This window comes from Oreochromis niloticus, linkage group LG14, assembly GCF_001858045.2.
Source record: "Oreochromis niloticus isolate F11D_XX linkage group LG14, O_niloticus_UMD_NMBU, whole genome shotgun sequence".
NCBI lineage: Eukaryota > Metazoa > Chordata > Actinopteri > Cichliformes > Cichlidae > Oreochromis > Oreochromis niloticus.
This window is the reverse complement of record NC_031979.2, coordinates 39,310,830-39,364,248: the sequence shown is the minus strand read 5'-3', so window position 1 is coordinate 39,364,248 and position 53,419 is coordinate 39,310,830. Positions and strand designations below refer to the sequence as shown.

The 53,419-nt window shown below is 43.8% G+C and overlaps 1 protein-coding gene and 3 long non-coding RNA genes across 4 annotated transcripts; 1 reads left to right on the top strand and 3 right to left on the bottom strand.

Moving 5' to 3' along the window:
* Positions 1-2,393: 2,393 nt before the first annotated feature.
* Positions 2,394-13,961, bottom strand: LOC109195547 (START domain-containing protein 10-like). The gene is made up of 2 exons (XM_019347753.2): positions 13,690-13,961; positions 2,394-2,769 (listed from the first exon to the last, which is right to left on the bottom strand). Exons 1-2 carry the CDS (start codon positions 13,834-13,836, stop codon positions 2,617-2,619), a joined length of 300 nt encoding a protein of 99 aa, XP_019203298.1. The 5' UTR covers positions 13,837-13,961; the 3' UTR covers positions 2,394-2,616.
* An 85-nt stretch (positions 13,962-14,046) lies between these two features.
* LOC112842064 (uncharacterized) lies at positions 14,047-14,811 on the top strand. The gene is made up of 2 exons (XR_003213657.1): positions 14,047-14,211; positions 14,295-14,811. It is a non-coding gene; the product is annotated as an uncharacterized LOC112842064 (long non-coding RNA).
* A 7,477-nt stretch (positions 14,812-22,288) lies between these two features.
* Positions 22,289-31,456, bottom strand: LOC112842220 (uncharacterized). The gene is made up of 5 exons (XR_003213956.1): positions 31,319-31,456; positions 26,822-26,883; positions 26,150-26,197; positions 23,956-24,549; positions 22,289-22,350 (listed from the first exon to the last, which is right to left on the bottom strand). It is a non-coding gene; the product is annotated as an uncharacterized LOC112842220 (long non-coding RNA).
* Positions 31,457-45,488: 14,032 nt separating this feature from the next.
* On the bottom strand, positions 45,489-48,171 carry LOC112842214 (uncharacterized). The gene is made up of 4 exons (XR_003213944.1): positions 48,023-48,171; positions 47,518-47,578; positions 46,263-46,314; positions 45,489-45,502 (listed from the first exon to the last, which is right to left on the bottom strand). It is a non-coding gene; the product is annotated as an uncharacterized LOC112842214 (long non-coding RNA).
* Positions 48,172-53,419: the final 5,248 nt, after the last annotated feature.

The following is a 53,419-nucleotide window of genomic DNA, read 5'->3' as shown; positions in this document are numbered from 1 at the left end:
TGTTTATTGTCTATATTTTGCAGGGCACTCCGGACCACTTGTCTGAACACGGAGGCCAGTCCAGCCCAGCACTTCCTGAGACTGTAGTTGCCAAAACGGGATCGGTAAAAAGACAAAAGCGCGAGGTGTCAGGTAAAGGTGATGAGTGTCTCAGCATGAATAATGGCATAGAGTTGAACTATGTTAAAGGGTCTACCAGCTCATTCATGTTTGATTTGTGTGACGTCATTAAGTGTACAGGAGCCAGTAGTAGCTGGAGAGTGTCAAGAGGAGAAATGTTTTGTTGCTATTGTTTGCTGCTATTTTTATAATCATCATTATCATTTCATTATTAAGAGTGATGTTGCATTCAGATGTTCAAATATATTGGTATTATATCAGTCTTTATTACAGGTCCAGTTATAACCACTTCAAACTGTTAAGTTGAATTTATAATCTTAAATGTTTCTGTGTAGACTGCAGGGACAGGAAGTTACATGTGTTTGAAGTGGCAGGCTTTGCAAAAGTGAAACTGAAAGCAGAGTCTGAGTGTAAGCCAAGAGTAGGGTGTTTTATTTTGCATTAATATCTTTGATTAAGCTTTAAGTAGTTGTATTAGATTGAAACATTTGTTTTATATATTTTACATGTAAGTCATTACACACAGGATGGCCTTAACCTGGTTGCCTAAGTTGAGGTCAACTAAGGTTCAGAGAGCACATGCAAACTCTGCACGCACAGACAGACGAGACATACACACACAGAGTTTCAGTTGTGCTGGCCTTCTGTCTAGTGGAAAGGTTACAAGGTGTAGCTGATGAAGTGAAGGGTGAAACAAAGGGCAGCAGAAGCTGACACATACACACATATTAGATAGACTCCTTTGAGTAGGTAATCATGTTTTGCTTGCATCTGCAAAGTGGGGGTGCGTACATGTTAGTCTGTTCCAGGAAGTACACCAGATGTCCCAGAGATAAGCGACAGCGAAGACAAGCTGAGGGGAAGCACCGAGCCGAAGACGATGTTCTGTGGACTGTGTTCAAAGTTAACTGAACGGTTGTGGTTTTGGAGTGACGTATGCTTTGTTTGAGTCTGCCTGACAACAGAAACCCTATAAAGCCTTTGTCTGACTATTGTAAGGTAGTTCGATGCTGAAATCTGCACAGCGTTCGGACTCCGCGCGCGTGTATTCTTCTTATGGCCTCTGACAGTGGACTCATCTCTGTGCTTGTCCTGCTAGACCTCAGTGCAGCGTTCGATACTGTTGACCATAATATCCTATTAGAGCGATTAGAACATGCTGTAGGTATTACAGGTACTGCACTGCAGTGGTTTGTATCATATCTATCTAATAGACTCCAATTTGTACATGTAAATGGAGAGTCCTCTTCACACACTAAGGTCAATTATGGTGTTCCACAGGGTTCAGTGCTAGGACCAATTCTATTTACATTATACATGCTTCCCTTAGGCAGCATCATTAGAAGACATAGCATAAATTTTCACTGCTATGCAGATGACACGCAGCTCTATCTATCCATGAAGCCAGGTATCACAGACCAATGAGTTAAACTGCAGGAATGTCTTAAAGACATAAAGACCTGGATGGCCGCTAACTTTCTGCTTCTTAATTCAGATCAAACTGAGGTTATTGTACTCGGCCCTGAAAATCTTAGAAATATGGTATCTAAGCAGATTCTTACTCTGGATGGCATTACCTTGGCCTCCAGTAATGCTGTGAGGAACCTTGGAGTCATTTTTGACCAGGACATGTCCTTCAATGCACATATTAAACAAATATGTAAGACTGCTTTCTTCCATTTGTGCAACATCTCTAAAATTAGAAACATCCTGTCTCAGAGTGATGCTGAAAAACTAGTTCATGCATTTATTACTTCCAGGCTGGACTACTGTAATTCATTATTATCAGGATGTCCTAAAAACTCACTGAAAAGCCTGACAGACACTCTCTCTACTTTTAAGATTAGGCTTCAAACTTTCCTTTTTGCTAAAGCATATAGTTAGGGCTGGACCAGGTGACTCTGAATCCTCCCTTAGTTATGCTGCTGTAGGCTGCTGGGGGATTCCCATGATGCACTGGGTGTTTCGTCTTCACTCACTATGTGTTAATAGACCTCTGTGCTGAATCATACTTGTTATTCATCTCTGCCTCCCTTCCCCTAAAAGGGAGTTTTTCCTTCCCACTGTCGCCAAAGTGCTTTCTCGCAGGGGGTCATATGATTGTTGGGTTTTTCTCTGTATGTATTATTGTAGGGTCTACCTTACAACATAAAGCACCTTAAGGCGACTGGCTACCCAGCAGCCACAGTGCAGAAGCCACAGGGGGCTGGGGTGACGTGCCAACATCGCACCGAGCCACAGGCCCAGAGGCCCGAGGTCCCCCATCCCCGGAAAGGGCCCAACCGAGTGTCTTTTATACCTGTCATTTCAGTGTAATGTTAAATCACATCACTGGGTCTCCCTACTTCCACTTACACAACATCAGTTGCTACTCCCTCTTATTCCCTTCGGTCTTTGTCCACCATTCACCTTATTGTTCCCTCTGCCTGTCTCACCATTCTGGTGCTGTGCTGAAGTGTTTTATGGCGTGTATTACATCACCGCTCAGTAAAGGAACTAACAGGAGTAATATCCCACGTCTGCGTTGACCGTCAGCCTGCCGATGTCATACGTATCGATCATGTTGGTGTCCCACTTCTTCCGGTAGCTGGTGTCATGGAGGACGTCGTACAATGTCTCTGCTGTCACGTCCTTACAGACTATCCTCATCTGAGACACAGAAAGAGAGAGGGAGAGAGTCAAGCAGAGGTTAGGACCGATCACGCTCAACTCTAACCACCAGTTTCCATGCTGGTGTACTGTGACATTTAGGTGTGCCATGGGATTTTATTACTGCAACTGCATGAAATGTTAGAAACATACATGTGTTTGGATTGTAGGAGGAAGCCGGAGAACCCAGAGGGAACCCAGAGTGATGACTCCTAAGAAAAAAGTTCATGACTTTGAGTCACCTGGTGTCCAGGTTTTCACTGGTAGTGCTATCTTTAAGGGGAGGGTGTGATGACCCATGAAACAGCAGGTGTGCTGTGTTCTACAGGAGCTGATTGGAATCCTGCATGAGTTTCTTCAGTGGAACAGCCTGTCTTGGAGATTCTTTACACCCTTTAGTGCTTCCCAGCACAGGATAATCCCGTAGTCACAGGAGCACACTGATGATGAAGAAGGGAGGTCTAGCTCACGATTAAGGAAGCAAATACAATACAATCGTATTCCCTTGCCATTAATATTCAAGGCTAATGCAGTCTGAGGAGTAAATGAACTGCATTTGAATGTCACACATTTATGTGACTTCAGGGATGCATGTCTAATTGCATTCACAGAGACTCACAGATCTTTTAGCTCATAAACTTCTTAAACACTTTAAACTTGATTTTAATCCTGTTGGTTGAATTTTAGACTCTTTAACTAACAGATCTCCATGTGTGAGAGTCAGCATCTGTTTTTCTAATCAGCGGAATTCTTCTATTGGTTCACTACAGGGATGTTGTCTCTCTCCCCTACCATATATTTGTACACTAATGATTGTCGTAGCACACAGGCTAACAGGCATTGTAAGCCTCCTCCATGGTGAACAGTAAAATGGTAAATGGCCTGTATTTATATAGCGCTTTAATAGTCCCTAAGGACCCCAAAGCGCTTTACATATCCAGTCATTCACCCATTCACACACTGGTGATGGCAAGCTACATTGTAGCCACAGCCACCCTGGGGCGCACTGACAGAGGCGAGGCTGCCAGACACTGGCGCCACCGGGCCCTCTGACCACCACCAGTAGGCAACGGGTGAAGTGTCTTGCCCAAGGACACAACGACCGAGACTGTCCAAGCCGGGGCTCGAACCGGTAACCTTCCGATTACAAGGCGAACGCCCAACTCTTAAGCCACGATCGCCCCAGTAGTAAAGGGTGCAGCCATTGATGGTGGTGGATAGTTGTATTTGGGGATTGGTCTTGATAAGCCTTTGTCCTTTGAGTCACATCTTGCTGTTCCAACAATAATTTTACTTTTTACTGAGATTGAGAGTTTTTAACATTTCATTTGAAATGACCATTTATTTAAAAAAGCTTTGTTTAGTATCATTGCCTGGTTACAGTAATCTGTCCTTGACCAACCAGACCAGACTTGGTAACCTGGCAGGGCTCTAGAGTGCGACCAATTTTTTCAATAGTGTGACTAAAAAGAAAAATCCTAGGTCGCACCGGTGCGCTGAAAGTGTCCGTGTGGTCAACAACAGACACACATTATGCTTCCACACAAAGACGTAACACAGAGCAGACCCGACGCATCAGAATCAACTTTGTCTTTCTCGGCTTTCTCACCCGACAGCCCGTAGACGGACACGCCGTCGGGACTCTGCGCTGTGTTTCTGTCTTTTTTGCGCTCGAGTCTGAGCTACAGGTTTTGTCTCTCTCCAACCAAAATTCACTGAACCAGCAGCAAAGGAAGCGGCAAACTACACTTCACATTTGATCAATGTCGTCATGAATTCCCTCTGACTTTTGCTGTTTTGCTTCTACCACAATAAAAATCACACTTCATGCACAGCTCCCTCTCTCTCTCTCCCTCTCTGTACTTCAAGAACAGTTTCCCGTCTCAAATCTCTGTTTTCTGCATTATCCATTCGCTTATTACCCACCAGTCTACCGTTGTTTACAGCGCTGTCGGCCGCTGTCTTTTTCTTTTCTTTTTTGTTTTACTTAAATGACCTCGGACAAGAAAGCCTAATTTCTGCTGTTCAATACTGAAGAAATGTAAACTTTTTAAAATTATGCAATATTGCAGAATATTTTTAAGGTTATCTGCTATAAAAAGTCAGGCCAGGAAAATCTTCATGTTTTTCTGTGTTTTATTCTCACTTACTTTGACACAAAGGCATCTGCTGTGATGTTCACAATTCTGATGAAGTCTCACATGTATCAGTACTGATAAAAGATCAGAATTATAACATTTCTGACTGTCTGAGGCAAAATTGAATCGAATCAAATCGGGACCTTGTGAATCGGAATTCAGCCTAATGAGCAGCCTAGGCCCGACAGAAGTGGATGCAGCTGTGGGTAAAAGAAAAGATGAAAAGAACTATTGATAGCTTTTTTGTTAAGTTGAGGCCTGATCCATCTGAAATTCATAGCCAGTGCTCTGACATGGAGCCATCAATCTTTGAATGCTGAAAAAGCAGTGTATCCAGACAACACAATAAATGCCCAAGTGTCCCCTCTCCCCACTGTCTTTCAGCAGCAGGCAGCAGCAAACAGGTCGTCAGAGGAGCCAAGATGATGATTAAGTTTGTCATTGTCTACAATATTGCCAAAGAGTGCCAACGAACTTTAAGCACAAGCACAAGATTGTTAGTTAATCATTTACAAATGAATACTGTCTGTGTGGACTGCAATCCCCCCCCCAAAAAGTGCATATGTAAAACTGCCGTTTTAAGTGATGCAGTTGAAAAATTTGGGTGCGCCTAACTTTTGTGCTGGTGCGCCTAAGAAAAAAGTTAGGCGCACCAGTACAACTGTGGCAAAAGTTAGTCTAGAGCCCTGCCTGGTTAGTAAGGTCTCAGGTCCAGCTTCTGGACTCTTATAAACAGACGGGTACTGAGGAAGGAAACCTCTGTCATGTCTGTCTGAAGAGAGGATGGTCTGAACATCCTCTCTTCAGACGAAACCACAGACAGTGTCTTTTGTACCTGCTGCTGTTATGATGGTTATCAACGCTGACCTATAAGCGTTGTTGCCATCACTATTGCACTTTGTTACTGATAAAACTTGGGCTGTTTTTTGTTTTATTTTTAAATGTTTGTGTTGTTTGATGTGTGGACATGCTGCAAATCAGTTTCCCATTGGGGACAATAAAGTTACCAATTAGCAGTCTGACAGACTGTCTTAGGACAATTGGCAAACAATTTTCTGCAGGTTAATGCAGACGAGACTGAGTGTTTCATTAAGCCCCAAATTAGACAACATCCTGGTTCTTTCTCATTGACGGTGAAAGATGCTGCTCACAATCTTGATCTTTGATTTTTGATGCACATGAAGTCTGTGACCCGCTCTTGCTTTTCCACTTAAGAAATGTCGCTAAACTCAGAACTGCTGTCTCCAAAGGTGAATTGGAGATGGTTGTTCATGCCTTCATCTCCTCCCAATTAAAATATTTTGATGCTCCTTTGTCCCGTCTGTCAAAGACTTCTATAAATTACCTTCAAGCTGTTGAAAATGCTGCAGCAACACTTTTAACTCACTCATAAATTCTCACTTCATTGTTAAAGTCTTTGCACTGGTTTCCAGTTTGGTTTGGATACCAGTTTAAACTCTCACTCTTATTTTGACTGCCTTACAAGCGGCTTCATTTAAATGGAAGCCGCTGGTTCTTTTGGCATTATGATATTGGCAAATCACAACAGCGCTGCGTGCTGTAAGGTCAACACCCTACAATAATCCGCCTCATTCAGAGCTCTCGTGTGGTTTCCTGTTGGGTCTTTTCTGGATAAACCAAAGTGAACTGTTAGCAGAGGAAACACCTGATCAGGTGTTGTTCAGAGGCACCTCAGCAGCTAACCTGAGCAGCTTCACTTTCTCTGCTCTGACCTTATCAGGTGTTCTCAGGTTTCAGTGCTTTTGCATCCGGTTTTATCTCTTTGAACTCATCCAGGCTCAGACCATCTTCAAACTCGGACATCAGTCATCCTAAAAGGAGCTTCACAAGGATCTGTCTCAGGTCCTCTGCTCTTTTATAGTTAGACATTTAACATCTGCTCCATTTCTACTCTGATGACACAAAAGATCATCTTCAGCTTCCTTATTTCAGCAGCTTCACCAGCTCAGACCAAGGTTTCTAACAAAGCTCAGCTCAGGTTTGAAGATTTCATCGTTCCCACAAAATCTCCAAACAAACTAATCATGTGTTCTTATCTAACACAGTCGACCAATATTATCAGCCCAAGATTTTATTCCTTCCACAGTGACAGAAACTTCATCTGTCAGTGAGGATAATCCCTGATAATCTGAAGGCTGTGATTGGCTCTGATTCTCTGTAATAACCAGACTGTAGTCGTCTTCATTCTCCCCATGAGGTTACCTGCTGTATTGAGTTTTTCAGTCCATCAGGGTCGTATTTGCAGTCCTGGTGTTTTGTTGGACCTGATGAGTTTCTGCATCACGTGTGAGACAAACAGAGCTACAGGAGATCACCATCTAATCCAAACCAGCTCCTCTCTCTGCCTGAAACAAACTGAACGATTTGAACATTAATCAGACAGACACCCGCCGCCTCCCCCTGTGAATGATTATGTGGAGCAGGTTATTATTAATGTGGAGCTGACCGTTCATGTGGACCACAGGAAGTTTCTCTGTACCGTTTCCAGCTCTGCTGCTTTGGTCACTGTTTGCATCGTTGTTGCAGCGCAGCCTGAACGATGACAAACCAAAATGTTCATGTAAAATATTCTCAGCCAGGAAAAACCAGACTGTAATTCCCCCCTGTAGGCATGGAGAGATCTGAGCTCCAGATTTCCACCTGTCAGAGTTTCACAGTGGTCATGTGAGATGGTTTGTTACTGTAGGACGTCACTTTTTTCCACTGCTGTAATCGTGCTGGAGCGGCAGTCATTGATATGGTGATGGCGAGCGCTGTAAACTCTCCGTGTAACTCAATCAGCGAGACTCCGCTCCCTGTTAATCATTTATAAAGTCCGGAGTGCCGAGGCTTTGTGTCCGTCACTCAGTCCATCTCTCCTGCAGAAAACCTTTCAGCTCACTCAGGAGCTGAGCCAGGGTCTTCACAGCACATTGGAGACGACGAGGAGAGGTTCGTTTCCTTCAGATGAACTAAAGACACCACAGTTTAAAAGACCCGCATGTCCCCCTCCCCAAAGTTGTCCACTCACCCGCACGTCCCCTCCCCCCGAGGTTGTGCACACGTCCCCCTCCCCCATCATCTCCAGCTTTCATCAGCAGGGCGAGGTCATTTATGGTGCTGGAGAGTTTCATTTACTCTTTTCAGCCTTCAGCAGCAAGAGATGTGACTCGCAAATGGCAGAGACTCCACAGCCAGTCACATGAGATGACAGAAATCACCTGAACAGGTAAAACAGCTGTGTCAGTGCCCAGAATTGCCACAGTGTCCTTCAGCTGGTGATAAAAGGAGTATCACATCCCCCAACTCCCACAGAGATGGACATGAGGAAGCAGCTCTCATGTTTTTGACTGGGCCACGCACACAGCTTACATGGAACCAGTAACCAGTAAGAATGTCCATGTTTGAATCCACATGTGCTAGGAAGTCGAATGTTTTTAATCTTGGTTTTGTGGTTTTCACGTCACGGGAAGCCGTGACTGTGAGGTAAATCAGCAGGTGATCATGTGACCTGTTTGGTCGCTGGCTCCATCAGCAGCTCTGAATTAGTCATGAGGCAGAAGAAGAAGCAGAAGAAATGCCTCGCTGCTTTTCAAAGAGTTCATGAATTATTTACACTCCTCCTCGCACTCACACTTCCTCCCGTCTGCTCAGAGACTTTCTGTGATTGGTCTTGGTTCACCAGAGAAAAGAACACAGTTGATATTTGGTATAAATAAGCTCACCATCAACAAGTGGTTGTATGTTATATTGGACAAACTGACCAATATTGTCAAAGGAAAGGCAGACAAGTTTGAAATTGTATGAAGACCTTTATTGGATTTCCTGAAATACAACAATGCATAATTCAATTTAAATGATTGGACTGCATCTTTTTTCCCCTTGTCTGAACGTGTGGGGGTCCCATTTCACTGCAGGGCAACCTGCATGTGACGAATAAAGCTTTGATTGATTGATTGATTGATTGATTGATTGATTGATTGCTCACTCAGGGTGAGAATTTAAAATGTTGGAAATGTCAATGAAAAAATTTAAAATTAAGGGATTTCAAAAAATAAATAAATTATGGTGTTCCACAGGGTTCAGTGCTAGGACCAATTCTGTTTACATTATACATGCTTCCCTTAGGCAGCATCATTAGAAGACATAGCATAAATTTTCACTGCTATGCAGATGACACGCAGCTCTATCTATCCATGAAGCCAGGTAACACACACCAATTAGTTACACTGCAGGAATGTCTTAAAGACATAAAGATCTGGATGGCCGCTAACTTTCCTGCGTCTGTGTACTGATATTCAGTATTACAAATTATTATCAAGATGTCCTAAAAACTCCCTGAAAAGCCTTCAGCTGATCCATAATGCTGCAGCAAGAGTCCTGACAGGGACTAGAAAGAGAGAGCAGATTTCTCCTGTTTTGGCTTCCCTTCATTGGCTTCCTGTTAAATCCAGAATTGAATTCAAAATCCTGCTCCTCACATACAAGGTCTTAAATAATCAGGCCCCATCTTATCTCTCGCTCTGCAGGCTTACTTGTTGTTCCTAGAGTATTTAAAAGTAGAATGGGAGGCAGAGCCTTCAGTTTTCAGGCCCCTCTTCTGTGGAACCAGCTTCCAGTTTGGATTCAGGAGACAGACACTATCTCTACTTTCAAGATTAGGCTTAAAACTTTCCTTTTTGCTAAAGTTTAACGGCTGGTTCTCCCTGAGCCTGGTGCTGCCAGAAGTTTTTTCCTCCTTTTCCGTCCCACTGTCACCAAAGCAATCATGGGTGGTTTCTTTGTGTAATTGTAGGGTTTTGACCTTACAATATAAGAGACAACTGTTGTTGTGATTTGGCGCTATACAAGTAAAACTGAATTGAACTGAACTGTTTCTCTCCACTTTCAGTTTTTCATCAATTAGAAAATAAACACAACTAAAATTCTGATTAAGATAAAATAACCTTTATTAGTCCCACATGTGGGAAATTTGTTTTGTTACAGCAGAAAGTGGACAGTGCAAAGTTATATAGCAAAAATTAGAGAACAGTGAAAGACAATAAGAATAAGATACTGTACACAGCTGTACAGTATAGAATAAAATAAAATAGGATAAAAATAGAATACAAATGCTTTATACAACTGAGTAAAAATACAACGATGCCAGAAAAGATTATTGCACATGTGTGGATGTGTTTGATCAGTTGAAGGGAGGAAAGACCTGTGAAATCTCTCCGTCCCACACCGTGGGTGCTGCAGTCTCCCACTGAAGGAGCTGCTCAGTGCTGTCAGAGTCTCATGCATGAGGTGGGAGATGTTGTCCAACAGGGATGACAGTTTAGCCACCATTCTCCTGTCACTCACCACCTCCACTGGGTCCAGAGGGCATCCCAGAACAGAGCTGGACCTTCTGATCAGCCTGTTCAGTCTCTTCCTGTCCCCAGCAGAGATGCTGCTGCCCCAGCAGACCACACCATAGAAGATGGCTGAGGCCACCACAGAGTCATAGAAGGTCTTCAGGAGTGGGCCCTCCACTCCAAACGACCTGAGTCTCCGCAGCAGGTACAGCCTGCTCTGCCCTTTCCTGCAGAGGGCGTCTGAGTTATGAGTCCAGTCCAGTTTGTTGTTCAGATGAACACCAAGGTACCTGTAGCTGTCCACAGCCTCGATGTCCATACCTTGGATGTTCAGTGGTTGCAGTGGAGGATGTTTGTGCCTGTGGAAGTCTACCACCAGCTCCTTGGTTTTACTGGCATTGATCTGGAGGTAGTTCAGCTGGCACCAGTCCACAAAGTCTTGAGTCAGTCCCCTGTACTCCTTGTCGTCCCCATCAGTGATGAGGCCGACTATTGCAGAGTCATCAGAGAACTTCTGCAGGAAGCACTGGGTGGAGTTGTGGGAGAAGTCTGCAGTGTAGATGGTGAAGAGGAACAGAGCCAGAACCGTTCCCCGTGGGGCCCCCGTACTGCAGACGACCCTGTCCGACACACAGCCTTGAGTCCTCACATACTTAAATCTAAATCACAAAAGCAATCAATGTACTGTTTTTGGTTGTTTTTTTTTTGCTTTTCCTTTTCAGAACTGAAATGAAAAACTAAAAAAATAAATATAGTTATTAAAAACTAAAACAAATCAAACTAATAAATACAGCAACCCAAATGTATATTTTACCCTTTCCCCCTGATTCTGAAATAAAACTCTCGGTCTGTCAGGACTGAACCTGCTGCACCATCTGTAAAGTCTGTCCTGTCTGATAGAGCCCGTCTGCACAGAAGTGTGTGAGTGAAAGCAGGTCAAACCAATCGACTCCTCCTTCTTGAGTGTGCAGTTTCCTCGGACAATTAGTTTCCACCTGGAGGCCAAACGTATCACCTTTAAACCTTCACAACTCAACAGGAACAAACCTATCATCAGACACATGAAAGGAGGCCTGAAAACGCTGTGGGATGAAGTGGCAGAGGACAGCGCATGGTGGGAAAGGTGTTCTCAGAACAGGATGTCAGCGGCGTGTCCTGTGTGAAAACGAAGCTCTGAAATAACAAGTTTACACAGATCTGAGAGAGAGGGAGGAACACCAAACAGACCTGTGCTGTGTTTACACACCGCCTGCCTACAGCTGGCTGCCTAACAGTCTCTCTCACACACACCTGACCTGTACACCTGGATGGAAACTTTGAGAGCAGGTCAAACACGCCCAAACAGTGAAAACGTGCATGCATGGATATTTAAAAACCTGTGTTTGGTAGCCTTGAGCATGTGCAGTGGACGTTTAATTACAGCTGTTTAGTAACTCATCACGTCACGTTAACATCATCACTGAGCAGTCTGATGCATAAACGTGACCTAACCCCTCATACTGGATCCAGTTCAAACTGGAGATGTTTGCTGGGAATGAGTGAACAGCCTCATTCAACACGGGTTTATGATGTAACCTATGCAAACAGCTGACGCTGACGGCATTTGGCTGGTGTGCCTCTGTCTCTCCGCGGCTCCACTGCCAAACCACTAACTGCTGTTGGAGTTTCTCTCAGAGTCAATTTCAAAAATGGCGGCAGGAGAAGAAAAAGCCAGAAACACACAGGCTAAATCAACTGCACCAAACAAACCAATCACAGTTGCTGTGAGCCACGTGTGGTTAGATGTCAAGGAGGTGCATGTAACTTATGGCGTGGGGTCTCAGGAAGAATCTCCTTCTCCAGCAAGCTATCAGACTTTCCCACTGCAGAAATCCTCAAATTTAGAGTCGCTCTGACTGAAGCCGAGACCTTTGGTTTCACTCGTCACTGTCCCCATGCTGCATCAGCTGCTCCAGCCTGAGGTAGGGATTCAAACCTTCAGTGGGTCGCTGTAACATCAGAGTTCTGTCCCACCCACCCTCACAGAAGTGACTGAGCAAAGCTTTAACCTCCCTCCTTCACACTTTGTGCCTTTAACTTTATGGAAAATGTTCTTTGTGTATTTGAAAACAAACCTTCAGGTGTAACTGCATCCATCAGAGTGATCCAGCTGTACACCATGGATCTGGGCTCAAAACTGATTCAGTTGTATCACTCGTATCGATGTTGATTCAGCAGAGAGCTCAGCATCATCAGCATTCAGCTGCACGTTGAAGCAGCTGTGAGGTCAGCAGCCTTCTGAGGAAGCCACCGTGCTTCACCTTTATTCATATAGCGCCAAATCACAGCATAAAGACCTGGAAGCTTCATGTTGTAAAAGAAAGACCCTACAAAGGACCTCTGACTGTCCTCAGCACCAGTTTGAGGCTACGAGCGGTTTAACAGGCTGAAAGATGAAGGTTACTCCGAGGATCGAAAGAGCCTGTTAGAAACTCTGACTGTAAAAATACTTAAACATGAAAAAAATGCTCGAGTTTGGAGTCTTAAAGCACCAAACAAAACTGCACACACTCCATAAAGTGAATGTAGGCAGTCAGGGGCCCACCGCGGCGTCCAGGATCCGCCCCCTTAGATCAAACAGTGGCTCCAAAGATCTGATTGGTCGTCAATAAGCTGAAACTGGCCGAGCAGGTTCGGGAAGAGAGCCGGTTAAATGTTTGCAGAGCTGCTGCCTCCAGGTACAGGTGACATCTGTCAGGTGGGCAGAGTCACACATGAACCGTAACAGGAGTTCTGATGAAGCAGGCCTGTTAACCCTTCTTTGACAGCTGGCACTTTAATGAGGCTGCCGCCCTGTGACAGTTGTAGATTTCACCTGTTTGTACCAAAGTAACACAGATTTACAGGTTACACCACTTCCAGGAACTTTCAGGTGTTTATACTGAGCAACTTCCTGTTTCCGCCTTAAAGATAAATAAGTAAAAGTCGTCAATCAATTGATCAGTGATCAGATTTCACTGATGATTCGATGGATTGATGGATGTGTTTCTGTAATTACAGTCCGAGTACCTCATTTATTGCAGTAACAGTACTCTGTGAGTACTCTAAATGTGACATCATCTGATTATTACTTCAGATCAGCTTCAGCATCAAATCTTTGTGAGTCACCATGGTGATGCGAAAAACCTCCAAAATAAAGCAACCAATCAAACTTTCTGAAGAGATGATGACACATGATCAAACCCAGTAGTTAGTGACTAACCAACTAACCAACCCACCGATTAACCGACCATCTGCGCTAGCCTGTGCAGTTCTCAGAGGAAACTTTCACCATAATATAAGCCTCCAGAGTAACTCTGGGATGAAGTAGTGGAGTAAATGTACTCATTTACTTTGACTATTGTTTTTATTGTGAAGGAGCGCGGTCCTTTCGCAGTAAAAGCGTCAGCGGTGACGCGGCTCACCTTGAGCTTCTGCACGGTGCTGCTGTCCTCCTCGCGCCCCCACACCGTCACCCCTCCCTTGCTGTAGCGGCTGGTCCAGCCCTCCGTGCTCAGGCACTGCTCTCTGAACGAACAGAAGTCCGAATCGTCCGGGATTTGCACCGGCATCTCTGATCAGCTGCCCACCGACCTTTGCACCTCACTGTGCCTGCACGCCGCCCTCACACCACCAACAGGTAACTGCTGTCCCGGTGGGGGGATGTGAGCGGCAGCGCCCGATGATGCGGCTTTTATCTGACCCAGCGCACAGATAGGACGGAGAGCAAGAGGTCCCACTCTGCTGCTCAAACACTACAATACCCACAAAGCTCGGCGAAGGTGGGGCCTATTGAGCACCTGCTGGACAGGTGAAGCCACAGTCGAAGGAGTCCAGGTGGAAGGTTCACCAATGAGATGGAGGACAGAAACACCAACGGGAGATGCACAAATACGAATTTTACACGGACACAAAGACACCGAGAAGCTATAAACCAACAAAAAGAGGTAAACACACGAACACACACACACACATACAGCTGGCATCCGATGGGTGTGGCAGTGTGAAATCTCCATGGTGCAGCGAGGAGCTGCAGGAATCAGAGCGGAGGGAGTCATCTGTCTTCGCGCACCACCTTTGAGGCCCTGCAGCGTGCTGCCTTCACGTTCCTTTGGAAATGTGAGCTTCCCCGGCTGCAGAGAGCTACCTGAATCTCTCTCATCTGATCTCCGCTCGTTCGTTTCGATTAAAAACACAAGTCAGCGTTTCCACCTGTCACCTGGTACAGCAGATAGACAGTGAGACGGTGTAGTTTGGTAGAAAGAAAATAGTTCCTACATAAAACTGTTTGCCCTGACCTCCTGATGGAGCTGCTGAGGTTTCAGTATATATTTTTGGGAGTCAGCTCCATCACGCTGAAGTAAAGGCAGGCATCTCTGAAAGGTGGAGAGACTGAATATGTCTGAGCGCTTCCTTTAATGCTGACTGTTTGATTTCCAGAGGCTCTTGAAGGCATCGGTAACTGATACCTGTTCTCCAGGTGAAGCAGTGGGCGGAGCAAAGTGTGTGTGAGTCAGATCAGGTGTTATTTTCCATCATGTAACTGAGTCTGTGATGAAGGTCAGAGAGGAGGAGGAGGAGAAGTAAAGCATGATGAACGTCAGAGTGTCATGTTCAGGTGCTGTCTGATCTGTTAGTGAAACAGATTATCTGGATAAGTGAGTGCGCCCCCTGCTGCCAGTGCACCGAAACCTGCAGGACTCGGCTCCAACCTTTAACTTCTGCACTTTCGTTTTCCAGTTCAGGGGTCGTTTCCACGGTAACAAACTCAGTGCAGGGCTGTCTCTAAAAATGCTTCTTTTAGGTTCCCTGTGCTGTCTCAAGCTGCTGTGCTTTGTGCTGTACAAACTAAAGCTGCATGTGATCTGTGTGGTGCTGCAATAAATGCGAATTAATGCCAATTAAATATTGTTCAGATATTAATGTTCCTGTTAACAATGAGATTTCATACTTAGGTACAATTCTAAATATTAACAAAGACGAGGCTTATTAAACTTCAACCCTATAATCGAAAAAACCATTTTAATCAGTGATCATGAAGGATCAGTCTCTGAGAGGCAGAGAGCATCGCCAGGTGAGCTTATCCTGCCGTGGCTTTATAGGTGGGAATGAATCACCGACTCTTCAGCTTTGGAAGAATCAAACTCATTATGTAAAGAAATCTTCAATAATGAACTCTTATGAGAACACTGCTCTTAACTTTCTTTCTTTCTCCTTTCTAAACGACACATTTAAGGTTGGCTGGATTCAACAATTATGCAGGTTTCTACAAGTATGTGTGATGTCATCCTCTTCATATCCTTTCTAAAATCGCAGGCTTAAACTAATGTCTTGTTTGTAATTATGATGTTGACAAAATGTATTTTAAGCTCTCAGGTTTTCATCGTCAGGTTCGCAAAAATCACAATTCTGTGTTCTGAAACACTCCTTGTGATAGACCGACTGTTATAGACAGTTATATGTTTAATTATCAAGAATTAAAGAACACCTCGTCACCTTACTGTAACTCCTGGGAACATGTCTTTGGTGCGTCTCATCTAAAATCAGTGTTTCATCACGGGCCCAGACTGGATCAGCACCCTCCTGCTCTCACGCCTGCTCTGCTGTAGGTGAAGAGGTCAGAGCTCTGTTCCTGGGGTATCCTGTTTCTAACCATATACAGTCTTCTGTTGGAATCACCTCATCTTTAAACATGTCCACAGGTGTGTCCTACCAAAGGTGTCCTAAAAACACTCGTGATGTCACACACGAGTCTGTTCATTTATTTTAGCCGTGCTCACACTTCACACATTTTTATAAAAGAGATGCTATAAAACGTGATTCTCAGTGGTTTTGGAACGGCGTCTTATCTGGACCACATCAGGACAACAGCATAAACTCGTCTCTATCATCTGAACAGAGACCCATGTCCTCACTGTCATGATGGAAATGCACAACTATACTGACACTATCAAACTTTCCTCTGATCATAAAGCAGTTCAGACGTTATTAATCTGCTCTCAGTTCAACATTCAAACGGGTACTTGATACAAAGCTTTGCTTTTTTCTCCTTCTTCGTCATTTTGGAACTATTTTCCTTCTTCTGTGTTTAAGTTTGGTACTGTATATGTGTTATGTAATCATTGTGCTACTGCTCTTGTAGTTTTGTCAAATACAGTTGTTTTTTTTTAAAAGTGTGCTGGGTCTGGGTAAAGGTTAAAGGTTAGTATGTGGGTGTGTCACATGCTTCAGAGCTGCAGACTTCACACTTAGGCTGTGTCCCAATTCAGGGGCCGTTTCTCAATTCTCAAGTACGCGAGTACGTACTCGCCGAGAACGCACAGGAGTACGTACCCGCCGAGAACGCGAGCACGGACTCGCGATTTGTACAATTGGAACACCTGCGTACGTGATGATGTCACAGGTCCGGAGTTTTTACTGCCGTCCCCTCTTAATGTAACTGTGAGTAACATGTTATGAAGCTTAACTGTAATCACAGCCAAACCGGTTTACTCAGGAACAAATAAAACACTGAAATAAACCAAACATTAACATTTAGAAGTGATCTAAGTGACTTATATATCATGTTTAACCTCAGTAGTGAAACCTCTATTAATAAAAATAGTGTACATGTACATACGTGTACATACCTTAATAAAAACAAGCAGGTGAGATGTTAGAACGCTTTTATTTCTATTCTAGTGGACACTCAATACTATAGACAGCTGCTGGGGTTTCTTTAACCTGAGTAGTGAGAAGTCCGCGAGCGGAGGGGGGGGGTTGAAAACGATGTGCCGGGAGTCTGCTGTTGAGTTTTGGACGAAATGCATTCTGGGATATTTAGCTGTACCACACCGATGCATGCTCGATAAAACGGGCGGAGCGAGAACACATCCGGGACTTTTTCGCGTTCTCGGCTTGATGCGTACTTCGAATTGGAACAGTACTTGGTCTCCGACTGATGACGTAACACGAGTACACGAGAACGCAAGTACGCACAAGTACGCATATTGAGGCTGTGTCCCAATTCAGGGTATGCACGCTTGAAGTACGCATTTCAAGTGCGAGTACGTCACCGCCACGCGACGATGGCTGTCCCAATTCAAAGTGTACTTCAAATGCATACTATATGCTTTAGCAAAAAGGAAAGTTTTAAGCCTAATCTTGAAAGTAGAGATGGTGTCTGTCTCCTGAATCTAAACTGGAAGCTGGTTCCACAGAAGAGGGGCCTGAAAACTGAAGGCTCTGCCTCCCATTCTACTTTTAAATACTCTAGGAACAACAAGTAGGCCTGCAGTGTGAGAGCGAAGTGCTCTAATAGGGTGATATGGTACTACAAGGTGAATGTGGAGATGTTATATTGGTTTCACTGGTAAAAACAAATAATTGAAATGGGTATATATTTGGTTTTTGTTAAGTTGCCTAATAATTCTGCACTCCCTGTATAAATGACATGGATTCTACATTGTAACTGATGTGATTGTTCTATAAAGTGGTTTTAATAAAAAAAAAAAAGGCAAAAATTAGTTTGTTTCTTTATTCAACTTTTGAACAGTGGGACTCAGTCTGTACATATTCAGTAAATGCAAATTATTTACATGGCAGTGCACTACAGGCATAAATCTAGATCCCTAGATAAAACATTATGGGTCATTCCCACGACCCACAGCTTTACTGTGTTCCAGCAAAGTATCCAATAGCACGGCTCCTTTTACCTGGCAACACGGATGGTCTATTTATGTTTTGATCAAGAGCCTTTTTTTGGGCAGCTGAAGAGGAGAAGTCCATCTTATGGCCAACCTCTGGCTGTATCTTGGTCATATTACCCAGCAAAACCCAGCATGCAGGTTAATCTGTAACAGTCCTTGTGCCACGGATCCTCACTGTTGCTAAACAGAGGAGCAGCGACATGGCTGCAGGTCTCCACGACTCCGGCCATACAGGTGCAGTGGGCGGCTTCAACCTTCCCTGGCTGCAATGCTGGTTCATTCAGTCTTTGAAAGTGCAGTACGTGAAACACACACAAAGTTCATTTAAAGACAAGAACTAATGAGCCAAGGCCGACATAAATGTGTTTGTTACATGTTTAGAAAGTTAGCGCATACATGTAATTTTTCATTTTTTTATGTATCCATCTATGGAACGCTCTCTCAGAAACCTGCCTGCAGAAAATGAACCTGTAAAAATTAATTCCTGATCCATCAGAAGTGTAAGTGGGTCAGTCAGAGTTGCTAAGAAAGCCCTCCGTAAAGCCAGAACATCTTACTATTCGTCACTGATTGAAGACAATAAGAACAAGCCCAGGTTTCTCTTCAGCACTGTCCAACCATCCCTTTAACGTTAACTAGTAATGACTTCATTAATTTCTTCACAAATAAAATTTTTATCATTACAGAAAAAATTACCAATAATCATCCCACAGATGTAATATTATCTACAGCTACTTTTAGTACCATTGATGCTAAGTTAGACTCTTTTTCTCCAACTGATCAATAATTAATACCTCCAAACCATCAACGTGTCTTTTAGACCCCATTCCTACAAAACTGCTCAAAGAAGTCCTGCCATTAATTAATGCTTCAATCTTAAATATGATCAACCTATCCTATCTCTAATAATCGGCTATGTACCACAGGCCTTCAAGCTGGCTGTAGTTAAACCTTTACTTAAAAAGCATCTCTAGACCCAGCTGTCTTAGCTGGCCAATCTTCTTGATACATGTTCAATCATCCAGTAAAGTAAATCTCCAAAAGTTGAATTTGTTCATCTGGATGTAGCGTTTTGTGGCAGGTGACTTCTTCAGTCTCAGCTGACTGCAGGTTTCCCCAACCTTATAAACAGTACATTTGCATAATGACTGAAACCAGCCCACGGAAGGAACAACGGGCTGGGAGGTCAGTTCTTTAATCATAATTATGCAAATTCTCATGACCAAAACCCACTGATCAATGGCCATGAGTACCATTCACAGAGAGTTGGGGACGACTGTCAGACGGCGGCGGTCAGAGACGGCAGCGGTCAGAGACTGTCAAGACTGCGGCAGTCAGAGACTGTCAGACTGTGGCGGTCAAAGACGGCGGCGGTCAGAGACTGTCGGACTGCGGCGGACAGACTGCGGCGGTCAGAGACGGCGGCGGTCAGAGACTGTCGGACTGCGGCGGACAGAGACGGCGGCAGTCAGAGACAGTCAGTCTGCGGAGGTCAAAGACGGCGGCGGTCAGAGACTGTCAGACTGCGGCGGTCAGAGACTGTCGGACTGCGGCGGTCAAAGACGGCGGCGGTCAGGGACTGTCGGACTGCGGCGGACAGAGACGGTGGCAGTCAGAGACAGTCAGTCTGCGGAGGTCAAAGACGGCGGCGGTCAGAGACAGTCAGACTGCAGCGGTCAGATACGGCGGCGGTCAAAGACTGTCGGACTGCGGCGGTCAGAGACGGCGGCCGAAGACGGTCAAAGACTGACAAAGATGGCGGCGGTCAAAGACTGTCGGACTGCGGCGGTCAGAGACGGCGGCGGTCAAAGACTGTCGGACTGCGGCGGTCAGAGATGGCGGCGGTCAAAGACTGTAAGAAACGGTGGCTGTCAGAGACGGTGGAGGTCAGAGATTGTCAGAGACGGCGGCGGTTAGAGACGGCGGCGGTCAAAGACTGTCAGACTGCGGCGGTCAGAGACGGCGGCGGTCAGAGACTGTCAGACTGCGGAGGTGAAAGACGGCGGCGGTTAAAGACGGCGGCCGTCAAAGACTGTAAGAAACGGTGGCTGTCAGAGACGGCGGCGGTCAAAGACTGTCGGACTGCGGCGGTCAGAGACGGCGGCGGTCAGAGACAGTCAGACTGCGGCGGTCAGAGACGGCGGAGGTCAAAGACTGTCAGACTGCGGCGGTCAGAGACGGCGGAGGTCAAAGACTGTCAGACTGCGGCGGTCAGAGACGGCGGCGGACAGAGACTGTCAGACTGCGGAGGTCAGAGACGGCGGCGGACAGAGACTGTCAGACTGCGGCAGTCATAGACTGTCAGACTGCGGCGGTCAGAGACGGTGGCGGTCAGAGACTGTCGGACGGCGGCGGTCAGAGACGGCGGCCGAAGGCGGCCGAAGACGGTCAAAGACGGTCAAAGACTGACAAAGACGGCGGCGGTCAAAGACTGTCGGACTGCGGCGGTCAGAGATGGCGGCGGTCAAAGACTGTAAGAAACGGTGGCTGTCAGAGACGGTGGAGGTCAGAGATTGTCAGAGACAGCGGCGGTTAGAGACGGCGGCGGTCAAAGACTGTCAGACTGCGGCAGTCAGAGACGGCGGCGGTCAAAGACTGTCGGACTGCGGCGGTCAGAGACGGCGGCGGTCAAAGACAGTCAGTCTGCGGAGGTGAAAGACGGCGGCGGTTAAAGACGGCGGCGGTCTGAGAGTGTCAGACTGCGGCGGTCAGAGATGGCGACGGTAAATGACTGTCAGAGATGGTGGAGGTCAGAGATTGTCAGAGACGGCGGCGTTAGAGACTGTCAAGACTGCGGCAGTTAAAGACGGCGGCGGTCAGAGACGGCGGCGGTCTGAGACTGTCAGACTGCGGTGGTCAGAGACGGCGGCGGTCAGAGATGGCGGCGGTCAAACACTGTCAGAAACGGCGGCTGTCAGAGACGGTGGAGGTCAGAGATTGTCAAAGACGGCGGCGGTCAGAGACTGTCGGACTGCGGAGGTCAGAGACGGCGGCGGACAGAGACTGTCAGACTGCGGCGGTCAGAGACTCCGGTGGTCAAAGACGGCGGCGGTCAGAGACTGTCGGACTGCGGTGGTCAGAGACGTCGGCGGTCAAAGACTGTCAGACTGCGGCGGTCAGAGACGGCGGCGGTCAGAGACTGTCGGACTGCGGCGGTCAGAGACTGTAAGAAACGGTGGCTGTCAGAGACGGCGGCGGTCAAAGACTGTCGGACTGCGGCGGTCAGAGACGGCAGCGGTCATACACTGTCAGACTGCGGACAGAGACTGTCAGACGGCGGCAGTCAGAGACTGCGGCGGTCAGAGACTGTCAGACTGTGGCGGTCAAAGACGGCGGCGGTCAGAGACTGTCGGACTGCGGCGGTCAGAGACTGTAAGAAACGGTGGCTGTCAGAGACGGTGGAGGTCAGAGATTGTCAGAGACGGCGGCGGTTAGAGACGGCGGCGGTCAGAGACAGCGGCGGTCAAAGACTGTCGGACTGCGGCGGTCAAAGACGGCGGCGGTTAGAGACGGCGGCGGTCAAAGACTGTCGGACTGCGGCGGTCAGAGACAGTCAGTCTGCGGAGGTGAAAGACGGCGGCGGTCAGAGACGGCGGCGGTCAGAGACGGCGGCGGTCAGAGACGGCGGCGGTCAGAGACTGTCGTACTGCGGAGGTCAGAGACGGCGGCGGTCAGAGACAGTCAGACTGCGGCGGTCAGTGCTCTAATAGGTACTACAAGGTCATTAAGATAAGATGGGGCCTGATTCTTTAAGACCTTGTATATGAGGAGCAGGATTTTGAATTCTAGATTTAACAGGGGGATTTTACATGAGGTTGTTCATCATCAGAGTCTGTGTTGATAACTAAAAGAAAACAAAGAGAAAGTCAGAGACTCCTCTGAGTGAGAGAACTTCTTTTGTCGCAGGCTTGTTAAAGCGGGCCCGCTGCAGACGCGTCAACGCGGGCCCGCTGCAGACGCGTCAACGCGGGCCCGCTGGAGACACAAGCGCACCTCCAGTTTGACTCCAGCGATCCCGGGGTCGCTGGAGGGTCACTGGAGGCTCGCTGGAGCTGTGTCAACGCGGGCCCGCTGGAGAGGCGCATCATCGCGGGCCCGCTGGAGAGGCGTCATCGCGGGCCCGCTGGAGAGGCATCAATGCGGGCTCGTTGGAGAGGCACAAGCGCACCTCCAGTTTGACTCCAACGAACTCCAACGATCCCCAACGATCCCGGGCTCGCTGGAGGCTCGCTGGAGGTTCGCTGGAGGCTCGCTGGAGGTTCACTGGAGGCTCGCTGAATGTGCGCTAACGCGGGCACGCTGGAGATGCGAGTGCAGAGAAAGAAAATTCTACCCCCTCGTCCTCTCTCCAGATGCATGCCTCTATCTTCTTGTGACTTCACGGCAAGACTACTCCTCCTGCAAGCATGAAAAACCATTGATCAGGATTATTGATCAGCTCATTCATTACAGAAACAGTAAAAAGTTCCAGTTTGTTTAGATTTGCTGCTTTTCTTCATTGCTCAGTTTCGCCCCCGGTGTCTGGGATACTCAGTTTTGCAGTTAGTGTCTGCTAAACAATAATGATCCATATTATAATTGAACTTAGAGCTGGGCAATAGAAGGATAACGATATATATTGCGAAATAACTTTTTCTCGATGGAAAAATTTTACTATTGCGATAGGCCTCATCTCGCTTGTCCTCTTGAAAAAAGAAAAAAAAAAAAAAAAAAGAACAGCCAATCCAAATTAAGTAGCGCCGCAGCGTCACGTCACGTGACTTGTTACGTGCAGCACAAGTGCCAAGGCGCACATATGTATTTGTTTGGGAAGTAGCCAGCCGGGCCGCCCGGGTAATGAAGGAAATGAGTTTGCCGACTAGAGAAAAATCAACCGAGAGCGTGAGCGAAGGTTACCGACGAAAAAAACCCAATGAGGGTTCCAATTCCAGATTGTCGAATGGAAGTTCAGTAGTGTGAAGGTATTTCGGCTATTTCAAGTTTGACAAAAACTGTAAATTGTGCCAAAAGCAAGTCTGGAAATACAATAAAGCAGTGCATGCTCAATCTCTGACTGAAAGCGGTAAGTCGACATTCGGCTTTTGTCAGACTAAAGTCACCGTTGAAACTGTTTGAAAAGCTAAGCTATACAACAAGGAGAGGTTGAGAATTTCCTTTTAGTTCTCAGTTTATTTGATATTGACAAAAGTTAGTCAATTTTGTCTGTTCTTCTGTAAAACGAACTAAGATTTATTTTTAGAATTAATATTTTGTTTCTAAGTGGAATTGACAATTTAGTAGTCTGTTTTGTTTGTCCTATTTTGGAATAGTTTGTGTAGTTTGCAATATTTGCCTTTATTTATCTGAAAAAGTCTCATGTTTAAATTAAAACAAGCTGCTAATTATTTCACATTTTACTTGTGAGCAACGGCACATTTAAATTATACAAATATAGTTACTTGGCTTATATCGTGATATATATCGTTATCGACTGAAATGAAAAAAATCATATCGTGATATGAAAAAATTTTATATCGCCCAGCTCTAATTGAACTACAAACATATTTGAGCATAATCAAATGTGTTCAGTCAGGGTATACGGTCAGTTATATTAGAGCAGCCAACGTGGTTCTAGATTATTCTTTTTGAATCATACTGTAGGGAATACAAATCTCAAAGTTCAAGGATGAAATAATAATTTAACTGTATGTCAGCAGAAATGTGCTCTCTCTTGTCTCTCTTTGGATTAACTGAAGGCTTTTCAGGGAGTTTTTAGGACATCCTGATAATAATGAATCACAGTAGTCCAGCCTGGAAGTAATAAATGCATCAACTAGTTTTTCAGCATCACTCTAAGACAGGATATTTCTAACTTTAGAAATGTTGCACAAAGAAAGCAGTCTTACATATTTGTTTAATATGTGCAGGAGGCATGTCCCTAACCAGGACATGTCCTGGTTAAAAAAAGATTAATCTTCTCACACACAGACACAAAAACACACTTAACATTAAAATATTCCATACCTGGTACTTTTACATGAGGTTGTTCATCATCAGAGTCTGTGTTGATAACTAAAAGAAAACAAAGAGAAAGTCAGAGACTCCTCTGAGTGAGAGAACTTCTTTTGTCGCAGGCTTGTTAAAGCGGGCACGCTGCAGACGCGTCAACGCGGGCACGCTGCAGACGCGTCAACGCAAGCCCGCTGGAAAGGCGTCAACGCGGGCCCGCTGGAGACACAAGCGCACCTCCAGTTTGACTCCAGCGACCCCGGGATCGCTGGAGGGTCACTGGAGGCTCGCTGGAGCTGTGTCAACGCGGGCCCGCTGGAGGCGCATCATCGCGGGCCCGCTGGAGAGGCGTCATCGCGGATACGCTGGAGAGGCGTCATCGCGGATACGCTGGAGAGGCACAAGCGCACCTCCAGTTTGACTCCAACGATCCCCAACGATCCCGGGCTCGCTGGAGGCTCGCTGGAGGTTCACTGGAGGCTCGCTGAATGTGCGCTAACGCGGGCACGCTGGAGATGCGAGTGCAGAGAAAGAAAATTCTACCCCCCTCGTCCTCTCTCCAGATGCATGCCTCTATCTTCTTGTGACTTCACGGCAAGACTACTCCTCCTGCAAGCATGAAAAACCATTGATCAGGATTATTGATCAGCTCATTCATTACAGAAACAGTAAAAAGTTCCAGTTTGTTTAGATTTGCTGCTTTTCTTCATTGCTCAGTTTCGCCCCCGGTGTCTGGGATACTCAGTTTTGCAGTTAGTGTCTGCTAAACAATAATGATCCATATTATAATTGAACTTAGAGCTGGGCAATAGAAGGATAACGATATATATTGCGAAATAACTTTTCTCGATGGAAAAATTTACTATTGCGATAGGCCTCATCTCGCTTGTCCTCTTGAAAAAAGAAAAAAAAAAAAAAAGAACAGCCAATCCAAATTAAGTAGCGCCGCAGCGTCACGTCACGTGACTTGTTACGTGCAGCACAAGTGCCAAGGCGCACATATGTATTTGTTTGGGAAGCAGCCAGCCGGGCCGCCCGGGTAATGAAGGAAATGAGTTTGCCGACTAGAGAAAAATCAACCGAGAGCGTGAGCGAAGGTTACCGACGAAAAAAACCCAATGAGGGTTCCAATTCCAGATTGTCGAATGGAAGTTCAGTAGTGTGAAGGTATTTCGGCTATTTCAAGTTTGACAAAAACTGTAAATTGTGCCAAAAGCAAGTCTGGAAATACAATAAAGCAGTGCATGCTCAATCTCTGACTGAAAGCGGTAAGTCGACATTCGGCTTTTGTCAGACTAAAGTCACCGTTGAAACTGTTTGAAAAGCTAAGCTATACAACAAGGAGAGGTTGAGAATTTCCTTTTAGTTCTCAGTTTATTTGATATTGACAAAAGTTAGTCAATTTTGTCTGTTCTTCTGTAAAACGAACTAAGATTTATTTTTAGAATTAATATTTTGTTTCTAAGTGGAATTGACAATTTAGTAGTCTGTTTTGTTTGTCCTATTTTGGAATAGTTTGTGTAGTTTGCAATATTTGCCTTTATTTATCTGAAAAAGTCTCATGTTTAAATTAAAACAAGCTGCTAATTATTTCACATTTTACTTGTGAGCAACGGCACATTTAAATTATACAAATATAGTTACTTGGCTTATATCGTGATATATATCGTTATCGACTGAAATGAAAAAAATCATATCGTGATATGAAAAAATTTTATATCGCCCAGCTCTAATTGAACTACAAACATATTTGAGCATAATCAAATGTGTTCAGTCAGGGTATACGGTCAGTTATATTAGAGCAGCCAACGTGGTTCTAGATTATTCTTTTTGAATCATACTGTAGGGAATACAAATCTCAAAGTTCAAGGATGAAATAATAATTTAACTGTATGTCAGCAGAAATGTGCTCTCTCTTGTCTCTCTTTGGATTAACTGAAGGCTTTTCAGGGAGTTTTTAGGACATCCTGATAATAATGAATCACAGTAGTCCAGCCTGGAAGTAATAAATGCATCAACTAGTTTTTCAGCATCACTCTAAGACAGGATATTTCTAACTTTAGAAATGTTGCACAAAGAAAGCAGTCTTACATATTTGTTTAATATGTGCAGGAGGCATGTCCCTAACCAGGACATGTCCTGGTTAAAAAAAGATTAATCTTCTCACACACAGACACAAAAACACACTTAACATTAAAATATTCCATACCTGGTACTTTTACATGAGGTTGTTCATCATCAGAGTCTGTGTTGATAACTAAAAGAAAACAAAGAGAAAGTCAGAGACTCCTCTGAGTGAGAGAACTTCTTTTGTCGCAGGCTTGTTAAAGCGGGCACGCTGCAGACGCGTCAACGCGGGCACGCTGCAGACGCGTCAACGCGGGCCCGCTGGAGAGGCGTCAACGCGGGCCCGCTGGAGAGGCGTCAACGCGGGCCCGCTGGAGAGGCGTCAACGCGGGCCCGCTGGAGACACAAGCGCACCTCCAGTTTGACTCCAGCGACCCCGGGATCGCTGGAGGGTCACTGGAGGCTCGCTGGAGCTGTGTCAACGCGGGCCCGCTGGAGGCGCATCATCGCGGGCCCGCTGGAGAGGCGTCATCGCGGGCTCGCTGGAGGCGCATCATCGCGGGCTCGCTGGAGGCGCATCATCGCGGGCTCGCTGGAGAGGCGTCATCGCGGGCTCGCTGGAGAGGCGTCATCGCGGATACGCTGGAGAGGCATCAATGCGGGCTCGCTGGAGAGGCACAAGCGCACCTCCAGTTTGACTCCAACGATCCCGGGCTCGCTGGAGGCTCGCTGGAGGTTCACTGGAGGCTCGCTGAATGTGCGCTAACGCGGGCACGCTGGAGATGCGAGTGCAGAGAAAGAAAATTCTACCCACCTCGTCCTCTCTCCAGATGCATGCCTCTATCTTCTTGTGACTTCACGGCAAGACTACTCCTCCTGCAAGCATGAAAAACCATTGATCAGGATTATTGATCAGCTCATTCATTACAGAAACAGTAAAAAGTTCCAGTTTGTTTAGATTTGCTGCTTTTCTTCATTGCTCAGTTTCGCCCCCGGTGTCTGGGATACTCAGTTTTGCAGTTAGTGTCTGCTAAACAATAATGATCCATATTATAATTGAACTTAGAGCTGGGCAATAGAAGGATAACGATATATATTGCGAAATAACTTTTTCTCGATGGAAAAATTTTACTATTGCGATAGGCCTCATCTCGCTTGTCCTCTTGAAAAAAAGAAAAAAAAAAAAAAAAGAACAGCCAATCCAAATTAAGTAGCGCCGCAGCGTCACGTCACGTGACTTGTTACGTGCAGCACAAGTGCCAAGGCGCACATATGTATTTGTTTGGGAAGTAGCCAGCCGGGCCGCCCGGGTAATGAAGGAAATGAGTTTGCCGACTAGAGAAAAATCAACCGAGAGCGTGAGCGAAGGTTACCGACGAAAAAAACCCAATGAGGGTTCCAATTCCAGATTGTCGAATGGAAGTTCAGTAGTGTGAAGGTATTTCGGCTATTTCAAGTTTGACAAAAACTGTAAATTGTGCCAAAAGCAAGTCTGGAAATACAATAAAGCAGTGCATGCTCAATCTCTGACTGAAAGCGGTAAGTCGACATTCGGCTTTTGTCAGACTAAAGTCACCGTTGAAACTGTTTGAAAAGCTAAGCTATACAACAAGGAGAGGTTGAGAATTTCCTTTTAGTTCTCAGTTTATTTGATATTGACAAAAGTTAGTCAATTTTGTCTGTTCTTCTGTAAAACGAACTAAGATTTATTTTTAGAATTAATATTTTGTTTCTAAGTGGAATTGACAATTTAGTAGTCTGTTTTGTTTGTCCTATTTTGGAATAGTTTGTGTAGTTTGCAATATTTGCCTTTATTTATCTGAAAAAGTCTCATGTTTAAATTAAAACAAGCTGCTAATTATTTCACATTTTACTTGTGAGCAACGGCACATTTAAATTATACAAATATAGTTACTTGGCTTATATCGTGATATATATCGTCATCGACTGAAATGAAAAAAATCATATCGTGATATGAAAAATTTTTATATCGCCCAGCTCTAATTGAACTACAAACATATTTGAGCATAATCAAATGTGTTCAGTCAGGGTATACGGTCAGTTATATTAGAGCAGCCAACGTGGTTCTAGATTATTCTTTTTGAATCATACTGTAGGGAATACAAATCTCAAAGTTCAAGGATGAAATAATAATTTAACTGTATGTCAGCAAAATTAAAAGCAGCAAGTTACCACAAGTCGTTTTATAATTCAGAGCTAAGAACAACCTGATATTTTCTAAATGAGTTGTTCTAACCAGATCCTTACTCTAGATGGCATTATCTTGGCCTCCAGTAATACTGTGAGGAACCTTGGAGTCATATACAGGGAGTGCAGAATTATTAGGCAAATGAGTATTTTGTCCACATCATCCTCTTCATGCATGTTGTCTTACTCCAAGCTGTATAGGCTCGAAAGCATATTAGGTGATGCATATATCAGGTGTGCATAATTATTAGAGAACTTCCTTTCCTTTGGCAAAATGAAGGACTTGACAGGCTCAGAAAAGTCAACAATAGTGAGATATCTTGCAGAGGGATGCAGCAGTCTTAAAATTGCAAAGCTTCTGAAGCGTGATCATCGAACAATCAAGCGTTTCATTCAAAATAGTCAACAGGGTCGGAAGAAGTGTGTGGAAAAACCAAGGCGCAAAATAACTGCCCATGACCTGAGAAAAGTCAAGCTAGTGATGGACAAATGAAGCTTTCTGGAAGCATTGAAGCTTGTATTGAAAAACGGTTCATTACTCGAAGCTTTTCAACAGTCCTCTCTGGTGACATCTGGTGGCCAAAAATATGAAGAGCAGCTTGAATCCACAAAATAAAACCAACTCCTTCATAATGATAGCCCACTCTACAGAGTGGAACTCTGTCTCATATTGGGCTGCTGTTGTGTTGCTTTGAACGTGTATTTTTTGGTGTTAAAAAATGTAGTTTATTTGTTTAATAAATAATTTTGACCAGTAAACTTTCTTTGTTTGAACATGCATTTTGAAAAAAATACCACGTTACATATAACATACATATAATAATGCACATTATGCAGTATGCTTCTGCTGTGAGGTCCTGCCTCCATTTACTTATGCATTTAATCTCTAGACGGGTATATTTATAAATAATATTATATTAGGGAAATTTTCCTATACATATTTTTGACCTGGGGGTAGAATTGATTGTGAAATGGAAATGGAAAATGCTTATGAACTTGCAAATTAAAAACATGATGCATTTAATTTATTTTTGAGTAGTTTTTTTTCCAAGTACATCTATGCTGTATGTTAATAAAAGTGCCTGTGTGACATCTGGGACACAGCTTTGACTAAGAACTCTCTTTTTGTTCTTACTTTATGGCTTAAAAAAAATTATCGAGATATATATCTTATATCGCCATCCAGCTAAAAAATATCGAGATATGAATTTTGGGTCATATCGCCCAGCTCTAGGCTGGAGTGCAGAAAAACTGGTAGAGATGCAGTTATGGCTCCACAAACTGTCAACTAAAGAGAATAAATAAATTAAATTGCTGCACATTTTGTAGACTAACATTTTAAGATTTTTTTTTAAATAAAATACATTAAACATTAAATGTTACGAGTCAAATGGAAGTTATTTAATGATATTTATATTATGAAAAGCAGATTTTTCACATTTTAAGTTTTTCCCATTTTCAGATAAAATACAGACCCACAAAACAAAAGCAAACAGCCAGAACACAAAGCTGGAAAACCCACCCGATTGACCAGAATCAACTCAAAATACTCCCACACAACAGAACCAAATCTCTCAGTAGAATGATCAGTGGTTTGCTATCTGTCACCATCAAGACACTCCACAAATCCCGCAAATGATTCACTTCGTGCGTAATGAAGCAAACGAAGCAAGCCTCAACACAGTTCTTCTGAACCAGTGTGTTGTTTTTTTCGACACACGCTCCGGAGCGTCAGCTTCAAGCGGGCCATCACTAAGTCACTAAGTTTGGCCATATTTCAGAGCTGCAACATCACTGGAGTGCCCAAAAGCACAAGGTGTGCAATACTCAGAGACATGGCCAAGGTAAGAAAGGCTGAAAGACGACCACCACTGAACAAGACACACAAGCTGAAACGTCAAGACTGGGCCAAGAAATATCTCAAGACTGATTTTTCTAAGGTTTTATGGACCAGATGGATGGGCCCGTGGCTGGATTGGTAAAGGGCAGAGAGCTCCAGTCTGACTGGTTTGGGCTGGTATCATCAAAGATGAACTTGTGGGGCCTTTTCGGGCTTTGAGGACTGCCAGTTTCTGGAAGACACCACCTTCAAGCAGTGGTACAGGAAGAAGTCTGCATCCTTCAAGAAAAACATGATTTTTCCAAGTACTCCACAGCGTGGCTGGCAAGAAAGGGTATAAAAGAGAAACCGACTGCACGGTCATATTAGACTGCAGCTCAGCTGTGACTGAAAAGTTTCTGAAATGTTCACCATTACAAGGAGGGAAAACAGTACACCTCTCTGAACAGTGTCTGGGAGGCTGTGGTTGCTGCTGCACGCAATGTTGATGGTGAACAGATCAAAACACTGACAGAATCCATGGATGGCAGGCTTTTGAGTGTCCTTGCAAAGAAAGGTGGCTATATTGGTTGCTGATTTGTTTTTGTTTTGTTTATATTGGTTTCACTGGTAAAAATAAATAATTGAAATGGGTATATATTTGTTTTTTGTTGTAAAGCTAAAAACAAACTAAAAACTACTTCCAAAAACATTCAGCTTTGATATTAATGAGTTTTTTGGGTTCATTGAGAACATGGTTGTTGTTCAATAATAAAATTATTCCTCAAAAGTACAACTTGCCTAATAATTCTGCACTCCCTGTATTAAACAACACTTGCGCACCATCTCCAAAATTAGAAATATCCTGTCTCAGAGTGATGCTGAAAAACTAGTTCATGCATTCTGAGAACCAGTTTGGCCTTGAGACCAGGAGGCCTGGTTTCGAATCTAGCTCATGACAAACTTTTCACACGTGTTCTTTTGTATACGTTATCTTTTTGTATGCTGTTCAATAAACTTCATTTAAAAGAAATAAAAATAAAGAATAAAAAGCTAGTTCAATTCCGGTTTTTGCGTGACATCACACTCTAATCAGGAAATCAGCTCAGGTGCTGATTGCTGTCAGCAGATTAAACTCCAACAAGTCAGCAGGTCCCATGCATACGGCTCTCCCAACATGACAGTGCCGTATAGTATTCACTACTGACGTTTCAACTTGTTGCTATAAATTAAACTGACTCCCAAAATTCAGCCCATGTTGCTCAGGGAGAATGAAAAACTTACCAGTTAACCTGACGGAGGTGGCGACCCGCAGCTAATGTGCATGGTGGTGAAGTCTGGAAAATTATCTTCCTGGTACTGCTTAATGGGCAAGCAAAACTCTTGGCACAGAAATTCCATGGAGCTCAGCGAACAGGTAGAACAACGAGATGGACGACCTTCTTCTTCTTTATATTGGCGGTTCGCAAACAGCAAAATGGTGCATTACCGCCGCCAACTGACGTGGAGTGTGAACTGAAATGTCAAAAAAATCCTTCAAATCCTCCCAAACACCCTCCCTTTCACTTCTCTAGTTCCTGTGGTGTGTCCAGCGGGGTGGCACAGGCCACCCCCCCAACCAGACTGGCCACCCCAGGTGCCACCCCAAAGCGAAAACAATAAAAGTCAATGAAATATCAAATATACGATTACGTTTTCACAGTGAAGCTTAGATATCTGAGTGTAAGTGAATGCAGCATCGGCTTCTGCGCTATGAGCCTCATGTTAGCAAAGGTAGGAGAGCCAGCTGGACTGGCCATCGGGCATACCGGGCATTTGCCAGTGGGCTGATGACTTTTTTTTTTTTTTGTAACGGCATGAACAATGAGAGGTGGTGGATGTGTAAAAATAACTCGGTTGTTTGGTGGTGGCTATGGTGTAGCTTCCACAGATTCAGTAACATTAGCAAGTGGTGGAGGCCAGCTGGTGCATGACAGAAACGGGAGGCAGGAGGAGAGACCCGAGGCAGCCGCCAGTCCCAGTGTCAGGTGAACTGAACTTCAGGTAAGAAGTTATGACCTGCAGTCTATCTGGGTCAGATATAAACCAAGTTTACAGCTACTGATAGTGAACTTTATTTTATTCAACGGCTCCTTAAAAAATGGAATGGTCCCTCATTCAGAGAAAATATTACACGTTTCATATTGAGCTAGAGAGACAAAGTTTGTCCCGTACTTTAGCTAGAATTAAAAAAAGACACAAAGCTGGAGTTATTCTGTGTCTTTGCTGCACAGCTGCCTCTTCTCCTCTGATTCTCTCCCCCTCCCTCTCCTGTTGCTACTTCAATCATGAAACTGATCAATGATCAGCTGATCGGCTTTTCTCTCTCGTTTATTTCTCGCCCACTTTGCGCCAGAAAGAGGAAACCAGCGGATGTCGCGTTAAACAACAGCAGCACGTTTAAGCTTGATCAGCTGTTGTTAGAATTGATTTAATATTAATTTCTAGTATCAGCTGATGTTTGCTGGAGCCACAGCTGTAAAAGCTGCTGGTCATGATGTCGGTTTGGATATGTGGTGAGAGGGAAACATGCAGATGAAACCAGGAGATGTCCTTACTGAATCATCAGAGCTGAACAGGTGATGGAGAAACGGGTTTACCTTTTAGGTGACATGAATGAGTTGAAGGGAAGTTATGAGCTGTTTCTGAGAGACAAATAACACCAGGATCTTTTTCTAGCAAAGTTATGCCAGGGGGCCAGGTAGGGCATTAACAGGGAGAAGGGGGGCACAAAGAAATACTTTATTACTGTTATTAAATAACTATCTGAATCTTGCGAACAAAGTTTTTATCTGACATAAAATTTATAGAAATCATACATATACCAACAAGACAGTGTACATCACTGTCACAACAGCGTTTGTTTTCATTCAAAGGCTTTATGGCTTTAATACCTGGTGGGCCGGTCTGTAGTCAAAATGCCTGATTTTTTGTCCCAGTCCAGCCCTGCAGGTTAATACTGTCAGCTGACTGTATTTCATCATCAGCCAGTGTTGTTCTTTATACATTAATATTACCAAAGTTTACCATAAGGCAGCATAGAAAGTATTTACTTGCTTTCAGGTTTCATTCAAATGTTAGTCTTTTCATTTGTTTCCCCACTTTTTCCTGTTTCAAAATCAAACCAGTTTGTGAGAAGATTATCTTCTTTTTTTAATAGGCAGATAAAGTTTTGCATTGGCATTGGCTAATTTGCCAATTGTATGTTAAAAATGTTCGTATTTTAATATTCAAAAATGTTTTTGCCCAAAACATATGTGCACTACATGTCAGTAAAAATACTATGCAAATATTGCTGTCCTTGAATGCTGAGTAAACACTGACAGAGCACTGATTGTATCTCTTGTACTTCATCAGCGCAGTATCTAAAAATTTTGCACCGTAGTGGTTAAAACCTCATTCTAATAAGAGTTAAAAGCGCATATTGAATTATGGTTATGGTTAACAGTTGGTAGAATTTTTTTTTTAACATTATCTGCAAATTACATCTGCCACCCTTCTCCAAATCTGTGCCCCTACCTGGCCCCCCCAACAAAATAAATCAACCAAGTCCAGTTTGACCTTCGTATCACTGAGCTTTTTGATCAACTGTCTTCTTTTAGCATCATATTTCTGACAATGTTCTGTTGTTTCTTCTTCTCTATTGCAGTCACACTTTCCTGTATGGTGTTTTCCTATTTAAAAACAACATGCTATTCAAACCAGTGTGTGCAAAACCAGCAACTACAAAACAAACAAATATGTGAAGCGCAGCTTGAATGCACAAAATAAAAATGAACTGCTTCATTAGGACTGCCTGGAGTTCGGTTTGTGTTGCGTTGACCTGAAAAAATTGTCATGTTGTCATGCTTTTCATGTTTTTGTCTTCAGGCCAAAGTGAAGAGCAGGTGCCTCTGTCGACGGAGAACCCTCGCTACGTCACGCAGGTGGGTGTAGCTGCGTTGACTGCCATTTCCTATGCGTTACCATCTTTGACCGCCGCCGTCTTTGACCATATTCGACCGCCGTCTCTGACCGCCGCCGTCTCTGACAGTCATTTACCGCCGCCATCTCTGACCGCCGCAGTCTGACAGTCTTTGACCGCCGCCGTCTCTGACCGCCGCAGTCCGACAGTCTTTGACCGCCGCCGTCTTTGTCAGTCTTTGACCGTCTTCGGCCGCCTTCGGCCACCGTCTCTGACCGCCGCAGTCCGACAGTCTTTGACCGCCGCCGTCTCTGACCACCGCAGTCCGACAGTCTCTGACCGCCGCCATCTCTGACCGCCGCAGTGTGACCGCCGCAGTCTGACAGTCTCTGTCCGCCGCCGTCTCTGACCGCCGCAGTCTGACAGTGTCTGACCGCTGCCGTCTTTGACCTCCGCAGACTGACTGTCTCTGACCGCCGCCATCTTTGACCGCCGCAGTCTTGACAGTCTCTGACCGCTGCCATCTCTAACCGTCTTTGTCAGTCTCCTTACGCCGCCGTCTTTGACCGTCTACGGCCGCCTTCGGCCGCCGTCTCTGACCGCCGCCGTCTTTGACAATCTCTGACCTCCACCGTCTCCGACAGCCGCCGTTTCTGACAGTCTCTGTCCGCCGCAGTCCGACAGTCTCAGACCGCCGCCGTCTTTGACCTCCGCAGACTGACTGTCTCTGACTGCCGCCGTCTCTGACCACCGCAGTCTGACAGTCTCAGACCGCCGCCGTCTTGACAGTCTCTGACCGCTGCTGTCTCTAACGCCGCCGTCTCTGACAATCTCTGACCTCCGCCGTCTCTGACCGCCGCAGTCTGACAGTCTCTGACCGCCGCCGTCTTTGACCTCCACAGACTGACTGTCTCTGACCACCGCCGTCTTTGACCGTCAGAAAACGTCCATGTGGCTCACATGCAACGATTTTTGCACTTTACAGACAATGAACCAGAAAGAGAGCACGTCATATTTGGAGCAAGTACAGGAAATCAACGCATTGAAAGATGGTGGCTAATCTTACGAAGCGCAGAAAATGAGGAAGACGACTTGTTGGAAGATGATTCCCTGTCACAATGCTCTGATATTGTTTCACAAGAAGACCATCAGCAGTCGTATTCCTTAGAAGATATAAACCGCTTTTTGGATGAGACATTTGGCATGCAGTCTGTGGAAGTCACTGACTTTTTTCCAGATGTTGATCTTTTTATAAAATCTGTTCTGAAAATAAGAAGAGTTGTTGGTTATGAACAATTGAGCAAACAGAAAAGATTCCGTCTTAAAAAGATCCTGACTAAGTTGAGGAGGGAAAAACAAGGAAAAACTCCTTTAAAAGCATAGTAAAATGTTTGGAGCACTGTGGGTGTCTTTCCGGAAGTGTCTCACTGTTTTTGTCTTTTTCTCCTCCTCTTCGCTCTGTCTTATATGGCAAGCTTGAGAGTAGGTACACTTAACATTAATGGGGGTAGGGATAGGCAAAGGCGTGCAGTCTTAGTGGAGCTTAGCAAGAACAAACACATTGATGTGTTCTTTTTACAGGAAACACATAGTACTATAGATAATGAGACAGAATGGGGAATGAGTTGGAGTGGGCAGGCTTTCTTAAGTCATGGTGCAGGTGCAGGTGTAGCAATTTTATTTTCTAGGCACCTTCAACTGTCACATGTTTCTATCTGTGAGATAGAGCAGGGAAGGGCACAGGTAGTAAAAGCAACCTTTGGCTTTATTTCGTAAAATTAATGATGAGTTATCAAAATTAAATAGTGGTTCAATAATAGTGGTGGGAAGGGACTGGAATTGCACGACCCACCCTTCGGTTGACAGAAACACAGGAGAGCCTCACCCACCTTCGGGCTCACTTTTGTCTACAATCATTCTTCAGAATGATTTGACTGATGTGTGGAGAAAGCTCCATCCCACAGCCAGACAGTAAACATATGTAAAAGTTTCTGAGAGCAATGTAAAGGCAGCTAGGCTTGATAGATTATATATCAACCAGATGTATAATAATAGACTGGTTAAAGCAGAGATTTCACCTGTTGGTTTTTCTGATCATCATTTAGTGACTGCAGATATTTCTTTATTGATGCATTCTAACATCTGTTCGCACTGGCACTTTAACGTGCAGCTGATTCATGACAAAGAGTTCTGTCGCTGACCATATTAGATGGTAAGTCCTGTGTTTAAAAGGATTGTAGCGATTCAGTGCATTCCAAAAGCAATAAGAATTGTTTTTATTTTTGGAATGACGTAATATTGCATGCGCGGTTTTCTACTATCAGCAATGACTGGTTCAAATGCATGTGACTGGACTGATGATGTGGACTGCAGTTTTGGCTGATTTGAGTTTTTTTTTTTTTTTTAGGATTAGTCACTTCTCATGCCTAAAAAAACAAAGGGTGGATGTATGTGGTTTGTTTGCTTGTTTTTGCAGGAGCAGGAGGACGACGGAGACCAGAGGAGGGGAGACTGTAGGTTCACATGAGCGCGTGTGGGCCCTGCAGATTTAACCCTTTAGCTGCCACTTTTCTGCGTTATTGATTTTGTGTGAAGGAAGCTGTTTTATTGGCTGCCCGTTGGTTACAGTATCACAGTGTATTGTTGGAAAATGCTACAGTGGGGAAATGTGTATTCAATGTGAAACACATAATGTGTTGAGACCAGTTTCACGTCTTCCACAGAAAAGGAGGACACATTCCACAGCACCTGTGGAATGTGTTGATCCAGACCTGACCTCCGGACGCTCCACTGCTAATGTTTGTTTTCTGAGGTTTTTGTGGGGGATTCGGCACAGACACAGACAGGCATGAGTGAAGATGAAGCAGGATGTGCAGTGAACACAGAACATCTTAGTGTTGGGCTCATTATCGTATCACTGTTGAGCTCATAGTGTGAAAACAAGTGAGTGACCTTGCTTAAGAAAAGTCACTGGTTACAGTAGTTTTGATTAAACACATGGGATGATTCATGATTTAGCCAAATTATGGACACGGTAATGTTTTAATGATCTGGGGAAATAAACTGCACATGGCACACTTGTGTCTGTGGTGTTGGATGCCTTATTGCTTACCCTACAGTTGTTTGCAAGTTTGTATTAACTCACAGATTTTGTTATCTAGGTAATTGTGGTGTGGCCGATGGCTCCAGGCAGAGCCAAGAGTTAGACACACTTAACATGACATTAATACTGATTTTATTCTCTAACAGTTTTACAGGCCTGGAGTGAAGCTCCAGAGGAGAATTTCTGATGTCGGTTGAGAAATTATATTGCTAATCTTTTTCTTTTTCTTCTCCTAATTCTAGTGAGTTGATTCATGGGAGAGACCATGTGTCAAACAGGAGGGATTCCAGGTTTAACATGAAAACAATGTTTTCCATGATTTTACTGTTATTTGTGTGATTAATAGTTAATGTATTCAGTTATTCAAGCTCTGCGTGTTGATGATGGTTGATACCTTTTCAAATGGTTAGAAGTTTTAAAAAGTTTAAAAAGGCCAGCCATATGTGGCCTTTTTTTCCATATGTCCATATGTGCCACGTGTCTGTTCGTAGCCACGGCCCCAAGCACTATTCTCCACTGGAGATCCGCACTGCGTTTCTCTATGGGAGGTTTGTACAGGGACCTCCAGCTACCCCTCGGAGATGACCCCGGAGCCAACACACCTGACCACTTCGACTCCAGAACACCAGCCAACAATCCCCTGTTCAGCACCTTTACAGCCACCTCATATATAGCCTTCTTCGAAACCGCTGACAGGTCACCCAGAACAGGTGTTCGAAAGGTAAATGGCCTGTATTTATATAGCGCTTTTTAATAGTCCCTAAGGACACCAAAGCGCTTTACATATCCAGTCATCCACCCATTCACACACTGGTGATGGCAAGCTACATTGTAGCCACAGCCACCCTGGGGCGCACTGACAGAGGCGAGGCTGCCGGACACTGGCGCCACCGGGCCCTCTGACCACCACCAGTAGGCAACGGTGGTGGTCAGACACAAGGACACAACGACCGAGACTGTCCAAGCCGGGGCTCGAACCGGCAACCTTCCGATTCCAAGGGGAACTCCACCCTAACTCCCAACTCTTGAGCCACGATCGCCACAAATGGTAAATGGTAAATGGCCTGTATTTATATAGCGCTTTTATGGTCCCTAAGGACCCCAAAGCGCTTTACATATCCAGTCATTTACCCATTCACACACACATTCACACACTTTCACACACACATTCACACAAAGGAAAGAAGAGAGCCTCCCTCCTCATCCTGCTCCCCAACTGTGGCACAAACAGACAGTGAAGGAAAGTCAGCTGAACTTGGTTGACCACCTGCAGAGCGAGTCCCCAGGGCAGCCCTTACAAGTCCAGGAAGAACACCCATGACTTCTTCCACCAGCTTCTCCAGAAAGCGCAGAGACCTGATCCCAGTCTCCTGAGCCAACTTGGCAGCCGTTTTCCACTGCCCTGCTGTCCTCAGGCCCGCCAGCTTGGTAAGACCAGCATTTACGAGGAACCTCTGCACACTAGTAGTGCTAAGCATCCTACTTGGCACCAAGGGATTTTAAAAACGAGGCTCCTCACCAACATCACCATAAAATTGAGAACAGTCTCTCTGCACTTTAAAAACAGTCTTCCAAGCAGTCAAAACAGACTGGTAAAAAACAGAGGTCTGCGAAAGGTCCATGCCAGTTAAGTCTGTGAAGCAGCGTAGATGCTGTCTTGAACCAGGGTGGTTGTTGTCTTTGATAAAGATAACGCTGTGCTGTCTGAAGACGGAACGCTGTGATACGGCTGCGAAGGTCAATCAAACCCTGAACCCCCTCTGACACAGCACAGCAGACCTGATCCAGTGAAACCCTCCCCAAAAGAAATTAACCAGTCTTTTTTTGTATCTCCTTGAGAAGAGAGGCTGGAGGCTCAACAACAGTGGCACGGTGCCAGAGTACAGAAGCGGCCAAGTTGTTAACAAGTCCCAAGTCCATCGAGACAACCGGGCAGCAATTTTTTCAACAACACCCTCCCAGTTCTTCCCCCGAAAAGCATCAGTTTCCAAAAACACTCCCAAACATTTCAGTCCCTCCCTGTTCCACTGTAATTCTGCCGGTAACATCAACCCACCCTCCCAAAATGAAACCTTCACACTTTGACCAGTTAACCTTCGTGGAGGGTGCTCGCTCATATAAGTCCAGTGTCTGTCTGAGTGTTTTAATATCACTTTGACTGGTTATAAAAACTGTAACATCATCAGCATAAGCTGACAATTGTACTGGACTCCCTGCTTCTTCAAAGGTAAAACCTGAGAGTCCCTGTCTAAGATGGTGTAAAAGGGGTTCAATGGCCAGCGTATACAACATACCAGAAAGAGGCCGACTTAACCCTCCCCCCACCTTTAACATGACAGCAGCGTTTGAATACAACAATTTAATCCAAGAAATTAAAATGTTCTAAAGTTTGAAACAAATAGTGGTGATCAACTCTATCAAAAGCTTTTTCTTGATCCAGAGACAAAACCCCCACATCCAAGTCCTTGAGCTTTGCCAGATCAATAATGTCTCGAATCAAAAACAAGTTGTCCATAATAGTCCTTTCAAAATGTTAGAAAGACATTTTGCAAGAATCTTGTAGTCCGCACAAAGCAAAGAGACAGGCCTCCAATTTTTGAGCAAGCCCAGGTCCCCTTTCTTTGGCAGTAAAGTAAAAACTGCCCTCGTGCAACTTGTTGGCAAGATCCCAGTGGTCATACAGAATGTGAAAACCTCATGAACATCCTCTCCTAGCAGCAACCAGAATTTCTGGTAAAATTCCACAGGAAGACCATCAACTCCTGATGACCGACCAAGGTGTGAACTGCAACTTCTGAAGAAGAGCAATTTGGATTGTAATGATTTTAATAACTACAGACCTGTATCCAACTTACCATTTTTAAGTAAAATTTTAGAAAAACTTGTTTTTACTCAGATTAATGACTTTTTGAATGATAGACAGATCGTGGAGATATTTCAGTCTGGATTTAGGGTGAACCACAGCACAGAGACCGCTCTCCTAAAGGTTTTAAATGATCTTAGATGTAACTGGGACGCCCAAAAGCTCTCAGTCCTGGTGCTACTGGATCTAAGCGCAGCCTTTGATACAGTAGACCACGCTATTCTTTTAAACACATGGTGGGCCTCTCTGGTGCTGTACACAACTGGTTCACTTCCTATCTCTCAGACAGAACTTTTATGGTGAGTATGGATACATGCTCCTCTAAGATGCCTGCTTTTCACCATGTAAAGCACTTTGTGCTATATTTTTTGCATGAAAAGTGCTTTATAAATAAAGATTGGTTGGTTGGTTGGAAATAAAGTGTTGGGTTTTAACTGCTCATCGTGTCTGCAGGCTCTGTTAAGAAATTTCCACAACGGTGTTTTCCCCACCTCCCACCACTGAGCCAAATTGCAAAAGTCAGCCAGAAGTCAGAAAAAGCTCGACAGAACTCTTTGTCATGAATCAGCTGCACGTTAAAGTGCCAGTGCGAACAGATGTTAGAATGCATCAATAAAGAAATATCTGCAGTCACTAAATGATGATCAGAAAAACCAACAGGTGAAATCTCTGCTTTAACCAGTCTATTATTATACATCTGGTTGATATATAATCTATCAAGCCTAGCTGCCTTTACATTGCTCTCAGAAACTTTTACATATGTTTACTGTCTGGCTGTGGGATGGAGCTTTCTCCACACATCAGTCAAATCATTCTGAAGAATGATTGTAGACAAAAGTGAGCCCGAAGGTGGGTGAGGCTCTCCTGTGTTTCTGTCAACCGAAGGGTGGGTCGTGCAATTCCAGTCCCTTCCCACCACTATTATTGAACCACTATTTAATTTTGATAACTCATCATTAATTTTACGAAATAAAGCCAAAGGTTGCTTTTACTACCTGTGCCCTTCCCTGCTCTATCTCACAGATAGAAACATGTGACAGTTGAAGGTGCCTAGAAAATAAAATTGCTACACCTGCACCTGCACCATGACTTAAGAAAGCCTGCCCACTCCAACTCATTCCCCATTCTGTCTCATTATCTATAGTACTATGTGTTTCCTGTAAAAAGAACACATCAATGTGTTTGTTCTTGCTAAGCTCCACTAAGACTGCACGCCTTTGCCTATCCCTACCCCCATTAATGTTAAGTGTACCTACTCTCAAGCTTGCCATATAAGACAGAGCGAAGAGGAGGAGAAAAAGACAAAAAACAGTGAGACACTTCCGGAAAGACACCCACAGTGCTCCAAACATTTTACTATGCTTTTAAAGGAGTTTTTCCTTGTTTTTCCCTCCTCAACTTAGTCAGGATCTTTTTAAGACGGAATCTTTTCTGTTTGCTCAATTGTTCATAACCAACAACTCTTCTTATTTTCAGAACAGATTTTATAAAAAGATCAACATCTGGAAAAAAGTCAGTGACTTCCACAGACTGCATGCCAAATGTCTCATCCAAAAAGCGGTTTATATCTTCTAAGGAATACGACTGCTGATGGTCTTCTTGTGAAACAATATCAGAGCATTGTGACAGGGAATCATCTTCCAACAAGTCGTCTTCCTCATTTTCTGCGCTTCGTAAGATTAGCCACCATCTTTCAATGCGTTGATTTCCTGTACTTGCTCCAAATATGACGTGCTCTCTTTCTGGTTCATTGTCTGTAAAGTGCAAAAATCGTTGCATGTGAGCCACATGGACGTTTTCTGTTCCTAGATCTAATCTCACTTGATCAGGGCAACCACCATGATCAAGATCGATTTATGGATGTTGTTTTGACTCTCTTATCTTCTTTCTAGCCCAAACCTGTTCTCCATCTCTGTTAGATGATCACCACTGCCTTCTATATTTCTCCAAACACAACACAAACCTCCCTATTTCATTAATTATTTGTTTGTGTGATTTACTTACTTTCCCTCTAATTATTTAAGGCCTGGGTTTTATCCCAGCTATGTATTATTATTAGAATTAGTTTATAGTTGTCATTCTTACTGTTATTAGTTTGGATATGTTACAATTTAGTAACAAAACAAAACAAAAACAAAACTGAAGTAATAGTCTTTGGAGCCAAAGAAAAATGATTACAGGTCACCAGAGAACTTCAATCTATACACCTAAAAACCACCAACCAGGCGAGAAATTTGGGTGTAGTGATGGATGCAGACCTAAACTTAGAAAAACACATTAAGACAGTAACAAAATCAGCTTACTATCACCTCAAGAATATTTCAAGGATAAACGATCTGATATCTCAACAGGACCTGGAAAAACTAGTCCATGCATTCATCTTTAGTAGGCTTGATTACTGTAACAGCATCTTTACAGGTCTACCTAAAAAATCAGTCAGACAACTACAGCTCATTCAGAACTCTGCTGCTCGAGTCCTCACTAAGACCAAAAAAGTGGACCACATCAGTCCAGCTCTGAGGTCTTTACACTGGCTGCCTGTCCGTCAGAGGATAGACTTTAAAGTTCTGATGCTGGTCTATGAAGCTCTGAATGGTTTAGGACCAAAATACATCAGTGACCTCCTGACCCAGTACGAACCTTCCAGATCCCTCAGGTCATCTGGATCCAGTTTTTTATCAGTTCCCTGAGTCAGAACCAAACACGGAGAATCTGCTACATAACTTTGCACTTTTGCTGTAACAAAACAAATTTCCCACCTGTGGGACTAATAAAGGCCATCTTATCTTATCTTATATATCTGGAACAAACTCCCAGAAAGCCTCAGATCAGCTGAAACACTCAGTTTATCTAAATCCAGGTTGAAGACTCACCTATTCTCAGCTGCATTTGAATAAAACACCAAACCCACACAGTTTTACTTTTGAGCTTAAATTTCAAAACTTAAATTCTAACTACTGATTTTATCTACTGTTCCTTCCTTTTTTTCTTTCAATTTTAAATCATGCTTTTTGTTTTTTAATGTCTCTGTAAAGCACTTTGAATCACCTTGTTGTTGAATTGTGCTATATAAATAAACTTGCCTTGCCTTGCCTAAACAGCCAAGCAGTTTTGCATGAAGAAGTTCGGTGTGTTTTTGAGTTAAGGTGGTCATTGGTGTGACGTTTCTAATCATTTTACAAATGATATGCATTCACACGACTCTCCGAACATCACATACTCTTTTCAGAGTCCTGAGCCTCAGTCAAAGCAAACTTTGCAGCTACTTGAATAATAATTATTTGTACTTTGTGTACATTTTCTCAGGGCAGCGAGACTGTTTTTCTAGCACGTCAGTTGCTGGTGCGTAAGTGCATTAGGTCCTCATTGTCTGAGTAAACATAAGAATAAGAACAATTGTGGTTTCTTTTGACATGTGTGCGCAACTTAGACACATTGTTTGACACCCTAAAGGTAGGATTTTGGATTCATGACATTTCATTGTGGGATTTTGATAGGCCTCAAACATGCTGGAAGCACCTGGGGAATGAGGTTGTTCTTCCAGAGTTAAATGTGGTTGTTTCGGTTTCCCAATAGGCATCACTGATATGGGGATAGTAAGGGTAATTGTAAATGCCTTTGAGATGTTGTGAACTGTTTAAATGGGTCTACAACAGTGAAAAGTGCATAGATAGAGGCAAGATCGATTACTCTGTAAAATTTAGCTCAGGAGTGTGTGATGTTTGAGGCATGTGTGCCTCAATCCCTAACAACACTGGGGATGAGGGTGCTTTTACTGAAACAGTTAATAAATTGGAAAACATGACTATATGGATTTAATGATAAAGTGAAGTAATATGTCTCACACTAGACACAACTAGTACACAATGGTTCAGTAGTTGGAAAAGAAATCTCCATGTTTGTTTTAATGTGATTCTAATGGGGTTGTATCCAAACGGTGGAATTTCTTTTCTCATGTATTAACCACATATTTTAACCATATGACTTTAGTATAGTAAGAGCACTCCTGTCACTAGTTTGTATGCATGTGGAATGTGATCATAAGTGGGGCCCAGTTTTATTGCACCTTCACAGCAGACTCATTTTCCTCTTGAGGGCTCTGGACATCCTGTTGCAGAGGAGGTGACGGTTGGTCGGGACTGTTCCTAGATGGAAGAGATAAGGATCTGCTAATAATTGATCTGCTGTGGAATGTTCTTTGTTTAAGAGTGTCTCTGTATATGAGATGTAAGGGCGGTGGCCACAATTCAGAGATGGTCCTAGTGTTTCACTGGGATGCCCTCTCCACAGTGCAACCCACTTCAAATCAAGCTCACTGGGTGTGATGCAAGTTATTGTTAAATTTTCCACAACAATGACATGGTATGATTTTCTCACCCAATAAAGCAATATTTCATATATCAGTCTACTCTTCATTTCATCAGGAACAGTTATCACAGCTCGTACATTTTGCTTTACACACAGCATGAGCTAATTGTTATTTACTAGCTAAACTTAAAATGACTGTTCAGTACAGAAATGAAGCCCAAGAATCATGATTTTACCATCCCGTGGTCTCAGCCTCAAATATTTATCAATCACACAAAGCTCTTGTAGAAACAAACAAATGAACAAAATATGTTCCCCTTCATTTCTGTTAAACAAAGCTGTGTGCCACATTTCCAGCAGTTAGTATCATGGTTGCTAGGCAACCTTGGTGGCGTGACGGAGGCAAGACCGTCACCTCAATCGGGCTACAGCCTAGCTGTGTCCCAAAACCTAGGCCGCATCCTTCAGGTTGAAAATGACATATTATCAGTATTTATGTTATTTTAAAAGTTATTCAGCAGAGACTGTTTGGGATATAATGTGTCACATATAGCCCTTCTGGATGATATCCTACAAGTTTGAACCAGAAATATTGTTTCTGTCACAAGTTATAGGCCACAATCATTTTTGGTAGCCCTAAAACGGCATGTTCTTAGCCATTATTCTGAACAAACAAGAACATGGTGGTACTGGCACAATATGATTAAACTCCCCATTTTCATTTACTACACAAGGGAATAAAAGCCTGGTATATAATCATGTAAGGGAAAAGTATTCCGAGCATGTGAAAATATGTACTCAAAGTGGTTAGAAAATTAATTTTAAAAAATAGAAAAAGTGTGTGTCTTGCATTTGTTATTCCAGAAAGAAGTTTGAGTCAAAGGAGTGTCTAAAATTACTGCAGTGAGGCAGTTCTTCAAACTAAGATGCAACCTAAAACACTTGTTTCAAATAGAAAAGTCAATATATATTAGTCACCACACAGGGTTTAACCTGAATGATTTCTCATTCCTAACTTATGTTGGCTTCATTCAAATACTCGTTGTGGCAATTTGGGGACGAGATTCATATTAATCAGACTCACAGACCAGCAGAGTTTAAATTTACGCTTTTATTTTTTTTTTTTTTTTTTTTTTAAAAGCGGCAGTCCCGGCAGGAGCACATCATCTTTGCCATGGTCGTCGTCGCATTCGAAAACTTTTCAGGATTTATCGAACATGTGACGACCATGGCGTGGGTCCATGGAGGTTCCTATAAAAGTGAGCAAACAGAAGAGAAGAAACAAAATGCATGAGTGGAAGTAAGCATCAGTGGCTTTCAAATAAAACCCTATAAATACCAACCCCTTCCTCTTTCAAAGGAGTCTCCAAACTTACTGCGAGACATTCCCATTACATTTGGCCCACATTCCCTGTCAAAAGCACCTCCAATCCCACAGTCCATCTCTGACAATGCACGAGATGAAACAACCAGACATGCAGCTAAATGTGAAACTGTTCCACGCTTGTTCTGGAGTGCTGAGTAGGTTTCCAAAACGTCCTTACCATTCATTCTGCCCATCCTTAAGACGTTAACACAGAGGGCACAATGTACAGATAAACTTCTCCTTACAAAATAAATCCCATTGAATAGTGTTCTCTTTGAATACTCTGTGATGGAGCACAAAACTGCTGCTACAGTTTCACATTGTTGTTCAAAAGTAGGAACAGTCATGTTTCGTGATTTTGGAAGGAATCACATTCTGTCTGGAAAGACCAAATGTAGGTCGACTGAAAGTTTTACTACATGCCGCCTCCTCTCATCAGGCCTCCCATGTTGCCCAAGCCCATAACTACAGGGAAAGCATGACAATGAGCCTCTCATTCCACTGCCGTCTTTCAGTCAACGGATTAAAAATGCATCAGTTACTTTGTTCAGTTTCACGACTGTGCAGTTGGGTACCTCCAGGACAAGAAAAGACATTAAACTCTCCAAACCTTCAATGTACGCTTTTATTCTAGAACATACTCACGGGGAAGAGCAGCTGCTCCTGGTGGTCGCTCACCAGCGTGAGACTCTTCATTCTGTGAAAATAAAAGTAATACTCATGTCATACAGCTCTAATGTACAGTAAAGACTAAGCAGTGTGACCTGCATTGTTCTGTTGAACAGCAGCTGTCCATTGAACATTGCTTTGAAATCATTAAGGAAAACAGACATCTTGAACCAAGTCACTATAATAGCACGTTTCACAGTTTCTCCCCTCTGCAGCCTGTTACTTTCAGGGGTTGGCCACTGAGTGACATCACTATACACAATCGGTTCAACGTTCATCACTGTCAGTTGGCAGTAGAGCATTGGTCACATCCCTGTGCTTCCAACAATAGGCAGATAATCCCAGTGACAGAGGATTCCCAAAGTTTTCCAGCAGTTCTATGGAATGAGTTTTATTTATCAACCATCTAGCAGCCTTGTTACAACCTCTTGCAGACCGCGTTTCTGTATCTGAACAATGGCCAGCATAGTAAATAAGGAAACCAAAGCTAGTGTGTCTCAGCTTGTTCCTATGCTTCCTTTGCTTTACTAAACTATGGTCAACTATGACAAAACCCCACAACACAAAAACCCATAAGCATGAATCGAACAGATGAGAGAGAAACCTGGAGAAACCTGAAGACAGACTGAATAGTAGGGCTAACACACAGAAGGCAGGAAAGTGGAAACACCTGGGAGACACAGCTGACACCTATCAGGATGACACCACAGGGGACGTAAAAGAACAAACAAAACACATTGAAAGCCTAGTTTCCATGTCCAAAATAAAACAGAAAACATGGAGCTGTAGACATAACACAACCTTGACAACATGAACACAACACAGACATGAAATGACACATAACCACAGAGACATGGATGAAACTAAAACCAGAATAAAACTAATCAAAAGCAACGCATCAGGAGGTGGATACCACACGAGTCCATAACCAAACATTCTCACCCTCTGCCAGCTGCAAACAAATGCAACCTCCTCAGAGTGCTGTGACTCATTACTCAAACCCTTAACAAAAGAAAGGCAGTAGGCCCTGTTCAGAGAAACTAAATAATTTAAAAAAACAAAAAACAAAGGTGCAGATAAAACAAAAAACTGGCTTCTTTTTCCACAATAACCGTGTTTTATCACGTCAAAAACATGAGAATGAGTCAATCCCTAAGCCTGATACCTGACCTTTCTCTTTCCTCTGGGCTTTGAGGGCCTGCCATTTAACATCATACAGGATGTTACTTACAGAAAGGCGAGCTCTCTTGGTGACGCGGCGACCACCACGTGTCTTCTGCTTTCTCTTCTTCCTGCGGGCAAAGTTTAGAAAACTTTCTAAGCATACTTTGACAAGCTTTTAGAAGACTTGGAAAACTTTATTGCACTGCCATGTCAATTACATCTTCCATTTTTACGATTCTATATCATGTCATTTTGAGCATGAAGATCAGAAAGCCCCTAGGGCATTTATCAATAGCAGTCTGCTATCTGCAATGCAGCCACTTAACTAGGCCTCTTCCTGGATACAGTGGGCCCGTGCTTCATTAAAGTAATGACAAAGAAAAAAAAAGATACAAAGTGACCAAACAGAAAGTGAAATGTGTCCACTTTCTGTTGCAACAAAGCAATACTACATGTACTTCTTATCCCTAACAGAAACACAGTAATGTATAACACAGGATCGCATTCAGTAAATAGACGGGCCCCAAACACACACCGTCCATTCCTCACAGAACCTTAATGAATGGATTTACCCCTGCTGGTGCTGCTCCTCCATGGATCGGCTCCCATGGGGAAGCTCCTGCCGGGACGCCTCAGACGGGGAGGCCTCGGGAGTGGCCCACACCTGCTCTACCTCAGGTGTGGCGGCCGCCGCCGCCACCGCCACCACCACCTCCTCCGCCGCCGCACTGCTGTTCCTTTAGACATATTTATTTTTTTTTTTTTTTTTTTTTTTTTTTTTTTTTTTTTAAGAGTACAATCAGAACATCAACAGAGCATAACACAAGGCTTAAATACACTGAGGGATAACGAGGGAAATGAGAGACATGAGGGACACACAGCTGGGAGAAATCAGACTTAACGAGACAGGGGAAGTAAAAATAGACACACTGACAAGAGACACGGAACTTCAAAGTAAAACAGGAAACACACCATCTGAACTCTAGACATGAAAGCTTAAATGAGACTGGGGAGACAGAAAGGCACAAAGAAAGCACAACATGGAACACAGGAAGCCATATAACAGCACCTAAGAACTAAAACCATAATAGCTATAACCAATGTTCCCTCTAATATTTCACGTGTCTGAGCGAACACACAAACTCCCTGAGCGTCCCTTGGACCACTGTGAGCGACATCAGACGTGTGCACTGTGGTCACGCCAGCATCTAATCCATCCAAGTTACATGGTTTATTAAAATAATCAAATTACAGCATTTACATTATGTTCGACTACTTTTAATTAAGTACTTTAGCCCAGTTATATTGAAAATTAAAAAAATCTAGTCATTGACCTGTGTAGTATGTTAACACTATTGGGAGTAAAAATAACTTGAACTCTAATTTCGAAAACACAGCTTTCTTTTTTAAAATTTTTTTTGGACCAAGTCCAGAACCGTTGGTGCTATCGACATGGGGTCTTCACCAGGGTGTCCGGAGGGCCCCAAAACCCCCCGCTAGACACCACTTTCATCCTCTACCACGCTTACTTTTCCACTTATTCCAGTTTTATTCGGTCGACTACTTGATACCCCCTAACCCTATCCTATCCTTTAAACCTCGTCATGCCTGCAGTGGGCCACCGGAGGGAGACAAAACACAGAGCACTGAAATTCAAATTTTGCCCTGCAGGCCAACTTAGTGTGTCTGTGCGTGTGTGTGTCTGTGTGTCTGTGTCTGTGTGTCTGTGTGTGTGTCTGTGTGGGTGTCTGTGTGTCTGTGTGTGACACAGAGAGAGAGAGAGAGACACTTGCTGTGCTTTTAAAAACCAAACACTCAAACAAACCAAAGAGAATGACAGAGGCAGAAAGACACTGCATTGTTTGTGGCAACCGATGATGTCTTGCTCTCCAATTGTAAGCTGCGTCTTGAAGGCATGTGTGTGGACGAGGAGATGACAGGAAGAGGAATGTTAAGAGAAAACTCAGGAGGCAAGAAACACAGACTCAGCGCTTTTTACATGTACATGGGCGATGCCCCGACACAGTCTCCACACAGCAACGTGTACAAGACGTGTCACGGAGGATCCGCGCCGAGGCATCTGTGTGTTCTTTATTATATAGGCAAAAGCTTGTATCATATTCTTAGGCGGAGCATACAAAGTATGAAAAACAACTCCCAATATGGAGACTTAAGATATGGAGACTGAAGATACGTGAGTTCGGTGAGTTCGTTGGCCATATCTATACGTGGCCTTGAACATTTCTACTTTCATTTGTGCAGCTTCCTCCCTATGGTTTCAATCATAGTCCTCATGTCATACACACACACTAAGTTTAAATGAAGCTAAACACTATGAGAGTACAGACAGTAATAGAAGAATGCAAGTTTCCTTTAACAATATCCCTCCTGTTTTAGCAAATTTAAACTGTATATGAATCACACAGGTTTTATCAGAACATGACCACTTGCATTTTGCATTTTCAGTCTAGTCATCATTATGTGTGTTCAGATCAGTATTTATCCACACTTTTATCATCATCATCATCGTCGTCGTCCTCCGGAGGTACATTTACATATGCTGCAATCGAATGGTTAAGCATCCTAGAGATCATTTCTCTGATACATGGGATAATACATGTGATGAAAATAAGAAACAATAATAAAAGCATTCCAACAAATATCAGGCCTTTAATCAACAGGGCCTTCCAGGATCCGCTCATCAGCCAGCCCATCCGGTCTGGTTTGCTAGCGGTCCAATCTGCTACCCGTGCTTGTTGAACATTTTAAGTGCATCAGTCATGTTGCTAGAATGTACATTATCTGGAATGTAAGTACAACAAGTGGTGTTAAACGGAACACATAGCCCGCCTTTTTCCGCCAAAAGAATATCTAAGGCGACCCTGTGTTGCATTACTGAAATTCTGAGTGCATCTATCTCTTCATTCTGCGCTTTATTTATTTTGCAAGAAGCATTCAAAAACAAACCGAAACGATAGTCTAATGTTTCTAAGCGTAATGTGTTCTTTGCTGTTCCCACCCAGGGGAAAAGGGCCAAAAGTACTTTGGTTCCAGTGGACCAGTGTTTAAATTCTTCAGGCACATCACTACCCCATACTGCGTCAGTCACTTTGAAGGTGTGGTCAGAGATGAGAATCGGTGTAGCTGCCTTTAAAAACACCATGTCTCTGTCGCTGCAATTTCCTGTTAGTGCTTTAAACATGATACACATACAAGAGCAAGTGTGGCGAGGAACAGCTTCTTCATGTCGACCTGGCGCACCTGACCCCTCTGATAAGTAGACTAAAGGCAAGAAGAAAAAGGGCGGATATACCCGATCAGCCCTTCCTTCACCTATTAGATTACCAGAGAGTAGGGGCGTCGGCGTCTCTAGTTCAGGCTGTCACTCACTTTTTACAGTGGCTTTGGTGGATCCACGATGGGCGCTCTGCTATCTTGCAAGCAGTGGGGGTCACAATCAGGACTTGGTACGGCCCTTTCCACCTCGGCTCACTCCAAGACTTCCTGTTCAGCTCTCGGACCAGGATCCAGTCACCAGGTTGTAGCCTGCAAGAGATTGGAGACACATCGTCTGGCAGTTTATTGTTCAATACTATTTCCTTGTTCTGAAAAAGTTGGGCCATCCAGTCGGCTATCGTCATTTCTCTGGCAGACTTCAAAAGTGGTTCACTAGTTATTGGTAAAGGGAAGGGTCTCCCGTGTATTATCTCAAAAGGTGACATAGGGCCACTTCCCTTTGATATTCTCATCCAAAGTTTCACTAAGGATAAACATTCTGGCCACGGTTTCTTAGTGTCTTCCATTACTTTTCTTAACCTTTGTTTAATTGTACCGTTATTTCTTTCTACCTAGAACTTGTGATACATTTCTATGACTTCATTCACGAAGTGTGTGCCATTATCTGATCGGATCAAACTTGGGATGCCATAAGTTGGAATGAAGTGATTACATAGACACTTTCCGCTTTCTTTACTGGGTATATTTCTGGCCATTTAGAGAACACATCAACAATGACCAATGCATATTTTGATCCTTGGCATTCATTCAGTTCTATGAAATCCATGTGAATGGTGTGAAAAGGATGTGCGGAGTAGGGAAATGACCTCTTTTTGGTCTTAAGCTCCCTTGAGCGTTATGTTTTTGACATATCATGCACGTTCTTATGATTCTTTGCTGAATTTTCAAAATTAATCGCGTACTAGAGACATCATCCCTCCAGTTGACAGATGCGTCGAGCCATGTGTCACTAATGCTGCGATTTTCATTATATCATCTGTGTCTAACTGTGCTCCATGTTTCAACCATTGCTTCTGTTCTGTCTGGTGTGCGGTTTTCTGTTCACTTTTTAATACTTCAAGTGGTATGTTTTTAATTTCTGTCATAGCTAATTGCATGCATCTTCTGTTGTGCTGCTAATTTAGCGGTTTGGTCTGCAAAATTGTTTCCTCGTGTTATATGTGTGTCATCCTTTTGATGTGCTGCCATTTACACAATGCTAGTTGTTTCGGGCAATAGTACTGCTAATAAGAGTTTCTTTAATAGTTCAGCATGTTGTACTGGCGTTCCGCTTGAGGTCACCATTCCTCTGTTGCTCCATATCTTAGCAAATGATGTACTGCTGAGAAAACATATTGACTGTCTGTATGAATGTTTATACTTTTGTCTTTATGTAACTCGCATGCTCTTATTACTGCTATAAGTTCTGCACTCTGAGCGGAGTGCGCAGATGATAGTGGCTTTGCTTCTATCACCTCAGTCTCTGTGGTTACTGCATATCTACTTTGTTTTTCCCACAACACCTTTAGACGCAGAACCATCTACAAAGATGTCTGTATAATCTATTTGTGGCATGCTATAAATATCAACACGTGGTTTCGTTTCCTCATTTAACTTGTTTATGCAACAGTGTGACTTTCCGTCAAGTTCACTCGGCAATAAAGTGCCAGGGTTCAACTGACCGCACGCACAATTTCTATGTTAGATTGGGATAACAATACGCCTACATAGGACAGTTGTCGAGCATGTGTTACAAATGGCAACTGTCCTTGCAGGAGTATAGAAGCTACTGCGTGTGGCACTCGTAGTATAAGCTTGTGTCCTAGCACTATATCAGAACATTTTTGAACGGCCTCTGCTGCGGCTGCACAGGCTTGCACACAAGTTGGCAATCTGCAGCTACAGGTCTGCTTTCATGTAGCCTGTGTAGGAATGTTTAGCTTATTTTAGAGTTTAGACATGTAGGAATGTTAGTTTCCTTTAGAGTTTAGAAATGTGTTAATATAGAATGTAGAATTATGGTAGAGACACTGACACTGCCCTGGATATAAATAAAGGCCTGACTGTGTCATGAACTTAGGAGTAGATCTTAGGAGACCCTCCCCAGTTGAACTGTGAAAGTAAGACAAAGAGGAGTTAATGCTGAGTGGAAATTCCCCAGAGGATACCTGTGTGGGGGTCTCAACATTTGTAACTTGATAACTGTGGTTTGGAGGGGAGATGTATTTATGGCCCTAGGAAGACACACACCCACAGTGTTTTAACTGTTACTCACACATCCACATGCACACTCACTCACGAGCACTCACATAACACAGACACAGAGTTTGCAGCACACATGGGGATTTATGATGGGGTCGCTCCTATAAAGCTGGGTGGAACTAACAAAGGGTGAAGATTGTTTCAGAGGGACACCGGCCTCGTCTTCCCTTCTAGAAGTGCATGCTTAAATGAAGATAAATAAAGAATAAGGAATGAGTAAAGATTAAGATGAAAAAGTTCTTGTAAAAATGACTACTGGGTCCGGTGCATCTCTGAAGGCCCGAGGAATAATAAAGAACCGGGTAAAACTGATTTCCCAACACCTGCATTTCCATCTACACTGAGATAAAACGTTTGTCATAATTCAGGCAGAGCGAGAACAACATTTGTTTGTAAAATAGCTTTCAACTGTTCAAATGCTTTTTACAGTT

Coding starts and splice junctions, on each gene's coding strand:
- LOC109195547 (XM_019347753.2), bottom strand. CDS start 13,836: ATGCCGGTGCAAATCCCGGACGATTCGGACTTCTGTTCGTTCAGAGAG. Junction 2,770..13,689: donor GCACCGTGCAGAAGCTCAAG/GTGAGCCGCGTC, acceptor TCTGTGTCTCAG/ATGAGGATAGTCTGTAAGGA.